Source organism: Lonchura striata, chromosome 1, assembly GCF_050655825.1.
Source record: "Lonchura striata isolate lonStrDom1 chromosome 1, ASM5065582v1, whole genome shotgun sequence".
Classification (NCBI taxonomy): domain Eukaryota; kingdom Metazoa; phylum Chordata; class Aves; order Passeriformes; family Estrildidae; genus Lonchura; species Lonchura striata.
This window is the reverse complement of record NC_140703.1, coordinates 91,132,183-91,204,271: the sequence shown is the minus strand read 5'-3', so window position 1 is coordinate 91,204,271 and position 72,089 is coordinate 91,132,183. Positions and strand designations below refer to the sequence as shown.

At 38.3% G+C, this 72,089-nt stretch overlaps 1 protein-coding gene across 4 annotated transcripts; it reads left to right on the top strand.

Moving 5' to 3' along the window:
* Window positions 1–14,426: 14,426 nt before the first annotated feature.
* Window positions 14,427–69,367, top strand: UXS1 (UDP-glucuronate decarboxylase 1). 4 transcript variants are annotated; one of them, XM_021538064.4, is made up of 15 exons: window positions 14,427–14,609; window positions 26,937–26,964; window positions 29,618–29,666; window positions 31,633–31,676; window positions 35,166–35,226; window positions 39,423–39,603; window positions 49,893–49,997; window positions 51,401–51,460; window positions 53,494–53,615; window positions 60,176–60,295; window positions 62,282–62,325; window positions 63,373–63,433; window positions 64,865–64,922; window positions 67,212–67,315; window positions 68,550–69,367. In XM_021538064.4, the coding sequence occupies exons 1-15, from the start codon at window positions 14,513–14,515 to the stop codon at window positions 68,679–68,681; spliced, it is 1,266 nt and encodes a 421-aa protein (XP_021393739.1). In that variant the 5' UTR covers window positions 14,427–14,512; the 3' UTR covers window positions 68,682–69,367. The 4 variants fall into 4 exon arrangements, with proteins under 4 accessions (XP_021393739.1, XP_085439254.1, XP_085439273.1 ...); XM_085583147.1 differs by lacking the exon at window positions 14,427–14,609 and adding an exon at window positions 21,598–21,705; XM_085583136.1 differs by lacking the exon at window positions 14,427–14,609 and adding an exon at window positions 21,712–21,849.
* Window positions 69,368–72,089: the final 2,722 nt, after the last annotated feature.

Genomic DNA, 72,089 nt, shown 5'->3' with positions numbered 1-72,089 from the left:
AAGTATGTTGGTGAGAGTGTGTATGATTTTTTTTTTTTTTGCCATTTTAGAAAATTCTAGGTGGCATGTATTTCATGCAGTCCAGAATACACCCCTCAGCCTTTTGTAGTAAGTCAAATAGTAACATTACCACCCTGCTGAGAGTATATCTCAGTGGGTGGGTGTTGGGGGAAGACAGAACTTTATTTCTGGCACAATTACAAAGGGAAGAATTGTCAAGTATAGACAAGGTCATAGCATGACTATTCCTTATCCTGCACAAGAGCCCTCTTCACCTCTCAAATGCCTTTTCTTTCTTCAGGCAGGCATTGCACTGTATGACACCCAGGCTACTGCTAAAAAACATGCCTGCTGCCATGAATCTCCCTGTCAGGAAGCAGCAAGGTCTAACTGTGCCATAAGGAAAAGGCAGTGGGAAACCAAGGATGATGAAGCAGCTAGCAGACAGAGGGGCCATGACAGCAAGGATCAAGTCCCACAGTACATGACTGAGGTAACCAGAGAAGCTGTGGTGACAGCACTAAGCTAGACTGAAAGTTCAGATAATGAGACAAGATCATAGGGAAAAAGCGGAATGATCAAGTCATAGAGTCAAACCAAGATGTAAAATCAAAGTCTGGATCAACATTGTCCACATCTGGGGATGGGCTTGACTGTGGTTACAAGGTAGCTCAGGTAAGGACAGGGGCAAGAAACTCAGCTTAAAAGCAAATCTGAAGGAAAGGAATGGGGACCTCTAGGGCATCTTCAATCTCTTCTTCACAAGAGGTCTTCTCAATGAGCCAGCTTGAACACAGACATTACACTCTTGACACCAAGCCCAGGCAGGCAAACTCCCAGGAGGGGAGGGGAATGTGACTTCCACCTTAAACACTGAGTGTGGGTTCTTCAAAGTGGTGATGATCTCTTGAAAGGAATGAGAACAGCGCTCAAGTGGAATTATGTATTTTTAGAATGACTGTAATATACTTTTAGAGAAAATCTTACTGTTTGTTCTGTGGTCAAAAAAGACGTGGCTGTAAGAAAACTTGACAACCATACTATCTGAGGATATTGAATCTCAGAAAAATGGAAAAATAGACTGCCATCTGGTTGTGTTTAAAAGTGGATAGAGACTGTTATATTTTAGGTGACATGCATCCTATTTCTCAGTGACAGATGGTAAAAGAATATATAGTCACACAATTTAACTCAGACAAGTCTTTATTCTTAGTATTGAATTCAGACTTCTTGTCAATGAAAGACATTGAATCAGAATGTGAGATTATAATTGGATAACTAGTTAGCTGAGTACAGCTGAACTACCAAATTAATTTAGATGGAAAAATCAAGTGAGTCAGATAAGAACCTTGTTATGAAGTTCTTTATAAAACCTCCATGAATCGATAAAGTAGGAATTCCCCCAAGAGACCACATTTGTTATTTAAATCATGTAATACCGATTCTGATAGCTCTTGTGCAACCACACCAACCTGCAACCCCATATTGGTTGCTCCAGTTTTCCTCTTTTTCACTGTAAATAAGGGGGAAGATATTTTTGATCTAGTCCCATCACGATAACTGGTGCAAGAAAGGGCCAATCAGAATGATGTTCAAAAGAGAACTAGTTCTTATAGGAACCTGGTAGATATTTTGAGCTAGAGCTGATAAGGAACTTGATCACCTGAAACTTGAATCCCAGAATTGACTAATGCTTAGACATCTGACCCCAGAATTGAAGCTATAACCCTGTGTCTTGAATTATCTGCATAAAGTATGAGGAGAATTGGCTAGCTCAGAGTCAAGTCCATCCAAACAATGAATTATAAATTGACTCATGTGGTCCTGGTGTCAAGTGAGTTGCGTTCCTAGTAGATTCAGAACCTGCAAGGAGTTCGCCTATATCATATGAACCATTTTGCTATAGTGCTGTTGGGTGGGTGAAGATTCCACTCATATTTTTCAAATTAGTAGATGCCATTAGCTTCTGCAACATAGTTACAGCTGAAGTGGGGTCTCAAAGAATATTTAATTTGCAATTGTGTTACAATTACACAATTGTAACAGATGCTTACATGTGAATTGCAGATACAGCCTTTAAGAAGAACTATTGTTCTGCAAAGCATTTTTTCAGTGCAAAGTACAGAAGAGTAAGGGTTTCTGGAATTCATGTTTGTTAGTAGGTTTACTGTCTCAGTATTTATTTTGGAAAAGGTCTGCACTGAAGTGATGCAGCCAGACAAGATGCTGCTTCAACCTTCATGGATCCTTTGTTACCAATCTCCCAATCCAGAGTTTAGTTTAGGATTTACACTGCATCCAAAGAAGAGCAACAAAGCTGACAAAGAATCTAGAATACAAGTCCTGTGATAAACAGCTGAGGGAACTGCAGTCTTTGTCCTCGAGTAAAAAGCAATAGGACAATACAAAATGGCCTCTAGTAGAGCTAAATGAGGTTTAGATTGGAGGTTAGGAAAAATTTCTTGACAAAAGGGCCATCAAGCATTGGAACAGTCTGCCCAGAGAAGTGGAACCACCATCCCTGGAAGTGTTAAAAAAATATGTGAGTGCAGCACTTAGGGACCTTTAGTGGTAGGCTTGGCAGTTTTAGCTTTATAATTGGACTTGATATGTTAAGGTTGATAAGTTAGGTTTTTCCAGCCTAAGCCATTCTATGATATGGGCATTATACAGGTGTTTTAACTCTGTGTCTGCAAGAAATAACTTAATTATTCACCTTTTTGAAATATACTTTCCTTACTTCCTTGCTTTTAACTCATACCTCAAGGAATCCATCTGGTTTAATTTTTGAGGGTCTTTACAGACTTTTCAATGGTCCACATTCATAAAAGGCGTGTTTGGTATGTACAGCCCCATGAAATTCACAGGGAGTAGAGGGGCTGTTAAAAAGTGTATTCTGGAAGAAGGGCAACATATAAACAGATATTGAATATGGAAGCCTCTGAGTAGCAGCCTCTTAGCTGTTATCTTCCCTCATCTTGAGTTATCTTGCTCCTAGGGGATTAGAGTATGACATATAAATAAAAAAATTACTCTCTTTTGCAAACCAATCAGTGAGTAGGTAGATCATAAATAGACATATCTTAATTTTGTCAGATTGAAGTAGAATTATATAAACTATAGCACTGCTTTTGCTGATGGAAGAGATTTTAAATAGCATTTCTCCAGACTTTATTTGGAAACTGGATGGTCAGATGATAATTACCCTATTTGCATATCTAAATTACTGCCAGAAGAGCCTTAGCTACTGCAATCTAGCAGAGACCAACACTTCATTGGGCTCAAGAGGCAATTAGACTATTGAAATCTAAAACAAGGGAAGCATGAACAGTTTTTCAGTGTCTTGCATTAATTGTTCAAAAGGCTTTACTTACCTTCTTGAGATTGTCTGATCTGTAAATTGGGATGATCATTTGCATTATGGTAATGAAAATACTGTACACATCAAAAGGATGAAAAAATTCCCTAACTGCCTTATTTTTAGTGATTGATTTCTAATAATAAACATGAGCAGGTTCAAGGCAAAGGATCTCACTGGGTAAACTGAAGATATGAGCTGTAGACTGAGCGCCTGCCTGGCTTTATTGCAGGGATGCAAAAATTCTACATAGCTTACTTACTATTTTCAGGGTTCTGACTTTCCAAACTGTTCAGGTATATAAAAAAAAAGAAAGATATTTGAGGAAGGTAGTGTCTGTGTGTTTGGGGGGTAATTAACAGATGAAAAGCTGAAGAGTAAAAAACTAAAAATCATCTCAAGCAGAAGCAATATCCAGGAACAGGCTCAGTGCTGGAAGAAATGTTTTGCTGACAAAGGCAATGAAAGTAAAAATCTGAAGTACAGAAAGCTATTGCACTAAAAGTCTTCCTAGTATCCTCTCCCTCTCAGCCTGCATTTTTCCTATTTGATTAATGAATACTAATGATCTCCTGAGTTTCCAGGCCAAGTGAACCAACATCCAGATGTTGCTGCCATGTCCATATACAAACCCTAGCTGAAAAGCCCTACTCAAGACCACAGATCATGATTTGCAGCCCCATTTTCTCCATGGTCTACTCACATCCACAGACAGCATGGAATGTAATAGGCCATGATGCCTATGCTACAACCCCAGTCAGTATCCCACCCACACCTTTCCTGGGCCCTTCTTCATGCACTCGTTTGCACATTTGTACTGGTTTGGGCTGGCACAGGGTTAATTTTCTGCCTAGTACTCATATGGTGTTGTGTTTTGGACTGGTGACCAAAAGAGTATTAGTAATTCAGGGGTATTTTTGCTATTGCTAAGTGGCTTGCACAGTGTCAAGGCTTTTTCTCTTTCTCACCCCACCCTGCCAGTGAGGGGGATGGGAGTGCACAGGAATTGGGACAGGACATAGCTGGAAAAGCTGACCCCAGCTGACCAAAGCTAATCCCAGACCATATGAAGTTTTAGTTAGATATAAAAGATGAGGGAAAAAGAGGGAAGAAGGAATATTTGGAGTTATGGCATTCATCTTTGCTAGTAGCCCTTAGTGTGATAGAGCCTGGCTTTCCTGGAGATGGCTGAACACCTGCCTGACCAGGAGAAGTCTTGAAGGAATTCCTTATTTTGTTTTGCTTATGTGCAGCTTTTGCTTTACCTGTTAGAGTGTTTTAATCTCAATCTACATGTTTTCCCATTTAATCTTTCTGCTTCTACCCCCTTCCCAAGCAGGGGGAATGGATTATGGGAGGGCAGTGAGTGAAAAGCTGCATGGGGTTGAGCTATCTTCAGTGGTTAATCCACAATACTACACCAGCTCTTCACCCCTCTTCATAAAGAGTCTTTATTTTCACTCACTTTGTCCAGTACCTTAGCTTACATTTACATAGGGAAGATGAAAAATTTTGTCAGGTTTTCATGTCTCTGGACTATTGCCATTCCCTCCTGCTTGCCTGTGATGTCCCCAGGACCAGCACTTGGCCGCTCTTCAGATGAAATTGTGAGTATATGAACCCAAAGAAATCATCAAGACTAGCAGTGGGACATACTAGATGACAGATGAAAGCTGGGGAGCACAAAGAATTTTGTGCTGTTGTAACAGCTCTTGCACTGTAATGATGTTTTGATGCATGGTCTGAGATGAAAAAAGTGAGTAACAGGAATATGGTACTAGGTACTTCAGCTCCCAGTGAGGACAACAGTGTACAGCATCTTACCTAACTGCAGGGTGCAATATAGAGAGCAACTTCAGCTAAACAGAGAAGTTTCTTTGCCCTTGGTGATAAACTGTAACTATTTCCCAAAGTGCATGACTACATTGAAGGGCATCAGAGGAGGTACTTAACACCTGGAGTTTCAAATTTTTAAATTTCAATAAATTTTTAAGTCTTAAAACCTGGAGTTTTTCAATAAATTCTTGCATAGCTATTTCATTAAGCAGCCACAGAGTGCCTCAGCCCATTAATGTATGAGCAAAGCCTTTACTAAAGCTAGACAAATGTGAAGGGTGGCACCCTTAACAGTATTCCAGACTTCACAGTCTCACAAGTTTAATTTAGGTGCTGTAAACCATAAGTCTACCTGGCTATAAGCATTGAAATAAATTATAAAGGTAGTCAGGAATATAACGTTGGAATTTCTGGAGAAGAGCACACAAATTCCTAGACAAAGCTTCTTGATGTGATACTTCAGTATGATAATTTTCTTTAAAAAATGAAAATGGAAAATAAGGCGTTCAAATGCATTCACATGTCACTGTTTGTTGACATGTGAAAACCATACAAAAGACAAGTGAATGGCCTGACAGATGGAATACAAAACTGGTTTTACTTGCAGTTCTTCACCAGTTGGCTGGATTTAGCAAATGGAGGCTGCATGAGATGAATGAGTAATTGGAGTCTCTACAGCCAAGTTCACTTTGGGTGAAAGTGGTGGGCTGAGCCAAGGCACACAAGTGCCATTCATGTGGATGTCACCCTTCATTCTATTCTCCTCACACAAACAAACTCTTCTTTTTGTAAAGCCATGGAGTGCTGGGTATGGGGAGAAAAAAAATTAACAGCAATCTACTTTAGATTGTTATCTGGCATTGTTCTCAAAACTATTGAGAGAAACATGGGTAATTAAAGCTTTTATTTCAAGATATTTGGGCACAGTTTCAACAGACTACTTTCTTTTCCTGTCCCTCTTTCCAAAGTACTTTCCATCTTCTGTAGATTTCTCTTCTTCTGAGGGCTTATTCCTTTCTCCCAGGAAGCTGTCACTATGGACTTCATTCTTAAGTTTTGTTACAAGAATTAGTAACTCCAAGAAGATGAAAGATCATTAACCCTGGTCTACAAAGTATTTGTGTTTTGTGGTTGGACTGTTTCATATCTTACAAATTACAAGATCTGGTTGGAACTCTCATGGTCAAAGTGTTCATATGTGTCTTTCTCCTGCTTAGAATTTTTGCTGCTTAACAAGACTTAAGAATAACATATATATATTTGTCATCTTCCTACCACAAATAAATGTATGGGCAAATTAATATCTCTAAAAGCTATGCTATTTCAGATTAAACAAGCTGGTGATTAAAAAATTACTGAGGGACCAGAGAGACAGGAGAGCATAGAGAGATGTAGGAATGTATACATACATTTATACAGGCATGTACCTAGGCAAAAGAAATCACAGCCATCAGCAGCACAGACACTACGGCTAAATCTACATCAACAGCTCATCTTACCAATATTGCCTTTTTCTTTTCAGGCTAGCAGTTTAAGTTATCTTGGCAAGGGAGTAATTTTCTAATATAATCTATGCAGGCAAATTTGTAGTGTCTGAAAGTGCACCTATCCAGTACTATCCAGTACAACTAGGAATACACAAAATGCTTTTCTATATACAGTGGACAAGTTCCTGAGCCACCTATCTTCTGGAATTACCAATTATTTGATTCAACATAAAGATTTTCCTTTCAACATGCACTCAAATTTGAGATAGTGTTTGTACTTAGTCAGCCTATCACATGTGAATAGAAGAAAGGTTTCCAAACCTTTCTGATTTACAGATCCCCCAGACTTCAGATGTAAATCTGACAATAGAATTTTTAAATTTTTTGTGCAGAACCTTTAGCAGAATGCTTCAACATAGTCCACACACTGAAAGTTCAGGACCTAGGAATATTTCCCAATGTAGTTCAGGCATATGTTCTAGCTTTGTCTTGATTGCATTCCTTCCTCAATTCATAATTCACCTCACAGTATGGTTTCCATAGCTAAAAGCAGAAGGCTGAATAAATCAGTAAGGTCACATGCTCAGTCCAGGCCTGGCCTAATCAACTTAGTTTAAGTGCCCAGTGTGGAGCCTATGATAAATGTAAACTTGTTTATTTATAAAACCTTCCCATGGAAACCTTGGTATAACATGGAAAGATAAATTTCTTATAATTATTTTTGATCTAATAATGCAAATGCTATAAACATCAGACCTTTGTGGTCTTTTGCTGGTTGTTTTTAGTAAGCACTGCAGTAATAAATCTTCAGTGCCATGAAAGGCACAAGATGTGCACATAAGAATTGTCCTTTTTTCTATGAATAAGTTTCATACTCAAAAGTTCACATTGCTTGTAGATGATTTGGAAATCTATGGAATATTGCTTTCACTCACAGTGAATTTATTCTCTGTACAACAAGAAAATTCAAAGATTCTTTAGCTAGGTTTGGTTGGTTGTTGGGCTGAAAAACAATTTCCAAATTCATTTAACTGGTATTCACCAGGGGAATTTACTGTTTATGTAAGACTATAATTTAACTTTGGAAAGCAGCAGTGAAACTTTATTTGGTTAAATCTCATTAGCCATTGGAAAACTTATCTGGAAATTCCTAATCCTCCTCATTTTAATACAGAAATGCGATACTGTAAATTACCTTGACTATAGGCTGTAATTCTAAAGGCTGTAATTGCAAACAAGAGTAAGTTCATGCATAAGGCTGTTCATTACTGTCCTTCCTTATAGGAATATTACTACTTAGATAGCTAAAGCTAGTTTATACAAAGGTAGGGACTTGTCTGGTTTTGTATCCAGCTGTATCCTGAAAAAGAACAAAAGCACACATCTAAGTAAAATATGTGGATCTGTGCTTTGGTTTGCTTTGTAAACACCAAATCACAAAATGCTTAAGGTTGGCAGACACTTGTGGAGGTCATTTAGTCTAATCCTCCTGCTCAAGCAAGGCTACCCAATGCCGGTTTCCTTGGTTCCTGCTCAGATGGTTTTGGAGTACCGCCAGGAATGGATATTTCACAGCATCCTTGGGTAACCTGTGCCTGTGCCCAGTCACCCCTGCAGTACAAAAGTGTTTATTGATTTCACAGAGAACTAAAGTGTTTCACTTTGTGCCCATTGTCTCTTGTCACTGGACACCACTGAAAAGAGCCTGACTCCGTCCTCTTTTGACTCTCCTTTTAGTTATTTGTATGCATTAATCCCTCCTGAGTCTTCTTCTCTCCAGACTGAGAAGTCTCAGCTCTTTGAGCTTTTCTTAATATGAGAGATGCTCCAAACCATTCATCACCTTAGGAGCCATTTACTGTGCTCTCTCCAGTATATCCATGTATATCATATACTGGGGAGCCCAGAACTGGACCCAACACTCCAGGTGTGGCCTCACCAGTGGTGAGAAGAGAGAAAAGCTCACTTCTGTTCATCTGCTGACAACACACCTTCAAATGCAGCCCAAGATACCATTAGCCTTCTTCCCATTTGATCACATGGCTAGCTCATGTTCAACTTGTGTCTACCAGGACCTCCAGCTGTTTGCCCCCAAGCCTGTACTGCTGCCTGGGGCTGTTCGTCCCAAGGTGCACTGCTTTTTGCTTTTCCTTGTTGAATTTTGAGAGGTTCCTGTAAGCCCATTTCTTCAGCCTGGCAAGGTTTGTCTGGATGTCAGCGCAGCCCTCTGGCATATCAGCTTCCTCTCCCAGTTTGGTGTCAACTGCAAATATGCTGAGGGCACACTTTGCCCCATCACTCAGATGATACATGATACATGATGCTCTTCTCTTTGCAGCTGTCCTAGATCCCTCTTCATAAGGTCATGGACTGTCATAGCTAAGGGCTACATAAACTTAATAATGCTTCTGTGCTACATTTCCAGAAATGTATGTGTGTAAATGTCCTTTCTGTCATCCATCTAACTTCTCTGACACTACAGCTAGAGAAATTCATGAAAGAGTAATAATATCAAACAGCAGTTTCAGAATGTTTGCACTCCAAATGCAATTCAACTGCACAGATACAGATACTTCCCAGTAATGTCTTTCTGTAAATTCAACTGTATTAGTTACAGCTTTAATGACCTTATTTACTTTCTGTTTCATTGACAGCCTGAGAGAAGTTGAACAGCACTAAGACTTTCCTTGCCTCAGAGGAGAAAACACCAATATCTAGACCGCAGAGTAGATATACTCTCCAGCATGTTGCAGTCCTTCTCCTTCAATTACTTAGCATCAGCTCCTTATTCCCAATTAAGACGATAATCCTGTAACACAGAAGCACTACCACTAAAGTGGCTTGTAAGTCATTTGCCTGAGATTTGCATGAGGAAAGGAGAGGTAGACCTTTTACAAAGCACACCACTAACATGGGTAAATCCCATCCAGACAGTATTACTGCAAGTAAAGATGCAGAAGGAAAAGGGTTTCCCTCTTCCTCCTGCTATAGTGGCCAGCACAGACTTCCAGCGTAAACCCCAAGTGGCTTTTCTTAACAAGGAGCAGTTCTCAGCCGTTATGCCACATGCACAGTACATGCATATACATCACTAGCCCACCCGGGGTATATTTATTTTTCTTCACTTTCTGGGCCAGTGATATAAAGGTAAACAGAAGCATACAGATTTAACTGTTGTATAACGTCAGAGGAAGGCATGGGCTTCTTCAGTTCTAATTCCATCTTGATCTGGATTGAATACAGCCCAAAATTGATGCATTCATAGTCATTACTTCCAAAATGCTCTAGGGTAGAGTAATACAAATTAAAAAGTTCCAAAGGGCTTGGGAAATTATGAAATGTAAAACAGTGAATGAGTAACTTGCTGACCCAGCCCAATAAACTAGCTTTGATGGATGATAAAAGAACTTTGAGGAACAGTGGTTTTAACTGCTCAAAAGTTTTTATTATCACTAATTTAGCACTATCACTGCTATTTCATTCTGACTCAATTACCAAAGGATCTTGCATGCGGCCTTCTGCACTTTCAGAATACATAAAGCACTTTAAAATCTTTTTCCAACTTTGAAAATGTACATGGCTGCTTTCAGTTAATTCAGAGGAAAAATGCATTATAAAGAACACGTACATTATGTACTTGCTACATTACTAGCTTAAGTAATGCTACCAGTCAATTTGGGAATGTTGCTTAATTTTTATTTTTTTTTAACTGAGTCACTATATCAATTTGAAGCCTGGAGCCTGATGCAACATTTTTGAGTAGTGTTGTGTCTTGGGTTTCTATATGCTTGATGTAAAAAAAGAACATCAGCTTTTACAGAATGAAATACTGGGCCTACGCTCAAATGAACAAAACTGCTCAACAAAATACATAGACCTCACTGTAGCCTGAAATACAATTATTTCCTTAGATGTTATAATTTATTCTTTGCAAGTAACTGTCTAAATCATTAAATGATTCACCTAATTTCTGCAAATCCATATTTAAGTAGTTGTTTTCATTTTATGTCTTGACACTTACTTGTTTGCTTGCATTCACTGGATGTTCTGTCTCTTGTGTGTTTTCAATGGCTGGGATTGTCTCAATTCTGCTTATAACTGTTATGATCCAATTGTATTTGAAACTGTTTATTACCATCCAAATAATAAATAATAACTGTCTGAAGCACTTAGCAGTTTTCTTTTCCTTCAGAGATATTAATATAAAAGAATAGACTCTCTTCCCAGAGCCGCATGTTCTCTTTTCATTAGTCTTTATGAAAACCACAAACCCTCAAAATTGTAACTTTTCCTGAAGAGAAACACTGCAAGTTTCAACTAATTTTTGTCTGAGTTCCCTTCTCCACTATGATCTGTTGTTAAAAGTAGAACCAAAACAAATAATCACATTCTAATCTTTTTTATTATTATTATTTTAAATCATGTTTTACAATATGTGCATGCATGAATGCCATTAGTTTTTCAAGATTATCTTGGGCTTTATACATATGGGTCAGCGTGCCTGTGCAATACAACAGTGTAACTCCACAGAATCGTTTGTTTTTAGAGGAGGATAATGATACCAGAACAATTCTTCCCAGGTAAGCATCACTAGCTCTAGGAGGCAGCTGAATGGTGAGGAAGCATACAAGTAGCTGAGCAACTCTGTGCTACTTCCTTGGCTACACTGAGCTTTCTAACTTAAGGGACCAAAGTTACAAGAGATGAAAGTAATATGCTGGTAATGGCTTGATTTTATTCTTGCATTTTCTTCAGAGCTTTGTAACTCATTTTGTTATCTTGTACATAGCAATTCTCTCTGCTCAGGTCTCAGTGCCCCAGGGTCCACTTATGTCTCCCACATCATACAGTGCAACACCATCTCTTGCAGAAACATGAATGGGACAGAAGCCAACATTTTATTGGCACTTCCACATGGCAGAAGAGTCTCCCACATGCGGCATCATGTGAAAATTCTACAAATTGTAGCAGTCGGTTTGGTGGGAGCTTTTTTCCCAATTCTGGAACAATAGCTGGGGAATTGCATAGTTTTGATCTGATATTAAGGAAAAGTACATTGCAGGGATGCTGCAAATTCTAAACTCATACTGGTCTTTCAGGTAGATATAACTGCACATTCACATTTTTAATCATTATCAAAAGTTATTTAAAAATCCCATCATTCAAAATCCCCCATTGTGTTACAGGCTGTGATTTAGTGAACAAAAAAATCAAAATGCTCTCAAAAAGCACTTTGAGAACTAAAGCTGAAAAGTGCAGTGTGGGAGACGGTGTACTGCCTGCAAACCATCTCAGTGAAGATTGCCATTAGCTGATGTCATGCGATCAGCCTGACCAAAATAATGACCCAAAGGCAGATGGATGCCTACTACCTGATTTATAGCACATTAAGACTCAGCACTCAAAACTCTATCATCCCTGTCTTGGCATATTTAGCAGCTACTACATACCAGAACCTCTGCTATTGGTGCAGAGTCCTTGGCAAAAGGTTGTGAATGTGACCAGCTGTATGCTGAAATAAGTGTTCCTGCTGTTGGCCATCATGGGTCTGGAGAAATTTATAGTATTTACAAGGTACATGTGGATAGTTATAGTTGAGATGGGACAGACTTAAGGTCACCTTCCTGCAGTTAAGTCGGACACATTCTGTTTCATTTGCAGAGTGACATAGACACAGCTGGCCCTGGCGTAATGCATGACAAACAGCTGGCCCTGCAGACAGAATGGCCAGCCTGCCTCCTGCAGAGTTTGTCTCCTCCACCATGAAGTTCCATAATGCATCCTGCTCCTCTGCTCTCCTTTTCCCATCCTCACAGATTGCAGCCTGTCTGAACATGTTTCTGCAGCAAAACTGGCATGAAGACTGAGCCAGGTGCCAAGCAAGGTGCTTTACAGAGGCAGTGATTGAGTCACAGACTGAGCAGCCCAGCTAAGGGCAGGGCAACTGTTAAAAGTGCCTTGGGCACCCCTAAGGCTTGTGGATTTTATACTGTGCATATTAATATATCCTATAATACTCTCTAGCTTTCATGCAGCACTGTTCAGCTGTAGCTTTTTGATGGCCGAATTTACTGCTGGTATAAAACTCTGCAGATGTAAAAGCTAGATCATGTTTTAAATGATGAACTGTTGTTCCCTTTACTCCATGCAGCTAGCAGCAGTGGAATGAACTTGCAAGTTAGGTATAGGAAACACAAATCAAAGGAAACAGAAATCAAGAGGAAAGGAGTGGCCTTATAATCAGAGCCCAGGGTAAGGAAATCTCAATTCTCAAGGCTTCCTGAAAAAATATATTTTCTTTCATGGGTCTCAGAGAAGGGGATATTCTTAATCTCTCTGCACAGCACCTTACTGCACTTACCCTTCTGACACTCACACATTTGTTTCACTGAGTTTACTCCTTGCAATAAGGAGTAATAATATTCTTGTTATTCTTGTGTGAGCCTCTGTTTGGCTGAGGTCATAGTTTCTTGGTGCAAACAAGCTGCATTTCTATACTGAAAAGAAGAATTTAATTCAAGAGTGCTTGCTTTCACAGTCTTCTCCCATGAGAGGCAAGTGTGAGAAAGAATATCCCTAACAAACTGTATGGAGGCCACACCACTCAAGGGGAAGGTCAGGTTGTGGAGAAGAATTTCTCTTCAGATTAAGAGTATTTGCGGCAGGAGAACATGTTTTGACACATGAGGAAGGCACCTACCCTTCCAGGCAAATACCAATCTGCAGTTTGCAACAGGCCATGAGGACTTGAGATAGAAGCTGCAGTAAAAATGTAATCCACTTTAAACCAACTGCAATCTTGTTATCCTGCACAGAGGCAAAGTCAAAAACTACTACTTGGCAGAGGTGTGGGGGAGAAGGGAGAAATTCTCATATTTTTCATTTACAGAATTACAGAAAGGGCAAGATTCAGAGGCGCCAGAGCAGGTCATCTGACTTAACCTCTGTGCTCAAATAGCATCATCCTACTGCACCTTGAGGGGAGACCTCAACACAGTCTACACCTTCTCACATGGTGGAGGGGCACACACTGACATCCTTTCTTTGGCAGCCAATGACAGGACCTGAGGGAATGGCCTGACCTTATGTCAGAGGAGGTTCAGGTGGGTATCTCAAAAAGGTTTTTCACCCAGAGGGTGGTCAGGCACTGGGATAGGCTCCCCAGGGAAGTGGTCATTGCACGTAGCCTGACAGGAGCATTTGGACAATGCTCCCAGGCACACGATGTAATTCTTGGGGTTGTCCTTTGCAGGGTCAAGACTTGGACTTCTTTATCTTTGTGGGTCCTTTCCAACTTAAGACTATTCTGTGATGCTGCAAAATTGCAGCCAGGTGGTTCCCACTATGCAGGTATGGAAAGCACATTGGGGACGAGGCAAACGGCGCTTTCAAAGGACCAGGCACTGAAGGTGCCAGCGCCACACACGTGCTGTCCATGTGTGCGCCCACATCTGCCTGTTCACTCCAGCAGGTCACCGCCCAAGGACCGCCACAGTGGGAGGTGGCAGGTGACCAAGCCCGCCCGCCCCTGAAGCACCCTGAGAGTGAGGACGGGCCAGGGGGAGGCTGCGGGCGCACTCCATTTCCCCGGGCAGCCCGCCCGGAGCGCGGGCCCGGGAGCGAACCGCTCGTCCTGAGGCGAGCGCTGCCGCGCATGCGCCGCCACCGCTCGGCAGCGTCCGCGGCCCGGGAGGGAAGGGGCGGGCGGGGGAGCGGGCGCGCGCCGCCGCCGCGCCTGCGCGGGCGGTTCCGGGGCGGGCGGAGCGGGGCCGAGCGGAGCCGTGGGTGGCTGCGGCCGTGCCCGGGGCTCTGCGTGCCGCTGCCGCGGGGCATGGTGAGCAAGGGGCCGCTGCTGCGCCTGCTGACCGCCATCAACCGCAGGAGGATGAAGCTGCTCATGGGGCTCGCCTTCGTCGCCTACGTCGCCTGTGAGTGAGCGGGTGGGGGCGGGTCTGGCACGGCCATTCATTGCCCGCTGGCGCGGCGCCCCCCGTGCCCTCCGCCCGCCGTGGGGGAGAGGCGGGTGAGAAGCATGTGGCGGCAGCACCTCCCGCACCCCGGGGCGCTGCCCGGTGGCGGGCGCTCCGCCCAGCGGGGCAGGGGCTCCCCGCGGCTCCGGGTGGGGGCTCAGGGCTCCTGCCCTGCCCGAACTTGCCCCGTGCCGCGGGCAGCCGTGCCGGCCGTCCCCGGCAGCCGTCGCTCCCCGCCTCGTCCCGCTGGCTGGCGGGGAGCGGGGCGGGCGGGCCGTGGCTCGGGGAGTGTTTCCGCAGCCGCTCCTGTCCTCAAACCGCGCTTTGTCCGCCCCGATCGCCACCTGGTAGCGGTGAGCAGCCCTCAGGGAAGTTTTTCCAGGGTAGGCCTCGTGTCTGATTTTTGTAAAATACTCACAAGTCCTTTGAGGGCTAAATAAATGTTTGTTTATTAAATCAGAGCGCAGCTGAAGTCTTAAGAGCCGGGAAAGAGGCACAGAGGTACTTCAGAAAATCTTAAAAAAGCCAGTGTCGGGGATGTTTATGACTTCACTTATTAGCAGTGAGTCAGATAGATTTAAAATGGATTTAAAACGCTGTCCTGTCAGCTCTCTTCCCGTACTGTTGCAATTTTAATTTATTTTATTTTAGCCTGTTTTGTTTTCAGACTCGGGTAGATTCTGCGTGAACAACACTATACCTTGTCAGTTCAGCTAGGGAGCAAGCCATTCTCTTGATGCTTGAAGGTACATACATATAGGTGAGCTAGCTTTGGCGGCGAGTGCGTCCATCGCATTTCAGATCCTCCCTTTGGATTCGGGAAGGTGGAGAGGTACAACACAAGTCATTTTGTCAGAGGGGTGGTGTTTCCTACCACAGAAACACAGCAATTCCTTTAATTACCGTAGGTTATTGTCGACCTCACTATTTAAGTACTTCTCTTGTGTTGAAGTTGTGTTTCAGCTCTGACTTTCAGGACAGTGTGTCCAAATGACTTCAGGTCTCTTGCATCCTAACAACTTAATGTCAGTTCGTTTTTTTGAGAGGCTTACATGTTTTGCTAAGAGTGATAGTTTTCAGACGAAAGTTTATAGGCTGCTGTGAAAACTGGATTTGAGTGGCAGGTGATGTGGTCATTGGGACCTAGATATTGATTATATTCTCTGGACAGTAATTGGTGTTTGCTCTCTAACTCTGTGAGTAAAAGTTAGCCTTAAGGAGAAGCCTTCTGACTGTTGTTTTTTGGGATTCAGAAAAAAAAAGTGGAGGAGCAGAGGGACTGCAGGTCAGTGTGGCAAAAAAGTGGCTTGAAAAGGGAATAAGTTGGTGTCTGGTAGGAACATGTTTTTTGCAAATCTAACATGCTGTGCTTTCCCATCTTTTGACTAGAGATCAGAAGTTGTGGAATCCTTAAGTGTCAGCTACACAGTATGGTGTGGTAGCAGATGCCACTGCTCTATCAGATTCTAGAGAGAATATTTTTTGTTTGTTTTTCTCAGAAGTGATTATTTATGATCCCATTCACCTACCCTAAAAGGGTACTCCTCATAATGTTACTGAATCATCACTACGCTCTGCTTGCAGTCAGATAATGTCTGACTGAAATAGCAGGGAATCTGAGGAAACTGAGCAGCTGGTGTAGGTGTATGTGCTGGCACTTCTTACATTCCTCCTTTCTGAAGTACTCTCCAAATGACTAAGTGTTTTTAGGCTGTGCGCCGCCTCTCCATGAATTTCCATTCAGTATTAGGGCATGGGCATTCAGACTTGGAGTACTACATTTTACAGGGAATTAAATAGTTGGCAAGTACATTATTTTTTTCTGAACTAGAGGACAGGGCTTTTTAAATAGTGCCATTTTTGTCAGTCTGTGTGTGAAACCCTGAGCAAATGTTTTGGAAATATCATTTAGGAAAATGTCTTATTTCATAGAAGTCTTTTGCCTTTGATTGCAAGTTGGTTACAAAGGTGCCTGAAGAACCTATCTGTGTGAGTTTGCAGACTAGAGAAAGACCTTTTTGCATGCAGTTGAAAGGCTCTGAGCTATTTCACTCTCAAGAGGCATTAAGTGGCTCTCTTGGTAGTTTCACACAGTGGTAGATGGCTGGGTTCTGCTGTCTTCAGTATCTCTGTTCCCCATCCATACAATGACTGAAATTTCTTCGTTGTGCACCAGCTGAAGGAACTAGCTGGACTGAGATCACCCTTTTGTGTTATAGCCATTTGACAGTGTGGGTATTCAACACCTGTTTGGGCCCAGCTTGAGAAGGTGGTGCACAGTGATAAAATGGGGTAAAAGCTGGCAGTGCTGCTGGCAGTGTTGCCATCACATGGTTTGCAGGTCTGCAATTAAGAGCCTGTCTCCAAAGCAGTCCTGTTTTCTTTGGTTGAAGTACTGTCATGACATGAGACACACTGTTAAGAGTCATATTATAGGATCCCTAGAACTTCTTTATGGACTTCACTAGGTCCTCTGGTAGCACTTAGAGCCAGAAAGATCCTTACTTTGGATTTGAATTAAGGTAGCATTTGATGCCTCATTTCTGTAAATCTTAATTTTTATTAGTTTAAAAAAAATAATTCAGTTGAAACATTGTGCTATGCATGGCTTGTATGTATAAAAACAGAATTTAAAATGAGCATTTCTATGCAGTAGTAAATTAAAAGTTGTTGTAACTTAAGCAACTGTTTCCTGGGAAAAGGAAGGGAATAAAGTTTAATATTTACCTTTACCTTTTCTTTAGGCCCTGGGTAAGAGGGGTGATATTGTTCCCCACTGCCCAGGTAATGAATTTGGCGATACTGCATCTAGAAAGCTGTGTGAATCACTCTCTAATATGTCAGGCTGCTGCTCAATTTTTTTATTAACACACTTCATAATTAGCTTAGTTGGCTCACCTTCAGTGCTGTCTTCTTCTTTGAGCATTGCATGACTATAGTGTACTACATATAGTGGGAAACCTTGGCCAGAGCTTGAATTTGCATTGCCCTTTTAAAGGGATAAACTTTTTAATCTCAAATTAAACTCCCAACAAAATAGTGCAGGAATTCTAATGTTAACCAAAGTGGGATGGACAGGTGTGTGGAGGTGAACTGAAACAAATTCTTTCAGTCGTGAGTTCCACTTACATCATTTTGAAACTGTTGTGAAACCACAGCTTCAGAATGTGAGGCGATTATAAAGAGAAGTGAAGTGGGTTTAATTGATTTTTGTTGTCTGTAATGAGAAATGTAGATAGATCATAAAAGAGCAGTGAATTAAATCAATAATGTTAAAAAACTTCAGTGTTACCACAATACAAATACCTTGTATGCAGGCTGAGACTGTTCTTCTGTTTTTAAAAACCCCATCTGCGTGTTGGGATGTCAGTACATAGACACGTTAAACTCACTCCCTTGGAAGTTTTTAGTATGTATTCAGCTTTATATGGGCATGCAACCATGCTTCAGTGGTACTGTCTTTGCAGAATCAGGACCTATTTAAGTTACTGGAAATACACTTGGAATCTTGTAGCCAGGATTTAAAGACCAGAGCTCATCAATCTGCATGGTTTGCTTTAATCTTGATGCTACTGTAAATAATCTGCTATGTATGACAGGGCCGTTGCATGTTCTTAATGAAAAAGTGAAAAGCTCTATTTTTGGTAAAGTGGAACAGCTCTCTTTACTCATTTGTAGATCAAATGGTTCTTGGGAAGTATATCAGTAGCCTTGTTCCTTTTCTAAGGGGAAAATGGAATAGTAACGTGCTGTCATGAGGTCCAAGCTTAAGACCTCATTTCCTTTGTACGATAAGTTATAGCACAGCTATTAAAACAACTTACAAATGAAATGTCAAAGTAATGTGAGGTAAGTGCATCCTGTAGTATAGTGGCTTGACTTTTCACAGCATTGTTAGTTTCCATGGTTGTTATCATTTGCTTTATAGGATTAACCATTTGTTTTTGTCAGATTTCCATCAGCTAGGAAGAATGCAATGTTCTCAAAATATCGAGGTGTGAGTGAGCTTTTCAGTTTGAATCTTACCAGCACCTCACATGGCTGCTTGTCTTGCATATGTTCAAAAGGAAGATTAAATTTTACTTAATATTTTGTTTTGATGAGCTTTTACTTCCATTTTTGTAATAGAAGAGCAGTTATCAAGCTGATCCTGCCCTATTGCTTCAGGCTGTCTCAATGTTATTCAGCATGAGAAATCTTCCTTTCCCAGCCATTTTTTAACTAAATGCCAGGATTGATTGACCATGGAAGAGTTCGAAATGGTTGTGTAGGACATCAGGCATGCTGGCTGGGTTCACAGTCACCAAGTTGCCTTTCATTTGTGGGTTTATGCAAATAAGTTCACTGTCGTAACAGCTTCCAGTTCCCTGCTCATCAGGCTTGCAACTAGCTGTACTCGTGTAGCTTATGAAAATTTGTTCATGCTTCAGTTGTTTGTCAGGAATAGATGGACTCTGACTATGCCTTGCTAGCCATGATATTTTAAAACAATTTTTGGCATCCTGGAGAAATTAATCTTATCTCTATTATCTCCATTTAATATTAATGTTTTTGCCTCCACTTAGTGTCTCTTCTACAGCATGTGCAGGAGACAGCCTTGTCATTTTTCCATTCAAGGACAAACACTCTTAGAGCTTCCACCTTCTTTACCCTCTGTTTTTACAAAGGGGAATATTTCTTTGATATTGATAGTGATCTCATTTATGGACTGGAGAGAGGGAGAGGCTGGGGTTATTGCTTCAATTTACCTGAAGGGGTTTGTGAAAGGTAGCTGGGAAAAGTGAGTTTGTTTCAGTTACACTGCTGTGGAACAGGAACATTCTGTGAGTCCACTGAAAACAAACTTAGCTATCAACAGATGGGTCAGTGGAGGAGCAGCAGTAAGAATGATATGCTGAAGATATGAGGCAGGAGGGAGTAGTAACAGTGAACAGAGAACTGGAAAAAAGACTTGATGGAAAACTTAAAGAGAATTTTCCATCTGGGAAACTAAGAACAAAATCCAGTCATAAAGTGACAATGCTAATTGAAATGTAAGAACAAGTACCCTTGGCTACCTTCCCATGCAGTATGAAGCTCCATTAACTCTTGTAAAGAAAGAAAATTTGCATAATGTTATATCTCACAGCTGTGGGAGGGTATTGGCTTGCCAAGGTTTAAGTGTTTCTTCTTAAGAGAGAGTGGAGAAACTTCCTGGTGATTATGTTGCCTTTGTTTTGCTAGTTGATGACTAGCTGAAGGGTTGACATTGAGTTGCAGTGGTACTGTCCGAGATACAGAGAGCATATTTCCCTTAGCAAACTCTGTGTCTTTGTGTCTAGGATACTTCTCATATTGGAAAAGCTACAGTTCCTATCTGCTATCTTTGATTTGGGGCAGGAACTTCACTGTTGAGCAAGGCATCTGTTTGGGAGATGCAACAAGAACTATTTGCCATACAGAGATCTGGGTAGACTTATCAGAGGTGTATTTTTTTAAAAATCTTTTTTAATATTCAAGTTGTATGTTCTCCAAAGGCATAAACTCAGGCAAGTGACATTTCTTAGTACAAAGTTATGATTAGTAATCGTGTGTTATCTCCACTAATATTGCAAAATGCTCTCATCAGTAAAATAATTTTCTAAAGCAAATTAACATACTGCTGGAGTTACAGATGGACTACAGTTGAGAGGGTTTTTTTATTCTTACTGAATGAAGACTATAAAAGGTGATTTGAAATATTTTGGCCAAATCGTAAAATGGTTTGCATTGGATGAGACCTTTAAAGATCATCTAATCTAGCCCCCCCACTGCCCTGGGGGGATGTTCTATATCTTTCAGTATAACAGGTTGCTTAGACCCCTATCCAGCCTCATGTGGTTTGCAGGTGTGGGCCATCCACAACTTTTCTGGGCAACCTGTTCCAGGCTTGCCTCTGTAATAGTAAAGAATTCCTTGCATCTTACTTAAGCCTACTGTCTTTTAGGCTAAAACCATTGCCTCTAGGGGTCCTATCACTACAGGCCTTGCTAAAAAGTTTTTCTTCATTGTTCTTATAAGCCCCTTTTTAGTAAGGCCACAATAAGGTCTCTTCAGAGCCTTCTCTTCTCCAGGCTCTTCTAGCCAGCTCTCTCGGACAGTCCTCATAAGAGATGTGTTTTATCCATCTGACAATGTTTTGTAGCCCTCCTCTGGACCCTCTCTAACAAGTCAATGTGTTTCTTGTCCTGGGAGCCCTAGAGCTGTATGCAGGTGATGTCTCATGAGAGTGGAGTATAGAGGAAGAATTACCTCAGTTGACAGGGTGACAACACCTCTTTAGGTGCTGCCCAGTGTTTTTGATTTGTTTTCTGAGCTGAAAGTGCACGTTGCCGTTTCATGTCCAGGTAGCCCCAGGACCTTCTTGACAGGGCTGCTCTCAGTCCTCTTGTAACTCAGTCTGTACTGATACTGGTGGTTGCTCCAACCCAGGTGCAGGACCTTGCACTTTGCTTTGAACTTTATGAGGTTCATGTTTGCCCACTCCTTAAGCTTGTCATTGTCGCTCTGGATGGCATCCCTTCCCTCAATACACTTACCAGCTCAGTGTTGTCTGCAGACTTGCTGAGGATGCACTCAGTCGCTGTGTCTGTGTCATTAATAAAGACACTGAGCAGTACTGGTCCCAGTGCACCCCCCTGATGGACACTACTTGTTAGTGATCTCCCTTTGGGTACTGAGCCCTGGGTGCAGCTACCCAGCTGCCATCTCTTGAGTAGTCCATCAAAGTCATATTTCTCCAATTTAGCGACAAGGTGTTGTGTGGGAAGTAATAGTTTCCTAAAGAAAATAATTGTTTTATTTACATTTTTAAATATGTAAAGTAATTAAATTAAAATTTTAATGCAATTGTGTTAAAAAGCATTTTATGATTTCCATTTGCATGCTCTCCTATTTTCTTATTTCTTCCAGGAGACTAAAATTGCTGAGTGACTGTGGAGAGTCAGATTTGAGCATGAAAAAACCAAACCCTCTTTTGAATGCCATTGCACCTCTCTGAAATGGAAAGTTTGACTGAAGCAATTCGCTTTGGATGGTCAGAACATACGAGTTTGCTCTAAAAAAATTCTGATTATGACTGTATATCAATTCATATTATTCCTGCATGCTGTTTCTGTTGACAGTGAAATCAATTTGTAACAAACATCATCGCTATATTTTGAGGAGCAGAAGTTGAAAGGTGGGCAATACAGGAAAAAATCCTGGGCTTTCAGCTAAACCTATTTAGACAAAAGTTTGTGTAAAAAAATTCTTTAACAGTGTCCTGAAAATACAAACAAGAAAGCAATTGTGAAAGAATAGGGTTTTAAAAGAGATTGCATCTGGTTTTGGTACAGTTTTGGTCTCTATGGACATCATGGTTTTGCTTTTTAAAATACCTATTCTGAAATGTGTGTGATATCACTAATAATTTCAGATTGAGTGTATATTACTGTCGAGAGCCTGTGATAGTCTGTGACTTGATATTAATGTCATTTAAAGAGACACAGAGAAGAGGGATAAAGATACAGGCTTCTTTTAGGATTGTGTCTTTTACCACCTTCAGGTTGTGACAGTGTTGTTTTTCTGGTTCCCCAGCTTATTGTGGATGACTTAACTATGGCATGCAAGGTTCTCTTAGTGTAGTAATCTTTATTTTAAGGAAACCTATACAAACGGTGTTATTGCAGATGACAAATTCAAAGGATATTCAGATGAAAACATACATCCTATTCCTATGTTCTGAGGATCTGGAAAGATAATGCTTGCTATGAAGTGCAGCTGGTCAGAGTTAAAAGTCTGACTGATACTGAAGTGTCTGTTTAATGGTAGATGCTCAGCAAAACCCCAGCCAAATATTTGGGATTTCTGTTGTATTTTTCAAGTGTGATTTAACAGATCTTATATTTTGTGTTTGGTTTTTTTTTTTTGGGGGGGAGGTTTATTGTTTTTGTTTACTTAATGTAGGTGTAGTTGATTTGTATCCAAAGGATAGCTCCTGGAGTATTCCTTAGCTGTCAGTATCCCAGTCCTTGCAGTCCTCTGCATTCAGCATCATTTCAGAATGGGGCTTCTCTAGAAGAACTAAACAAACTTAAATTTCCAGGAATGTAAATATATTCAGTAGGGGAAAAAAACAACACCACATTTTTTACTCACATATGACTAATTGCCTTTTAAGGGAGGTTTGAGAAGTCTTGAAAACCTACAATAACTTTACTATAAGACTGTGCCTGCCAAATAGTTGCAGCTTAATCTCAGAGGCTTGGGAAAAAAACAAAAAAGCATTTGGGTTTTCTAAAAACCCTGAGTGATTAATGTTTAGTCAGATAAATGTAAATACCTTTTTAATAACAATACTGTGATTAGGGCATTAAAAACCTTTTTTTTTTTTTTTTTTTTTTTTTTTTTTTTCTAAAAGAGGCTTTTTTAGAGAGTTCTTCATCATTTCACTGAAGGCATGTTGTCCTTTTCTGGAAGCCCTCACTTTAAAGTTTAATGTCTGTGGGAATGATTAGTGACTAATGTACTTTACTCTTCATGGTACTTGCAGTTAATCCTTGAAAAAATGCTACAATAAAAATTATTTCTCTCATTATGTTATGAAAAGGATGCAAAGGGGAAACAACATCTTGAAACAGATAGGTGTAGTCCTATTTTTACTCTTCCTACAAGCCATGAAACAGGGCTACAACAATTCAGATATTCTGCTCACTTCTCTAATGCCAATTTACTATGACCTTAGTCACTGGATGAGGTTTACAATCAGTCTTTGAAAGAAGAAGTAGAACCCCTGTCTCTTCCTCTTGTAAGTGAGTGTCTTAAATGTTAAGTTACAAGTCATGTTTCCGCCTAGTTCAATGAATCATGAATTATTCCCTTGCACAAAATTTCAGTAGATGGCAGGTAGACTGTTTATGAATGCTCTAGTTGGATGAGTTGGAAGTTCTTCACAGAGTTTGTTCTGTGTGTTCTGTGTGGCTGTGAGGGGTGAGGATGTTAAATCTCTACAGTCTGAGAATTGGCACAGGACTATTATCCTGGATTAATACCTTTTGGCTTAAAAGATTTGCCTTTAGACTTGAATTTTTATAACTGGCTTTTACAGTGAAGTTCTGGGTTGTGTTAGTGTTTGCTTAAATTTGGTCCATTAGGAGTCTCATGCTTTTGGAAAGCTGGGTTTGTGAAGTGCCTGATTCATGACCTTGCTGATGTGGAAGATATTTTAACCATCTGTGTTTGCAGCTTTTGGGACCTGAACTTGATAGGCCTGTCAAGTGGTTTTGTGATGCCTGTAAGGATTTTCATCTTGAATTTATGCTTGCAATTTTCATCGTTCTGCTTGTGGATTTGGACCTACTTACCTCTATGTTTCCATCATTCTTGCCTGAATGTCAGACTAGTCTTGACTTAACCTTTAGGGCAAGGAAATCCTCTGTGAGCTAGAGTCATGCTCCTGGTTCTCCTGCGGGGTAAGCCCATTATATAAACAGCTCTGTATTTGGAAGAAAACCAGTCAAATCTTATTTCCACTCTTGTCCAAAAATATTAGCTCTGATCCCTTCAACCTTGGTGTAAGTTCCATGTGAGCACCAGTACCTAAAGAGATCCTGTTTAGAATTGCGCATTCAGAATCTTTTATGAGGGCAGTCAGTATGTTGAAGTGAGTTTTTGCAACATCTCTCTACACATGAGAGACTTCAGGGTTCTCTAGATTTCTCTCTGTGATAGTTCCTGTGTGGTTAATTTTTCAATTCTAGATTTTTTTCATGTGTTTTCTTTAGGAAGCTAGTTCTTTGTATGCAATGTGGCTTCACTGTCTTTGCAACAAGGCTGGCATTTGTTGCAGCTGGCAGCTATTTTTTTTCCTCTTCAATGAATTCCTATTTCACCAGCTAAACTCAGATGCTTCCTGCTACAGTATAACCACTTACATTATTTGTATGAATTTCTGTAGCCCAGAAAAATAATTCTTTGTAAGGATATCTCACTCATGTTTAACTGGAGGATTCTATACATGTGACTGCCAGATCATCATCCTTTGTTGAAAGAAAACAAAGTGTTTTTCCATTAGTGTTACCATATCTAATTCTAAAATTCTAGCCAGAGGGTAAATAACTTGAATTTAACTGTGCTCAACACTGTATCTCATTTTTACTGCATTAAATTTACTTTATCTAGTTAACACAAAATCCAGGTTATTTAAAAATTCAGTTGGATTTTATGAGTAATTTGTTCTGATATAATAAAGCTTCCCTATCTTTTCCCCAGAAGATGACAGAGGGATTTATAGTATCACCACAGAGACCTCCTACAGCTTATTTCTTAGTCTGTTATGGATTCTTTCGAGTTACTCGTGAATTACTCAGCAGCACTCAGCACTTAAAAACAGTTCAGTAGCTTTCCCATCCCCTGAAGGCTAGAACAACTGCATTACTGAACCCTCATGTGTGTCCTCTCCACTCCTTCCTGGGAATGTTTCATTTCTCCTGCCTGGAAGGTGCCTGTGACTGTAGCAGGAATAGAATTTTTTGTTTTGTTTCTGTAACACCTCAATGTCTCCTTGAGCTCACTGAGTAATAGTGATGGACATGTATATGCAAAGCCTAAAGGTAGGCAAAATACTAGCTGCTACTCAAGACCTTCAGTACAGCTTACAAGATCTGTGGACACTTTAGAAGTTTTCTCTATGTGTGATAATACTGCATATAGGCTACTCCTCAAGACCCAACATAATTTGGTCCTTAGCTTGAGCCTTGTGTCTTAAAGAGCAGTTCTAGAATGATTTTCTGGAGATTTTTGGAGTATATTTCCTGTGTTGCTTGTTTTGCAGAATCCCTTACATAACTATTTCATGTTAACCTTTTTTATCTTGATGATGTGAAGTTGTCAAGTCTTCCTTGTCAGTGTAGCCTGATTTATGGCTTCTAATTTTTTCACTTTAAACTGCATTCTGTTTCCTAGTTGAAAGTTAAAAGCAAAGTCAGTGTTCTGATAGTCTTCCTATAATCACCTAAGCCCTGACCAGTGACATCTGTTGCATCTTTTGGTCTTTGATTTTGTATAGGGATTTATCTTTCTATAAAACCTTTTCCATACAAACAGTAATAAATTAGTTTTGTTTGCTTACTGAGGCATTGTAAGTTATATTGCATAGGTACCTTTTGTGTGTGGGAGTCCAGGGCTTCCCTCTGGCTGCCCTGGAAGGTCTGGGACTCTGGCAGGGAGTCAGGAACCCCCCTGTACTGAGCCCCGAGAGACACTGTCTCTGATCTCTGCCCATGGAAAAGAGTTTTCAATATTACAGGATTAATTACAAGCTCTAAGTATTTGATATAAGTAATAATTAAGTGTGGCACGAGTGCAAAAGTAAAATTTTAGGATTCTAGATAAGGGGTCCAAAGGGGACAAGATGGAGGAAATTGGGTGTGTCTTGTCCTTCTTCTTCATGCCTTCCATGTTTCACTGTAGTGTTGGCATTTTTCTATTGATTTAGGCTGGGGACACACTGTTCAACGTAGGTGATAGATATTGGCACATTATTGTAAATCTAGCACACGTAGTTTCTGGTGTATAATGTTTGTAACATCCCACTGAGGGCAGAGCCCCACACGCTGCCCTGCAGGACAGACCTGCGGCAGGGCAGCAGAACATGTTAAAGATAAGCAAGAATAGACAACCTTGAAAACCAGCAGAGATGAATTATGACTTCTTCTTTAGCTACGAGGCTCAGAGACTTTCTACAATCTTGGAATCATCTCAGTACCACAGGTTCCGACATTTGTGTTTACCTCACATTATATATGTATTTAGACACAATTATATGTGTACACAAGCACTTGCTACCTTTAATGCAGGATTCTTGAGGCACCTCTTTGGGCTGGTACAGCTCTAGCCTGTAGTGGCCAGTCTTTTGTCACTCTGCAGTTTCCAATTTGTGTGGTTCAAGTCCACAGGGCTCCTTTCTTGCTCTTGTAATTTTTCCAGTATCCATAATGAACAAGGCAAGTGTTCTGGTTTGTTTAATCTGTGTGCAGTGACAAATTGTAGGTTAAATAGATAATTCTTGTGTATTTTTTACAGTCCCATTTAATCTAATCAGAATTCCACTCATACTCTGGAACTGTGTTCTAGACACCTATATGGAGGTGATTATGTAACTTACTTAGATAGTTTGTGATTAACTTACTTAATGTTGTCTTAAATTCCTTCTGATGATAATAGGGAAACATTTCCTCAGGTAGTGCTATATGACATTGTAATGTTTTTTCTCTTCTTATTTTCCAGCTGTATGGGGAAACTTTGTCAATATGAGGTAATGTATATAATTTTTGTACTGACTATCCTTATGTTTAATAAAATTAACTTACCTTTCCTATCAATATATATAAAGCACAGAGAAAAACAGCTCACACTGTTGTTTGGGTGGTTGCTAAGCAGCTGATACAATTTTTTTTCTTAAATACAAAATGCTCAGTCTCAAAAATGGTTGTATATTTGTTATAGATCTCACCTGGAATTTTACTCACACTTCATCTGCTTTTCTTTGTACAAATTCATCTTCTGATTTTGGCCAGTTGGTTTGCATAGGCTTGGATTCTGCTTTTCCTCAGCACAGACGTGCTTGTATCTCAGTGATAATGTGGGTTTAAATACTGAAGAGCAGCACATTCCCCACTGCTTCCCATTATTATATTTCTGTACCTAGAATCAGAAATGTGCTTTGGAGAGTTTTTCCTCTTCCACAGTTAATTGGTAAGAATCTGATGGTTTAACTGCTGAAAAGCAGAAAATCTTGCATTGCCCTCTAGAATTTTTTTCCTTTAGAAATAGAAAGACAATAGGTATGCAAAACATGCAGATTTTCACATTTCTGCTTGCATGCGAGTTTATCCTGCAGGAAAATTCACTGGGAAGACACAGCTGCAAAAGAAATTGAAGAGAATATGGGTACAGCTTGTTCCCTACAGCAAAGTCATTGTGTATAGAGGACAAAATATCTTACTATGTTGTTTTGCTAGTAAAGGGTTTTGGTATTCTGTTACCTCTCCTTGTAGCACATAGTAAGGAAAGTTTGGGACAAAATAAGAATAATAATGAATTTTCTCTAGGCTCTAATGCACCCAGGATGACTTACCCTAGGGGTCTGTTCCTGTCCAAAGTGGCCCACTCCTCTTGGAGTTTCCCACCCTTGATGCAAAAAGTGCTCAGCTGTCATGCAAACAGCTGCTGGGCTGCTGTAGGTTGCAGATGGAGATACCAGTTAGATTAACATGTTATCATGACCAGTGAACTGTGGCAGCTTAGCAGCTGTTATGTGAGCAGCTGAGCATTTCTTAACAAAGGACAAGAACCTCAGAGAGGGGTTTGAGGAGGACAGGTGGGTGTGGGATCCAGAGTGTTTATTTCCTGATAGGCTCTCCTTACAAATTCTGCCACTATCTGCCTCTGAATTTTTATTTGAAATGTCCTTTATAGAGCTTTTGAGGGGGAAAAATTCTTAAGGACTAATGTTGGTCCTCAGCCAGTAAGATTGTCTTCGTTAGGAGAAAATGCTCATGAAAAATAGATTGCAGAGTTGCCAGTCCTTGAGTTGCAGGATTTGTGAGTAAAAAACAGTAGGAACTATTTTTGAGGGGACCTTTTTAAATTCTGAGGAGTTTTCCAAATTTTCCTTGCTCGCTTATAAGAGAGGAAACTGTTCCACAGTTGTTTGCATAGTTTTTCATAAATTTCTGTTACTTGGGAAAACATCTTCAAAATCCACTAAGATAGCTTAATACCACTTCCTTATAGTAAATTCATTCAACATTAGCTTCAGGGTTTTTATTTGCCACTAGTGCAATAAATGACAACTTGATTTGAACAGATGGTTCAGGGAACATGTGTCTTAGTGTAGGAATTTACTGAATTCTTTAGAGATACAAATGAATCTGGTCAGTAAGGTCTTTGCCTCAGTAATAGACTGAGTTGACTTTCTTTAAAAGTGTGAGTTTTAGAGAGGGTTATGAAGGGAATCATTGCTTTAACTTCTGTGTGGTGAGTGTGTATATATATATATATCTGCTTAACAAAGGATCTTCTGTTTCTCTAGGTGTAATGAGTTCAGGACCCAAGTAAAGGAGCTCTGTTTTTCACTTGAAAGAACTGTATTTTATGTCGGGATACCCATGATTCCTCTAGTATGCAAAAATTTAACTACTGTGAGATAAATAATTCCCTTTTCAGAAGGTTTAATTGGAAAAGAAAAAACCCAATAACACAAATGGTAGGAAAATTTAATAACCTTGATACAAGAGCTAGAATTTAAAAATACATATTCTACAGTTGTAAAAGTTTCCTCAAAAGTGAACATAAGTGAGACACTTTACACAATCAGATGCTAAAAGAGACCACATTTGTGCAAGACACTGGCCTTTTAGACAGTATTCTATTTTCACAAGTTACCACAACATACTTCATCCTTGGCCTCATGTCAAATGAGTAACATTTGTGTGAGAAGTCAGTATTGCCCATCAGGCAGTCACTGAAGATGTGTTTTAGTGCAGCTGGGATTTTTTTCCCATGTGTTTGGGAAAGTTCAAAGTGAGATACATTTGTCTAAAGGAAAACGTTTTGTCAGCATACAGTATGCAGAGACCCTCAAAGAGACATTTTGGGCCTTTGCACAGTGAAGTTACACTAAAAACAGTAATTAGACACTTTTCTAAAATGCAGTTAATTTTCTATGTAAAATGAATGTAATTTTTATTGGTACTGTTCTTTCCTGTGGGCTTGGTTCAGTTTCTGCCAAACTGATGGATTTCAATGGAAATTAGATCATCCTCTTTAATTTAATTTGTTCTAATTATGTTTTTGAAATAATACTAACTTGAGGTGGTTTGAGGATGCTGTTTTAATATGATGGAGGTGCAATGAAGCAATTATAGCATAGGTGTGTATTATTTTTTTTCTTTTCTTGTCAACAGGTCTCTTCAAGAAAATGGGGATCAGAAAGTGGAAAGTAGAATAGAAGAGGTTAGTTTGCTAATAGTTGTAATCTATTTTATTTTCAGGATTCCATTTCACTCATTTCATATTGAAGTGGTATATTTAATTTTATCTCATTACTCTTGATTCTGCTAAAACCAAAGCATTTGATTTGTTTCTATACATAAGTTTTTGAATTGTTCTTCACTGTAGTGGAGTTTCTAACATTGATCTGTGACTCCACTTTATTTTCATTAAAATCTTTCTTGAAAGTGATTGCTGATACATTTGCTGCAGAGACTATGGTAGAATCCTCCCAAGAACTGTTTTATTTGTTACTGAAAGGATGTACACAAATTCTGTCCTCTGACTGCCTTACAAAATATGAAGTATATACAAGATGCATTACAAATGTAAAGGTGCCCAAAATTGCTTTGCTTTGTTCTTAACTAATGAATAAATATAGCAATGTTTTTGGCTGGCGAGGGTGTGCAGTGCCAAGGCTTTAAGCACAAGTCCTAGCAATTTCTGGAGTAGACATGGGGACTGAACTTACTAGTGGTTTTGGACTGCTGTACCAATACCTCTGAATTTCCATTTCAGCTTCAGTTTGTTGTGAAATGTTGAGAATGTGTGCAACAGATCTTCCTCCAAATGTTTCAGCCTTCCAATCTTATAACAATAAAACAAAGTATTAAATAGATAGAGAAGTCCTTGAGGTTGTTACCCCTTACCCTTGTGTGGGTGTGTTCAGGTTGGTCTGCCTAGTGTCTTGTATTCCAGCAGGTTTATGTAGCAGCCTACTGAAATTGCTTAAAATCAATGGAGTGTCTGTATTCTTAGTTTGTCTTTTTCATTCCTCTCTCTTGCTTGTCTTTAAAAAAAAAAGTCTGGTAAGTGTTGCAAAAAGCATTGCGAAAATTCCAATTGTTTAAGAATGGTGAAATATTTGAAATTCAATGTGTAGATCAGAGTTACTGTAAGGTCTGAGAAGTTGAACATTTCTGGATCTTATTTTTAAAGTTGTACTTGTATAATGTCTTAGACCATCAGAATAACTGTTTCAAGAGCTATTTGCTGTTCCACAGAGCTGAATATTTAATTAATATAAATGACAATACCATATTATTTTGTCTTAACATGAATATGCAGCTTTATTCAGTCTATGAAATTACTGAATTGTCTAGCTCTTTCCAGCAGTATTTGTATAAAACAAATTAATGGTGATTGCTGATGTGCTGCCACTTAGTACCAGTTAGAACTTCTGACAGTTTTCAACTTGTGTATAGTCCAGGAGGGTAAATTTTGTGACAAGGCTTTAATGTCTTAAAAACATGAATTCAGGGACGGACTCCTGTTGAAATTCAGCAGGACTGTTGAAAATTTGGATTCTGTGATAAAGAAATTGAAACTGATGCCAGTTTAAGTGATTCTTCTAAAGCTATAAAAATGCAAACAGAAGTCTTGGTAGGTGAACTATATTTTCTATCAGATTTCCTTTCAATATTTTCTTAAGCCTAAATATACACTCAAATCATGATGTAGATTTAATACCCCTTTCTCTGTGTCTGTGTCCTCTGTATGCTTATCTGTTGTCCATTTAAATAGTTGTGTTAAAATTACTGTCCCATTGTTCTGTTGCTGGATATAGCAACCTTTGACAACCTCAGACAAGTCACTTACGACTTCACTTTGTCAAATAGGAATCATAACATTGGATGTCCTTATCAAGACTATGGTACTCATAGCCTTGAGATGTTTTGTTTTCAGTGGTAAGTTAAGGAATTTAATTTCACACTTTTCTAGGTGATTTGATTTTTGGTGGAAAAGGCTCAAGGGTTTTTCTATGTAAAGGAGGCTTTAAAATGTAAGTTTCTTGGAGTGTCTTCAGTAAAGTTCTTCATAGGAGATTGTTTGCCATGACTTTTGCTCTGAGGCAACTTCCTATGTGTGTGTTTTGTGATGTGAATCCTGTTTTATTCTTCAAAGATTAAATGTTTTTCCTTTATTTTAGGCTGTTGCACCTCTAAGGGAGAAAATCAAAGATCTAGAAAAAAGGTATGTCATCTGCTGGATTTGGGAAGCAGCTCAAAGGCACAGTTTCTTTTCTGTAGCAGTCAGTTCTGTAGTTGTGGGCTTGAAATAAATTTTTGTATATACCTTCAGTACTTTTGATTTGTTGTCACATATAAGTGAGGAAAGGGCATTGAATGTTGAGACAGTAATGGTTAAGGTATTCTGGCTGATTGATCCTACTAAATCAAGCTGGGAGTGCTGGACTCTGTAATGTTCAAATCCTATGGAGGTATTTGCTGTTGGAGTCCAGATGATGAATGGATTACTGTGGTTGATGTCTGCTAAGACATACTGGTTTCATCTTCAAGAGACTTAAAATATGTTTCACCACACTTTTCCTATACTTGTGATGGGTGACTCTTCCTCAGCTACTGTTCAGTGATTTGCTTGTGCATCTTAGCCTGTGTGCATGAGCCTGGCCGACCACCTTCTCTCAGGATTTGTAAGGGAAAGTGTTGCCCCTCACTCTGTCTGTTTGCCTTTGTGTCACATCAGTTCTCTGATCTGGGTGTCCTGGTGGACAGATGATTTCATCACAGAATGAGATCTGGTGTGGCAGTGAGAGCTGTCAGCTCTGACAAGGACATGCTGCTTTTGCCGGTGGTACTGTTTTGCAAGTGACACTGCACACGTTGTTGGTGTCCCACGCAAAGCAGAGAGTGCTGCATTGCAAAAAGCCAAGTCTGGACTGTCCAAGCAGTATTAGTAAGCCCTTGTGGGGTATTGTGTACTTGTGGTTGTGTGCTCTTCTTTTGGAGAGGGGACAGAATACCATTGCTGCTGGACAGAGGTGTGCTTGACACCTGCAGTACTTAGCTGTTGAGAGATTTGTCTTGTCAGTGAGCAGCTGCCCCTCCTCCTCCCACTCCTCCTGGGCTGTAAGGAGAAAAAAATTCAGTTCTGTTTTTTTACAATTGATTTGAAAGGTTCAGTGACTTGCCACATACAATTTACTTCAGTGAGAATACTGAACTGGTTGCTCATCTCTTAATATGCACATGAACTTCATAGGTTGAACTAGGTGTATATTGGCAATGTGAAACAAACTGCAGGTTGTGTCACCACCTTGCCAATTACAATATTAAATTGATTTATTTATTAAATCTTCGTTGATAGTCCAGTCAACTGTCAGCTTCAGTTGTGGGTAATTCAGGTGTTTTCTTCTGCCATTCATGAACAAACTTGGTGGGAGGGTATCCTGATTGGCTCTTTATTTAATAATTGTTGTATTTTTTTCAAATGAGCAATGAGTTGTTGAGTAGAACCATTAAGTTAAAACTTCGCCTGCAAGCCATATAAATACTATGGCCTTTTCATGTGTATTGATAAGTTTTGTTTCAGACCTCTAGGAAAAAGGAGAAAGAATCAAAATATTTTTTTACCTCTGTATGAACCAATCTTAAAATTATACTTTCACAAAGGAGGAGCTCTTATTATTGTCTTATTATTATTTTTCAAATAATGTAGCCATTTACCTCTTGTGGTTCAGCTGAATGTGGGTTGTTGCAATTAATATTTTTTAAATTTTATACCTGTGTGAAGTGGAAGTAAATAACTACTCGCTGTCAGATGCCTGAAAGCTGAGATTCTGTTTGCAAAGTTTATTCTAGTGTCAATGTTTTGTTACTTCATAAGCTGATAAAACATGAAAGCAAGCCATCTTCATGCTTTTGAGAAGCAGGAAAGACAAGAATTCCTTAATGCTAGTCTCATGACAAGAGATTGTTTAACTGAAGCTAGAGGTGTCACGTTTTTTTTTAAGAATTTGCACAGCAAAAGCATTGCTATGTAGGCATCAAAGCAGGCATTAAGTCAAGATAAATTTGGTTTTGTTGCCAAATGGTCATCATTTGGCTGCCAGACTCTATCCCACTGCCTCTAAACTGCTACTGGTGTAGTAAAAGGAGCAGAAATGGTTGTGAGGTCCCTTTGGCAGCAATATGACCCCAGGCTGGATTACTGCAACCTTAAAATAGTGGTCTTTGAAATGGAGGAGCTAGACTTCCCTTGCATCTAGTTATTTCCCACTTAAACTTATTTTGAACTCCATAAATCTCCTTTTATGCGTGAGTTTTCCTCCCTGTCTCAGAATGTGTATTACACATCTGCATTGTGCTTGAGCACAGTCTTTCATTGCTTCAGCATAAATCAAATAAATTTTTTGTGACCTGTATAGTGATCTAATGCAAGTGTAGGTAGCTTCTTTTTCAGTCTCCCTGTGTGGCTAACATTGGAAGATTCCATTGCCATATTTCCCCTATCCAAGAAACTGAAAGTAGCTTTCATGCTGTGATGAAAATTGGATAAAGTACTGAAGCATCTGTGCTCTGGTGAGCCAGTACTGCAGGATAGAAGAGGGGGTGGGGGTGCTTCAAGATCACAGTTGTAGGGTTAGTTCAATCAGCGGCTCTTGGTGAGTAGAAGAAAATGTAATTCTTGGCATTTTTGGTCCTGCATGCTACACCAGGATATCTCTAGCCTGTGGATGTACTGGAGGAGAAGAGTTTAATTTTCGTGTGGTGTCATGCTGATATTTAGTTAAGGAAAACCTGAGCTATGAAATTGCCAAGACTATGAGGCTAATTACTGAAATAAATAAAATTCACACCTCCTTTCAGAGGACTTTGTTGGCAGAATGCATGGCAGGGAGAGAGAGAAATACTTCTAAGGTTTGAAACTAAAGAGTTTGAGAGAGCACTTAAGATTCATATGTTGCATAATTTTATTTTATGGTTTCTTTGGATTGATTAAGTTCTTGTAAGGAAGATGCAAAAATTAAATTACTAGCTTGAAGACCAAATCCAGCTAGAGCAAATAAATGGTAGTCTAGTATGCCTAAGAAAATTAAGATTAATTTTCATACTGAATAAACTCTTGTAGAAATTGTTGAAATATCTTAAAATGTGTTTTTTCAACATCCTGATTGTAAACTTTATATTGGTTTTTGTAAAACTTTAAGGCAAGTTAAAACTTTGTGTTGTAAGTTTCACATTAAAACATCATGGGGAAGTGTTTGAAGTCAATGCGGTAAGCCAACAAAATTTGCTTTGAGTTCCACAGCTTTTAAGAGGGTTGTTTGCCTTTCCAAACTTTAAAAATAAGGTGTTCAGTCACTGCGCATGTCTTATTGTTTTATTCTCTTGTGATGTCATGCCTGACATTAGTTCTGCTCTCAAAGGATAAAAGTCAGGTGATTCATTATATAAAAACAGGAAGAAAATTTAAAAGCACTCTTTGCAGATGAATTTTGATATTTCACCATGCATAAGCATTTTCTTGTGTTGACCCAGGTTGTTTTTCAGAATAAAGGACTAAATATACTCTTTGAATAAAGGACTAAATGTACTTTTAGCAGAACTTTAAGAATTGAAGGTTTTCAGAGTAGTTTCTCATGTATCAGAGACAGGTATGTGAAAGAAACCAGGCTGAAACTTACTTAGTTTTTCTTCTTTGTTTTGAAATGTTCTGTAGTTTTACCCAGAAGTACCCACCAGTGAAATTTTTATCAGAAAAGGATCGTAAAAGAATCCTGGTAAGTTTGTGTTTACTCAGAAGTTGTTTTGAGGAAATACCAAGAAATTCTGTAGAATGTAATCTGTTTTGTGGGATTAAGGACATGAGAAGGGATGAAGGGAATTACCTTGGATGTTATATGTGTTGCACAGGTTTTAGGGTGCTGCTTCACTTATTTGTGTTGATGTTCTTAAATTCATCATATGAACAATACATGTGGACTCTGCTTTTGAAGTTTGACTTTCCAACTAAACTGCTCTTCCCTGTGACTTCTCAGGATCACATTGCCAAAGAGTCTTTGTGTGCACTCTCAGATGGCTTAAACTTTCAAAGACTGGGAGAATTTTTTAAGCACATCTTAATGGCAACCTTGTGTGACCAAATTGGGCAAAATCTAGTCATAAGGCTAGAAAACAAGTTGCTCAGCAGGGAGTGCTCATCTCCCTGTATCTTCTCTGTGGATTCTGTTCTTTTGAAGCATCATAAGCAGTTGAGGGGGGAAGAGGATAGCAGGTTAAGTCAGGACAAATAGTTGTCCAGGGCATTCTTAAACTTAGTGAATTGTACTTGAACTCAACTTTTGCAAACACTTTTGAAGTTGTCTGTGACCTAGATTTTTCTTTGTTTCTGTTTGTCTGGGGAGTGGGGGTGAAATTGTCCCCATGTTTTGAAGGCAGAGAAAGTATAGCTTCTTGTAATGTGTAAAATAGAGTATGAACTGCTTCTGTCGTAACGAAAGTAAAGTCTACAACAAAACCCTGCTAGTATGCCTAACGTAGCTGGTGTTTTTATTTGCTTTGACTTCAAAATCTTGAAGAAAAAAACTGAAAATATACAGAAAAAATTATTTTGTTGCATTGTTAGGCAATAATCTTCATTGCTATTGCAAAATTTCAAAGGTGTTACTAAATTACCAGTTTAGTTCTGCAGTGGTGTTCTGTCATTTTTATGACACAGACCTGTAGAATCCCAGTGCCCCTGTTGAATATAGAAAATAAACTGAGGAAAATAGAGGCTTAATTTTGAAAATTCTTAAATTGTGTACTTTGTGTGTTTGCAAGGGTAAAGTAACCTTAATGTCATGTTTTCTGTGTGAGAATGTACTTCAACAAAAGTGTCAGTGAAAGCTGTTAACAGGCTGTGGAGCTCTTAATGTTCACTTCGAGCCTTTGCCACTGAAAAATACTGGATGTTTTGTTGAAATTTATTGCTTCAACAGAGATGGCAAGTAGTTGGAATAGGAGTGTTTTCAGCTGACCTGGAGGTGAATAACTTTCTGGTTCCCTGTGTATTTAGTACAGTTTAAATGACTACAGAGAAAGCTGGCCAAAAGGAGTGGCAGATTCTTCTGACTAGTTTTCTGCCAACTCGGGTGGGCATTCATTGGCCTCCTCCAGGTTTTTTTTTTCTGAATTGAATATAGTAGAGTGATAAAAGCAGAAAACAAAAAAATATATAATTTCCTTATGGGGCATGAGATGTTTTGAATCTGTTTGCAGACAGCAGAAATGTGTAATAAATAGACAAAACTGTAAATGTCTTTAGTGAAGATAATGATATGTAATATTTGTGCCTTTTAGTAGGTGCTGAAGTTAGCAAGCATACGTGCACTACTAAGTAATTAAATATTTTCATTAATGTTGTCCTAATAATTCCTTTTTAAGATCCAAGTTGTGGTGCTTCAGTTTTGATGTGGATATGATTCATGTACAACTTACAATTATGTAGATTAATATGTCATTGTGATTTAGAGTAGTAATATTTAGTAATATTTAAAAGTATAAAAATAGTAATATTTAGAAGTGATGCTTGTATGAGTAATTACAGGAAGGTTGTACAAAGAACTTCAGTGATAAATCATCTTTTCTTCTTTTTAATGTTGCATCAAATAATGTTAAAAAACATAATTTACATAGTCTTTTTACTTTTCCAGGGCATATTCAACTCCTTTTTCAATGATTTCTTAAGTGCTTTGTCTAATACCCATGGAAGTGATATGTTAATAAAGCCAACTTAGATTCATCATAAAAACTACTTGTAGGTTTAAGGTAATTGGAAACTTCTTTCCAGACAGAATTGGTTTGTGCTTTTTTTTACCTTTTTTGTGCTTTTGTTCTTATTGTGTATGTGATTTTTTTTTCCTGTGTTTTTTATGCTTTTTTTCATTTTTTGGTTGGCTTTGTGATTTTTTTTTTTTTAAAGGGGTATTGGGAAGAAGACACTTCCTTTTACTGAACCAGAGACATATATTGCAAGCATTGAGTTTATCTTCTCTAGAATCTTGGAAACAGAAGTAGCAGCAGGAGATTTCCATGGGTCTCAGTTGAAGGAGTAGGTTCACGTATTCTACAGCAAAGTCTTGTCCTGGTCACCACAGAAAAGGCAAAACCTTGGAACATTCAGCAAGGCTTCAGCTTGCTTGTAAGTCAGGATAAACTCATGGCATTAGGTTTGTTTTTTTCCCTCTGGGAAGTGGTGAGATGGCAAAGGGCTGTTCTCCCTCAGTTACTGGTCTTCTGTCCTCATTCTCATCATTCTGCCAGAAACCTGCTCTTCCCTCCTCTCTGTTGCAGCATAACATGAGCCTTGAGATTCTTTCTTTTATTCCAGAAGATGTTTCTCCTTCAGGTTTGTCAGGGAACTGAATAAGATGATGAATTTGCCACAAGGAAGCCCTGACAAACTGAGAAGAATACTAAATAGACCAACTAAATGATTCTTTCATTAACTGCTATTTACAATTGTTTGGACACACTGGTGCCCCTGAATTTTTAATAAGAAAAGAAAGAATGAGAATACAAGAAGTGGACATGAAAGTTTTTGCAAAAGAAAACAGATGTCATTTTTATGTGGGTTTTTTTTTGTTTGTTTGTTTGTTTTCAATCTTTGGAGGTTTTCCTTTGCTTTTTTTCTAGCTTAAAAAAAATCTGCTAATCTTGCTTTTTAGAACAGTGGATGGCAGGGTAGTGGACAGGATAAATGTTTAGTCTTTGATTAACCCAAAGTAAAAGAACTTCAGGCTTCTCATCCTTTTCCACATAGCACTTTGTCATTTCAGTGCACTGTCTGTTCTTTAGATTCCTGCTTGATTCCACCTTGTCCTTTCATTGTTTAGTTACTTGTCACTACAGCTGAAGAATGGACATAACAGCTGAATCACTTTGAAAATGTGAATTTGACCATGCAGATGTAGCTGATACCACACAGGTCTTTTACAATTCTACTTTTTGAGCATTGTTATGTGTTGTGTCTTGGTTTTTGAAAACAGTTTATGAAATGCAGAAAAAATAATTGCTTCTGTAGCTAGGTGTGGGTGTGTCACACAACTTGCAGTTCTGCTCATTGTGCTGACTGCTTCAGTACTGAATAAGTGATTTTTCTTGGCTTGTTTACTGTTAAAGTCTGTGGTGAAAAAAGGGAAAAATTAATGAACTTTCTTGTTTCTTCAATGAAACAGGGATTTAAATATTTTATTTCTGCTTGTTTCTGTGCAGCAGAACATCAAGTGTCAAGACAGGCGACTACTGCATGTCAGAGCTAATGGTATAGAATAGAGTTCTTTCAGTTGTAAGGGACCTGCAAAGATCCTCTAATCCAGCTGACTGACCTCCTTAGGCCAGGATGATGTATACTATGGATGCATCAAGACACAAAAAGAATGATTTTGGTTTTAGCAGATATTTCAAGTGAAAGGTCTTCATAGAATTCCCTTCCTCCTTTCTGAGTGAAAACTTACAGTACTTACTTAGGACACCCAGCATGTCTTCCATGATGTAGACCAGACAGAAGCCGGATTTGACATGTCTGATAAATTTGATGTGAAAATAATTTGGCATTCTGTCATACCTGTTTCTTCTGAAAAATGGCATTTGCAGAAATTTCTCTTATTACCCTTCTGCATCTTTTTAGACTTTGCTGTTACAAAAAAGAGCACAATCCAATTTGAAGGAAAAAAAGGAAAATAATCTGAAAATTAGATTTTGTTGATGTGAATAGGTAGCTGACCTTCTAGTCTGACAGTGATGAAACATATCAAGTATGTCTCAAAATTTTAAAGTCTGTAAATCTTGGAAAAAAATATATACATGGAAATGGAGTTGTTTCCCCTGAAGTAAGCAAAGATCTGAAACCTACTGTTCTATCTTCATGTTTGTAGACTTTGTCTAGTGTTTCTGTAAAAAGAAAAAGAAATTTATACCAACTGTCCTAACGCAGATAACTGGAGGAGCAGGGTTTGTGGGTTCTCATCTTACTGACAAACTAATGATGGATGGCCATGAGGTTACAGTTGTGGACAACTTCTTTACGGGCAGGAAAAGAAATGTGGAGCACTGGATTGGTCATGAGAACTTTGAACTGATAAATCATGATGTCGTTGAGCCCCTGTACATTGAAGGTAAGTAGTGTCTGCTTTGGTATTCACACTTTTTTGTGCCTTTCCCTTTTAAGCGTGTGTGTGTGTAAAGAAATGAAATTTATGTTCTGAGTCCTGGGTTGATCTGTCCAATATCTGTATGCGTTGTTTATTAGTAGCCCGTTTTTCTGTGACCTGTATGAAGTAAGAGGTTCAGAGCACTTTTGTCTTTGAAATCAGTTCTTTTCTGAGTGGACAGGAGGAAAGAGACCTTAAAAACATCCTGATATGTCTGATTTTGTGAGATGGCAAGATGGCAGTGGGTCAATCTGTCTGTCCAATGCATTGTCCCACTTTCCTATGTGCCTGCACAGGCTTATGCACACAGAATCTGTGGTCCAGATATTTCATGAACTGAACTGTAATTGAGGGCTGCAGTTACACTAGACAAGCATCTTGCAGCTGTGTATGGTCAGTTGAGAGGAAATTAACTTTCCTTAGTTGCATTCAGTGTCTTCTGTAGAAAACATTGCTCCCACTTTAGGTACAGGCACCCTACAAACTGAAGAGTTGGTAAACAGCAGCACTGAATTTGCCTGTTTTCAACAGAAAAACAAGAAAAATACACCAATCCTAAAGAAAGAAGCAAACAAACAAAAGTGTGTTCTGCTTTAAAGTAGTAGCTCAATATCTGGACTATCATAAACCTCAAACTATTAAGTAACCAGATTTTAAGGCACCATTAACATGGTTGTATTGGAGAGAGACGTGCATTTACAGACTCCTGTGAGAGTATCTAACCATATAATGAGTCAGTGAAAGCATTACTCAAATTACACTGCAGTTCTGGTGGGTGTGCTCCATCCTTTTAAAACTCTGTAGCAATGTACTTGTTCATTTTAAGAAAAAAATGAGTGGTTTTTTTTTTTTTTTTTAATTCCTGACAAATTCTAGTGGATGGAATTTCACAGGAAATATCTCTAGTAATTGCATCTCTTGTATTATTGCTTGTGATAAATTCCTGGCAAAACTACTGAAACAGTCCTGCAAAAACACATGTTCCTGCTCTATTCTGACAATGCACTGCTTCAGTTACTGCCTGTTATGTAGAAGTTATTTCAAACTTCTGTTTCCACTGATCAGGATAATGGAACAAGGATCTTATTAACTGACTCCAGGTGCTGGTAGCTCATACCTCAGCCAGATCAATTTGTCAGCTTTTCTAATCTTTTCCATTCTTTTCCTGCTTTCTGACTGATTACATTTGAGACTTTCTCAGAGAATTACCATCACTGCTATATTGTTGCCCAGCTAACTAGGCACTAATGAATGGGAATCCTGAGATCCTTCAGCTACCTTTCCTATGGCCTATGTAATTAAGATACCTATTCCCTATTTAGTACTGACAGCTAATTATTACATGTTACTCAGTGGGTAGTTTATTGAATGTCTTTTCATCTTCTAACAGTATAAATTGAGGCTGGCATGGCTAAGTTTTAAAATAAAATTAACTTTCATACACTAAGAACATGGTAAAATTCCATTTCATTATAGCCCAATGAAGCAATGGGGGAACAGTTTTTAAACAGATCAGCAAGTTTACATACAGATCAGATGCTTCTTTTCTTAGTCCCGGTTTCTCCTTTTTACTTGTAAATAGAAGTTGGAATGACTGTGAAGTCTTAATAAAAAGTAGGTTTGCATCTAAAGAATTCCTTTGTATTTGCTGTCCTGTTTAAACCAGGTTATATAAGGTTGTTTGACAGTACAGTTCCAGAGAGGATAATCAGTGCTTTATTTTTGAAAGAGACCTCATTTTTGGTCTAGAAAGAACAGTGCTTTCTCTTTGGATATGGAAAAGTGAATTTAGTCTCAAGATGGGTAGCTTTCAGCTTCACAGTGATGCCTACACACAATCTGCCATGGTTGCGTCATTGTCTCTGAACCGTGACACCAAGTGGGACTCAGCATTCTTGGATCTTGATCTAGGCTGGCCAGAGACAATAATAAATCTCATAAACACACATTTTATTTTTTAGCCTTGTGACAGCTGTAGTTATCTCTAATGCTGAATGTCTTTCTCCTCTACCAGGATTTTATTTGCTTTAGCATTTGGAAATGTCAGTGGGAAATGCACAAGTTTTCACTTTGGGTTTTTTTTTTCAAGCAGGAGAAAAAGGGTTTTGAATTCTTTAGTGGAATGATAGTAGTTTAGGAATCTTGAAAGATGAAAAATAGTAAAAAAAAATGTTGGAAATAGCTATATTAACCCTTTCTTCCTATTATAGGTCACTTCTGTGTTTTTAAAGATATTTTCGTTTCGGCCTGACCCTTCACATAGAGCTTTAATACACTATTAAATGGGCACTTTTTTGGTACAGGAAGACAAGAGGGTTTTTTTCTGAAGGCTAGTCTAGAAAGAAAAGAATCTTTTAACACTCTTTTTTGTATTATCAGAAAAAAAAAAATAGAAATACACATTTACTTATTTTCTGCCTCATTTTCTATATTCATTAAGATTACAAGTGCTCCAAGATAGTCACTTGAGAGCACTGTGGCTCATGTTCCTACAAACCATATTGTAAAGACACAGATGTTAATTGGACAACAAATGAGAATTAATGCTTCATCTGGTGTTACTGTGATGTACCCAAATTTAGGATAATGGATAAATTGCATTAGAAAATGCCAAAGGAAATTCTGTATTAAATAAATGAACATTATTAGTAATGTACTTGGTTTACATAGTGACATAAGTATTAGTGCCATTTTGTTTATACTTACCTTTGCATTTGAGTTGACTCTCTGTTGGTAGTAAAAAGTAAGGGTTTGTTTTTATATCACTTCAAGCCACCCAAGTCTCCTATTTCTACTGTGAAATATTGTTATACTTAAATACGCGTTTTAAAAAAAGCAAAAAACAAACAAACAAAAAAATAACCACAAAAAACCAAACAAGACTCCCAACCTAAAACCACAGATACATGTAAACAAAAAAAACCCCACGAAAATACACAATGCATGTACCCCACAAAATCCCCAAAAACACTCACATGAAAAACCAAGCCACTTCCAAGGTGGTATCATAAGATGGCACGTGATCATTCCACAAACTGGACTCCTAAGCAGGAAAAAATGCCTCTCAGTTTTCAGTCTTGAGGTCCAGTTTTCAACTACCCTTAGGCACACACAGCAGTTGAATAAATCTGGAAGAAAACATCAGACAGTTAGCCCATATCCTTCTCCCACTGGTGTTTCTTCTTCCTGCTTCTTCAACTAACTTTTGGAAGCCTTAAAACAATCTGTAAAGCGATAGGTGCACATTTCCTTTAAACCCAGCTATCTGCTGTATCTGCAAGATGTCTTCAGTGGAACTGTTTCACACTTCACAGGAACACACTTTGTCCTTGCATTTATTTTTGGTTGCATTGTAGTGTTGTTTTGTTTTTACTACACCTTTCACAAATTTGAAACAAAACCAGGCCTGAAAATGTGCCACAGATTTACAGTCAGCAGTGGAGTCAGTTGAACTGATTTCACTTCCCTAATCAAAGGTGCACAGTATGTTTTGAAAAATACAGTATGATAATTCTAAAATTGCAGTCTGTGGCAGCTGAAACTCCTGCCCAAACTCTTTTTGGGCAGAGCAGTGAAGAGTGGTTCCACTCTGATGCTAAAAAACTTTTCATTTAAAACAAGCGCATGTGTACTACCTAAGTAATATAAAATGAGAGAGAAGTAAAGTGTAAATGGTAGGTAATGATAAACTGTTTTATGGCTTATGTTCTGAGATTAACTGATCTTCAGTTAACTAAAACTGGTTTTGGTCTTGGTTTGTTGTTCTGTTTTAATTCTTCATGCCACCAGTCCAGTTTCTAGAAAAACATTTCTTAAATGTTGGCTCTAATTTCAGTGACTGTTGTGAATACAAAGGTAGTTTTGGCTCTTTTGACTCTCACTGAAAAGGTTTTTAAAAATAGTATAGTAAAAACACATTTTGCAAGTTGAAAGGCAGGATGTTAGCATGTGATACACATAGTGGCAAGGATGTTAGCTTTTAGAGTTTGAAGGAGGTGTTGTAGTTGCTAGTTATACGCACATAGGTAAGTAAAGTAACGGTATTTATATAATTTTAATAAATAATTTTCTTGACCGGGACTAAACCTTTTATTTTTAAGGACTTTTCTGGGTTGTATGTCTGAGTTGATTTTTAAGGCGAAGACCAACAGTCTTACAAAATAGGTCAATAGAATAGTCTATAGCCTTCTTGTGCATAACAGCCTTCCAGATGTCAGGATGGTAACATTTTACTAAACAGTATTCTACAGTATCCCAGAATTGTTCAGTATTCAAGTCCCCTCATAGGTCATTTAAAATGCATACAAATACAAACACAAAGAGTGCCTTTGGCTTCCTTACTTCCATCCCTCATTTTTCACTTCCTAGTCTTTGTTCTCTGTGCTAAATATGTTCAGCTTGCTGGTTTTAAATTGTATGGTCAGGAAAGTCTATGGCAAGGCAGAGGGTAACAAATGCTACTTTATTTTGTTTGTCCAGAGCCAAGTGCTGTGGTGCCTTGATCTTGGTCTGGTATGAGGCTCTCCAAAACTGCTCCACTATGAGCAATATGGTAAATCTTTATGAAGTTATTCCAGTTTGCCTGACATTACAGACAACATGTTTAGCATTAGGTGAATGAACTTGTATTTATAGTCTTTTTTAGTTCAGGGCGATAGAAATGTCTTGCTTCATTGTGTCAGTTTCTCTGGCCTGACCTCCAGTAATAAAATCGGCACAGCTGGTATTTTTTTTTTTTTTTTTTTACAAGAAAAGTCCATACATTCAAGCTGTAGAAACTTACTTGTATGCTTCTGATCAAAGCTTTTCTGCTCAGTGCTTCCTGACTAGCAAATACAGTGATGGATGCAGGTGCTTAGTGGACTTAGTGACCCGTTCAGTCCTTTCTGGAACCATGACACATGTTGAAGGCAGAAATTGAAGATGAAGGTCATTTCCTGTCATAGGAAAGGTGGTAGATTTCTCCCTTACCATTCACTTAGGAAGCATGGAGACCATATGCAGTATTAGGGCTAGAAAATAAAGATATGAAGGGAAGTAGTTTTACGGCAGTATTTTGGAGTTTTATGGAGTATTTTGTCCTAGTCACCCTAGGACAGGTAGTGTTACTGATCATTCTTGTTTAGCATTAAGGAAGACACAAGACTGAATGTTTGTGTCCAAATTTAGGTCTTGCAGATACCATATATGCTAAATTTTAGGGATTTTTTTTTTAAGCTTTTCATATAGAGAAGGGTGTATTTGGCAAACATTAGTTGCTGTTTATCTTGCAATATGTTACTTAAATCTTATGTACTTCTTTATTTGCCACAGTGTACCTTGGGTACCTGACTTCAATGTTTATGCCAGCTTCTGTGTCTGTGCTATTTTGAAATGAATTTGATTTTTTGGCCTTTTTTTCAATGAAATTGTAACATAACAGATTTATTTTTTTATTTATCAGTAGCCTATGATCTTCTGCTTGGTAAACTACTTGCTGCTGTCTTTACAGTTAATAAAATTCTACTCTCCCATGTGAGCTGCACACAAAACTTGCAGAATTTTATTGTTATAATTTGTTCTTCTGTTGTGGTCCTTAACATAACACTTTGCACAACTGTTCATAAGGTTATTTTCAATTAATTGTGCTGTGGCTTTATTGCAAACCTAGCTCAAGGCTTCGTATTAAATGTTGTAAAACTTCTTTTCTTTACCTTGTGTAACAAGAAAGAGTTGTGAAGGTCAATTACTAGATGTATTTCTTTCTGTCCTTCAGTAGATATTGTCCCAGGCACCCAGACAGTTACTCCTTTGAAAAGCTGTGGCTTGGAGAGCTTTCCACAGCTCTGGCTGGAAAAGAGTTAAATTGTCTGCTATCTTAAATAACCGTTAACTTTGTGCTACAATGCACAAGGTTGTCAGCCAAGCTGGGTAAATGACTTTGTCTAGCTGGCCTGCTGAAATTCTGCAAGGAAAAAAGAAAAGTAGGTATTTTCAGAACCTGACAGTTAATTGAAGGGAGGTGGAATGAGAAACAATTATTCTTATTTCAGCATTGTCAGTTTGATGGATCAAATATGAAATGTTTATGGTAGAAACTTTTCACCCTACTGAAATGTCCAGCATTCTCCAAATGTTTTGGGAAAATGGTGATCTTTTTCATTTGTTTGAGGTTTGATAAATGAAAGATTGCTTCCCAGGCAAGAGGCAGAGGTCCTGTCGCTGCCTTGTTGCCTGTCCTGATTCAGAAGATGGCCATCTGACACTTGGCAAATTCCCCATCTTTTGTCTCTCTGCCAGTTCTGCTCTTGCTGAAGCTTTTCCATACAGGGGTTGATTTTGGCCTTTATGCATGGGGGGAAAAGTACATTAAAACAAATGAGACAGGCAAGAATGTACATCTGGCAAGGAAAGCCTTGTTTTTTCCCCCAGCTCCTTCTTTGTTCAATTTAAAACAATTGCTCACTGGAAAACAAGGGAAGAATGAAGGACCAAAAGGAGAGTGCTTTCTTGCTTGCTTTTTCTTGCTTTCTATCTTTATTTTGCACTGTTTTTTACACTTAATTTAATGTTTAAAAATAAGTAGATAAACTAAGGAGGTTTTGGGGTTTTGTATTTTATATGCATTTGTTTTTAGCTAACAGTTGTATGACCACTTGGATAATCACAAGCCTAGTTCACTCCTTGTGGAGCAAAAGGAATGGTAATTTTTGACTTTCTGTATCTGGACTGCCACATGCCATTAAAGGAACCATTCCTATATGGGCTGCTGCATGTCAAAAATAAGCAGTATTTGAAAAGAAAAAAACAAAAATACCATAAAACAAAATTAAGTGGATAGAGAGGGAGGCAGGAAAGAGTTCCTTTCTGCTTTGACAGATCAGGATTGGGCGGTTAATTACTAACAGATCAAAATGCTTTTGAAGTTTTTTCTCTTTCCAAAAATTCCACCACAGCTTGTCAAAAACCTGATTTAGAAAGGTTGTGAAGGAATAGGAAGAAAGAAACAGCGTAAAACCCAGGTCAGACTTCATCTTTGAGTCGGTGGTAGGTGACTTCAGCAATTAAGGAGTAAGCAAAGTAAGGAGCAGTTATTCCATATCAGACTTCATCATGCAGAGCAAGCAACTAGCTTCATGTTGCAGATAGACTCCTACAAGTTTCATTTGCATTAGCAATGCAGGTAGGGCTTGGAATTAAGCCTGAACTCAGAACTTTATTCCACCAGCTCTCACTATATCAGGTCAGCTTTGGATGCTGTTTGTGTTGCTATGGCAGCTGCCTTGTGTGATAGACTCTCTCTTGGTGCTGCACCAGAGTTGATAGTGGTTTGGTGTACTATTTCCTGATCATTCAACAATAGCAGAAAACCTGCTACATGAAATTTTATTTCTCTGCACATTTTTATGTGAGAATAAATACTCAAAACTATTACACATCTGCCAAAACTGTCTCCCTTTAGCTTTCTGGGCTGTTTTGACATCTAGGCAGCAGTTCATCTCTGCTCTCCAGAGATAAACAGCTGTAGACCAAAGAGATCATGGCAACATATAAGTAGATATATTTGTGGCGTCTGGATGAGCATACTGTCAAATATCATTACTCTGTCAAGACAGTAAAACTTGCAGTAACAGTCAAGTTTGCCGTAGGAGCTCATCTTATGTTTATGTTGATAGTTAGTTGTTCTCTGGGGTGAGGTATGGCTTGAAATAATTTCTCCTTATTTTGGTCACTTGACTTTGTGAGTTTCATCAGTGAATAAAATTATTTTGCAGGATTTCTTATGTTGCAGTGATAGTGCAGGGCTGCAGTATGTTTCCGTCAGATGAACCAGTGTCTGCTTATCCAAGCTACGTTACATAAAAATCAGGTGCTGAGCTTGCGCAGTAGACAGTAGACACAACAATTAATCTAGAAAAGCTTAACTTATAGACAAGCACATTTCATCAGGAATTCAAAAAGAAATTAGGTGGAATATTTTACCATGCCAATATTGCTGGTATTTTTAAAGCATTATTACCAGAAGATGTGCTTATCTTAAGAAGAATGTAATATTTTAATGTGAAGGACATACTTGTGCTTTGAAGGCTTACCTACTTTTCATTTTTTCATTGCTCAATAGACTTAAAAAGTAAGGGATGACTTTCACATGTATAATTCAAGCTACTTATTTATGATCTTGCCCTACTAGTCTGCTTTTTTTTTAATATATAAGAGGTCAAAAAGCAAAGCATTTGCTTTGTCAAATGAAATTTGAGGATGGGAAGGAAGTCTTCAACACAAGGTGTATTGCTTGTAATATTTCAGTGTTCTCAACCAGTTGAAAACAGGTGATAACTTCATAGTTGATATTTTTTCATATAGTGATTGGGGAAATGGCTTTAAACTGTAAGAAGGTAGGTTGAGATTAGAGGTAGGAAACAGAATCTGTACTGTGAGGGTGGTGAGGCACCAGAAAAGGTGGTCCAGAGAAACTGGATGCCTGATGAACACTTGAAAGTATTCAAGTACAGGCCATGCTGGATGGGGCTTTGATCAGCCTCATCTAGTGGAATGTGTGGTAGGATCCAGGGGATCTTTAAGGTGCCTTCCAGTTCAAACCATTTATGAATTTATTTTTTCTCACTAGTAGATGTAACTCATATACAGCTTGTACTGTTCAAGCAAGTATAGTTGTATTTAAATTGAGAAAAAGAAAAGCTTTTTTTGGTTTTGTTTTTGAGTTTGGTTTTTGGGGGTTTTTTTTGGTTGTTCTTTTGATTGTTTTTTTATTTGAAAGTCAAGGGTGCTTCTGCCCTGTTTTAAGTAGGAAAAGTAATTTCACTGGAGGAAAAAGTTGATTGTGTCACAGATAATATGGAAGTTAAAGCCCCCAACAGAAGGCTATAAGAAATCAGCATGTGGTCAAAATACAGATTATTTTTTAATGCTGTGATTTTTTTTCTATTGCTTTTCAATAACAAAACACCTAAGGAAATAGAAAACATCTGTTTGACCAGTAGTGTTCTGTTCTAGGGCAAGGCAGCCTTATGCAATGCATTATTTTCTTCTGTCAGAATAGCAGGTAGCATTAACTTTTCCAGCTTCTTTCTGGTTTCAGTGTCAAGTCTTCTTTAAAAAAAAACAACCCTAACTTTTCTTTAAAAACACAATGGAGTTATTTTCCCTTTATTTTATCAGGCCATTCTAATTATTGCTTCACCTTTTGATTGCTTTTCTTGAATGACCGTGGTCTATGGGATTTTTTCTCCTTAAGCATCTCATTTGAGCTTATGTTTAATTTTTACTTTTGCAGTTGCTTATCCATGGGTGTTTTTTTAAGATAGTTCTGACTTGCTGTGATTCAAGTTACATAGAAGACGGAAAGGCATTAACATATGTACAATAGTCATGTTATGAAAGGCTTGCAGGTTGAGTTTTTGAATATCAGATACTGCCTATTGCAATGAATCCAGTTTTCATTGCTTTGTTTTTATTATAATTTAACAAATACGTTTCCAACAGTCTTTTGTTTCTAATACCTCCAGCCTTCAATGATCTCAGAAAATGAATTTAGGCTAGTTCTTTGGTTAAGTGTATTTCATAACAGGGAGTGGAGGAGTGTGTGAAATCTCTGTATTGGGTTTTGATTTGTGTGTTTGTTTTTTAAATTAAGGCTAAAATACTGTATTATCCAAAGCATTGCATATATGTGACAGAAGTAACAGGGGGAAAAAGGACAAAAGTTGCATGCTTGTATCTTGCTGTATGTATTTCATATGTAAATGATAGAAAGTTGATTAATGTTTCATTGACAGATGATCTAGAAATAAAAATACAGTATTTAATTTTCCCAAAAAGTTTATCCTCATATTGAAAAAATGTTTCTACCATTTTTGCTTCAAAATCTATTTTAAAGAAAAGTACTCTAAAGCTTGTAGCCACTTAAAAACTTGAGGCTAACAGAATGCTCCAAATACTTCTGCAGCTTCTAAACATTTTGGAAGTACTCAGCTAAATTTTTTTAAGTGGAAAAGTGTGAACACCAACACAGACATTTATATCCATGTTAACAGTGTTGATATATTACATTATGCTCTAGATTTAGTTTTACTAAAAATTAATTTTTCCTTAGATTTACAACAGGTTTGTGTTCATGTCATCTGTTGGTAGTGATACAGGAAGTGCTGAGTTCCAGTGCTAGGAAGTTCACAAAGGAATACTCGTTTCTTGACTTTCTCATTTAATATCTTATGTGAGAAAATAATAATGCTATCCCCTCCATTTTTCTGTAGTGGACCAGATCTATCATCTAGCATCTCCTGCTTCTCCTCCAAATTACATGTATAATCCTATAAAAACATTGAAAACCAACACAATTGGGACATTAAACATGCTGGGTAAGTGGAATTTTTTTTATTACTTTACTTGGTTAGACATCATATAGTCCTGACTGAGTTGCTGGGGAGAGGGGAGGATGAAGCAAATGAGTTGTATGTTTTAAAAAGTTGTTTCTTTACATGAAATAAGGTTGGGGGTATTTTTACCCTCTGAAGATTTTTGTCATTTTCCTTTAAATATAAGTGTAAATGGACACTGATAACATGGCTGTCAAAGCACAATAATTTTGTGCCTGTAAGTTGGCTATGGAGTGTGCAGTAATTACAGAAGTAATAGGAACAATTAAGAGCATGGCATTTTTATAACACAGTTGTGTTCATGACTGCTGTGTTCACTTTGGTGACTATGGGACATTCTCACAATTACCCTGAGTGTTCCTTTCCACCTCAGCAAATATTGGACTAGGTGGAACTGCCCTAGTTTAAACTCCAGACATCAGGAGTACTGCACCCTCTTGTGCATGCCTTGGCTAGCAAATTCTGAAAGAGTGTTTAATGTTGAGCATTATACTGGATAATTACAAGACAATGTTTTCAGCTTTGTCTGTTTGATGCTGGGAATAGGTCTGTAAAAAGAAGACCTCAAGCCTTCGCTACTTTTTACTCCCATCTTTCTACTATTTGGTATGATGCAGTCTGGTCTGAGTATCAGTGATCCTAAGAATTTTTATGAGTCAGAAAAGATCCTGGGCATTAGCATAGCCAAGTTTCTTATTTGGTTGATACTCTAGAGAGTACAGTTCAGAGAATCAAGTGATTCAGAAGCTGTTGAGGTACCAGAATGACAGAGGAGAGAGATTTGTTTGATTTGCTAACTTGCAGACCAGAAAGCCGTTGAAATGGAATGCAAGATAATGGAATTATCCAAGGATTTTAACAAATTTAACAAATTTGTTAAAATCCTTGGATTATCCAAGCAGTTTAAAAGGGCATGATAAAGGAGAAGTTATTGATTTTTGTCCTATAAGATGTTATTCTGTATAAGTTTCTTTACATAGCTTGTCTTTAATCTATGTAAGGAAGAATTTCGTAATGATAATGTACTATGTTACAAGATCTTGGTTTCCTAAGTGGAATGCTTCCTTGGCCTGTTGTCCTGGGGTGACTTTATGATGGAGTGACCTTTATTTAGATTGTAATAGATTGAAGTTCTTGGATCTCGATTCAGTGCAACTGCTAGTCCCAGAAGCAAACACATCACATGCAGGTGCTGCTCTGCGATTTCTTAAGTTGTCTAGTGGTGGAATTGGGAGCTATGGATGTGATTTACAGCTAAATAGTGAGAGAAATCAAAATCTCTTTAAATCAAGTAAAACAGGACCACACTAAAACAACTAGCAGGAGTGAAAGATTTTTGCACTTGCTCTAATTACATTTTTCTTTCCCCATCACCCAAAATCTAGGTTTAGCTAAACGTGTTGGAGCACGGCTGCTGCTGGCCTCTACATCAGAGGTTTATGGAGGTAAGAAGAATGAAACAGTATTTGGAGCTCTTCAGATATGACTGTGTAAAAGAATATTTACACATCTTTTGTCAGATACCAAAATGATAGATTTTCATCACTGTCTTAGATTGCTTTTTTAGGAGATGATTTTACAGTTTAAAATGTGAGAAGGGCATTTTTACAGTGCTTGCTTTATGTATTTAGTCAAGAGTGGTGGCAGGAGACTTGCAGTGTTGTCTGTTATCTTTCCTGTGTCCTGGTTTACATCTCTTTTTCCAAAGGGCTTGTGGGGAAATTGAGTGCTGTACTCTAAAGTCCAGATGCCATAATGAAAACCTGAGAAGAAAGATCATTTCAATAGTAAATATGCATATCTTTTTCCCATCACATAGGAACTGTATTGTTAAGATTTAGCAATTGCCCTGGTGTGTAACAAACAAAGGACGTAACCTGCAAGCTAAGAAACTACTGGTTATGCATGCAGGTTCTTCTGGTGTCTCTTAAAATGTAATATTTGGCAGTGCTCTCCATCTTCCTCTTAGTGTTAGAAGTGAAGGAGTGAAAGAATGATGGATAGAATGGTGATTGGATGCAGCAAAAATCTTTACCAACTTCCTAAGGTGTGTAACAGACCCTGTGCCTGATAGAGAAACTTCCTTCTGTTCTGAACTATTGCATAATTGATAATAGCAGTGTTGGAACATTAGTGGAGATACAGAGGCACAGTACCCTGCTCAGTGGGACTAGATTTGAGTCTCAGCTGAAAGAACAAACAAGTAAACAAAAAATAGTCAAAGATACAATATACAAAGCTTTGTGAGCAAAAAATGAGGAAGGACAAACAACACACCTCGATGTGTTTACATTTGGTGGAGCAACTTCAGAAGATTGAAAGTAAATGCCCAAGCAAGAGATCACTAAGATGATTGGCCAGCCAAAGTGGCCTGAGCATGTGCAGCATTCCTACTGCCTCCCAAGCCTTAGATTATCTATGGTCAGGCTTTGCAGAGAAAAATGGTAGCCCCGAGGACTCTTCTGTAACTGAACATTCTCCCTTCTGGAGCATCTCCTTTCCCACACCATCTTTTCAGGCATTTTTAAGATTGTTAGGAGCTTTTATAATCAGGTAAAAGTTGTATGCATTTATCATTACTCTGTGGCTCTCATATGGCACAAATTCATCCATAATCATGTCTGAGCAGCAGAGAATCTGGAAGGTTTAATTAGGACTGTCAAGGTTGTTTAAAAAAATTAGCTCTCAACAGTAGGAAGTTCTGTAGTAATATATGCACACTTCAAACCCAGTAGAAATTATACCATTCGAAAGACAGCAAAGGAGGAAATTTAACTAAGTGTCTGCATTTCTTCAAGCATATAAAGCACACACCATCAAGGTTCCTAGGTGATCGTTGTTTGTGTTTTATAATCAAGAACTTCTGTGCTGGATCAAACCAAAGGATTGTCTAACCTGATTGTGCCCAGTGATAGCTAGTAAAAATACCTAGGGTAGAATAGAAGAAATATAAGTGCTTTGTGGTACCTCACTCTTGCCTCTTTAAGAAACGCAGTACATCTGTATTTTCTCCATTTTTTCTTTCCTTGTTTCCTATTTTGTGAAATTTGAATATGCTTTACTTTCCTACATAACTTACAATGCCTCTTCCATAACTGCTGCCTACATAACCTGTAATGTTTCCTTTGAAGCACATCAGGTAAAAGTTGTATTTATGCCCTTGGGTAGTCTGTCTTTGCAGGGGAGAGTTGAATTTAACCCTCTTTTCAAACACTCTTAGGGAAAGCAGTTGCTGGCTGTTTGCTTGTATTCAATTATTTTATTAGTCTTTCATCTTCTGCTACTGCTGCTTTCATGGTTCCAGTGATTGCACTTTAAAGAAATTGTGTTAAAATGTAGGATTTTCTGAAATATAGAATTCAGAGAGAAGGTATGCTGATTTGTATAACACAACTTTCTACTGAAATATATAAAGGATTATATAATATATAATCCTTTTTTGATATATCATAATCTAAGGTGTTTTTTTTTCTCATAGATCCTGAAGTTCACCCTCAAAATGAGGATTACTGGGGCCATGTGAATCCAATAGGTCCAAGAGCCTGCTATGATGAAGGAAAGCGGGTTGCAGAGACCATGTGCTATGCATACATGAAGCAGGTATTAAACTTGTATCAGATTCAGTGGCTTTTCTGTAATTACTGAAGGCTCAATGTATGGAAAGACTGAAATACGTGTGTTTAGAGGGAGGAGGGCAAAAAAGAACATCTTGAGTAGGAACACTTATCCTGTTGTTGCAAAATTTGTTTTCTTTAATGGGAAGGTTTTATTGCTCTCGTCTGTTCAGTGTTTTCAAATGAGCAGTGTTCTTGTAGAAAATAAGCTTTAGTTTTCTTAATAGATATGTCTTTCAGTATAGTAAATAGTTTTTAAACAGATTAAACTGAGATGACCTTAGTGTGCTGAGAAGTCAATGGGATTGAATAAGGCTATTACTGATAAATGTGTAATGTTGAAGGAGAATAATCAAAATCAGAATATACAGGTAAGAATGGGGAAGGTCTTTAATGAGAACTTATATAGAAGCAATGTATTTTAAGCACCTTTGAAATGTCTTAAAATTATGTAGGTATAAATTAGAGACCTTAATGAATACCTAGCTTTGCCTGTTTTCAGACGAAGACAGTAAGTAACATGAGGATAAAAATGCAATTTAAAATATGTTTAAGAAATCATACATGCCAGTTTCCTTGTGTTTCCTAACCAGCAAGTAGAAATTCATCATTAACTAACATAGCATTGACTGTTTAGCTGTAAGGAAATCTTGCTTAATTGTGTTTCAGCTATGCTCTAGGAGACTATTCAATTAGCAAATGTGGCACATTAATGAAAATGGTATCAGTATTTCTTGTTATTTGCAGCTTTAATATACAAAAGTATAAATCAAACATAGTGTATTGTATTGAATTTTAAACCTTTAAATTAAAAAATTCTGAGTACTTTTATAAACCTTGAAAACAGAATCAAGCTGAAGTGTTAAGTCTTTAAGAGATGGTATTTTAGTATAGAGTAGTAATTTTGTCTTATCTCTTCTACCAGACTGAGAAGGCAGAGGTTCTGTCTCCTTTGTTCTCTTTTAAATCATTTAAGGTCCAACATGGTGACATTGCTCTTGTTCAGGATGATGTCTCCAGTATTTCACTGTAGCAAAATATTCCTTATCAGTTTGGAAACCTATTTGCAGTTGAAGGTTGCAGTTTTTAATGAGAAATTTTTTATGTGCTAGAGGGTGTTGCATTTTTTTACAGGTTTGTGGTACACACTGCGTATTCTTTTAGAAGGGCATTAGTAGGTAATTTTTAAAATCATGGACTATATCTTAAAATCATGGAGTCATGATAGCATCTCATAAGTTTTATGCAGGATTCACAATGAATAGGAAAGGTTTATAAGGTGGAACTGCAGTGCATGCATACATTCAGTAAAAACTCATGATGTAAATGACCTGTCTGTCCTAGAAGCAGCTCTGTGACATATTTTTTGTACTTTGTTATGGGTTAATGTAGTCTGCCCAAGCTTGTCCTAAGTTCAGATATATTCTGAAGCACTGTTGAGCTGGTGTGGGAAAAAGAGAGGGGGTAGGTGGTGTTTAGGTGATATGTTGTTACTAGTGGAGGAAATGTTACCTTTTGAAAAGGTCTGATTTCCTCTATGCAGGTAACCATTGTGCTTTTAAGAGGATTTTCAGGCGGAGTGACCTAGCCCCAAACAGTAGGATTTGCAGTATTTCAGGCTAAAATATTTCCAGAATCTCCCAGCTTCCATAAAAAGAAGAAACAGGCAAAGTTGTTTTGCTTTTTTGATCATTTCTTACAAAGGTTTCCATCATTATGCACATTGCTAGGTACCTTAAATAACTAATAGTGTGTCTAAAAAATGTGAAGTAAAATTAAACTTCTGCATTATGCTTCCAGACATCCTGTTTGAATCCAAATGTTTTTTGAATCTAGTCAAAGTTGACTGTTTGCTGTTGTCAGAGTTCCTGTCCTGACCAAGGCACTTTTAGTGCATTCTTTTCTCCTGGTGGTGGTGTTTTGTTCACTTATTTTGACCCTATGAATTAAGCATTTCTTGACTTTATCACCTGAAAAAGCAATGGGAGGGGAGTTTCAGCACGCAGTATCGTGGTGTGAATTTTGTGCATGCTCAGGACTTGCCATTCAGTTATCTCTACAATCTTAAAGAAATTGCATTTGGCATTCTGGAGTTACCTGGAAATCTTGGTATTAATGTTTGCTCCAATACTCTGGATTAATTTAAATACTAATTAAAATCTGATACTACCTTTGTGGCAGAGATTTGCATCATCTGCATACATGTGTTGTAAATAAAAATACACACCAGTTTAAATGCTGTGCATATTAATGGTGTTTTGTGAACTAGATTTCTTTCTTTTCTTATACTACTGAGGAAATTCTCCAGAGCTGAAGCAACACTTCAGGTTGCTAGGGAATGTTACAGGACAATTTTTCTTCTCCTTCCACTTTCTTCATCCACTTTTTCATACCAGCTATGTTACTCTGAAGGCTTTGGTGGTAAGAAATGGGCTTGGTTGTGATACAACAATCACATTAAGTGATAGTTTTGGAATTGCCTTAAAATAGCTGAAGTGTTGAACTATAAGCATTACATTTCAGCTGTAAAATTGTAGGTTGTGTTCAGGAACATGCATCATACCCAAAATATAGACTCAGGTGATTGAGGCTGTCCTTCCTAGCTTGTTTAGGAGCTTTAGTGTTTATGTAATTCATATCGCATCATCACTGTTTCTGCAAAATAATTCTAAAAATCTATTAGTAACAGAGTGTTAATAGCATTTTTTTATACAATTGACAGCATATATAAATAAAATTCCTTGGACCCAACCTCACTGTAGGGTATTGTAGCTTAAACACATCATAGATGGATCCAGTGTACATAGTGCTAGTAATGCTGCTGTGATTGCAATTCAGAGGTTTGGGAACAATTTTGAGAGTTAATGATCTGTGAAATACATGGGAAAGAATATGAATCAGTAAGAAAGTGACTATTAGAGCAAGGAATGCTGACAACAATCAAAGTAATTTTGGCTGATACACTGGTAAAGATTTGTGTCAGGTCACAGTGATACCCCTGCTACTTTCTGGACTTCCCCAGCAGAATTTTTTTAATTCCAGTTGTCTGCTGGAGAGCAGGCATTTGTAGCTTTTCCTTTCCTGATCTTTTATGCAGGGAGGTCTAACCCATACTTGCTGTTTAGATAGACTCTCAAACTTTACAAAGAAGGAAGCACTGGTAATTAATAGAAGAAGCTTGCCTGATACCCTTGTGAATTATGGACACAACATACCATATTCAAATTGTTTTGATTAAAAGAAACTTGGTATTTGAATTATATTGATCTTAATTGAATTATATTGATTCTAAGACAGTCAACACAAGGAAATATCCCTTCTTTAAAAGCTTATAAAATTAAAATATGTCTTTTTAAATTAAGGAGTTATTATAACATCCTTGATACCCCTGATAGTTCCTGGACCTGGGATCTCTAAAACTAAATCACCAGCAAAGATTCATGCTGAAAACCATGGACAGCTTTGTTTTGCAAGGGAGACTGCATAATTAATACTGCATTTTGACTGACAGCTATAGAATAGTCTTGAGTACTTATTCAGAGAAGGTATCTTTGTAAGCAATAACAGCCTTTCCTGCTTTTTTACTGTTTCTTTTTATCTGTACAGACACAGTCTCTGTGAAGAAATTCATACTGGTAAATAATAGAGTGAGGTGAAGTGTTTTGCTAGTCCACAAATCTGCATTTTATGATCTTGCTCTCAGGCTCTTTTTCTGGATTGCTCAAGGAATTTTTTTTTCTGATCAGTCTGCTGTAGGAAAGCATTGTCTTAAACTGTGAGGGCAGAAGACAGGTAATCAAATTTTAACTCAGCATTAGTGATAGATCTCAAGATCTCCTACATTTAGCAGTATAAATATGAGCCAGAGAGGGTTTTTTTTTTTCTCTAGCATGGAATAAACTGCTGTACATTACTTACTGCTGCAAATCTGGTAAGTAATTGACTTTGATAGTGGGTATATGGTAGCAGTAGTCAGTAATTACTACATGTTATTGATAATATTCAGAGTAATAGGACATAGCTAAGGCAAAGTTAATACAAAAAGGAATAGAGTTGCTCAGAATAATAAAAGGATCACTTTAATTGAGATTTTCATTAAACAGCAAAAGGAGACTTAAGACAATTTTTAAGTTACTGGCTCCAAAATCTCTTTGTCTGTGGAAGAGTTTATTTTGAGGAGACAGCTTCCAGTTTTAAAGGGGCAAATGAAAAATTAGCTGCATAGAAAATAGATTTTTCAAAGCAGTAGGCTGCAGGGAAAAGTTTTACTAGATGATACTATAAATAAAATGTTACTCATTTTAGAAGACATCATTACAGTGGGATGAGGTGAATAAATTGAAGGGAGAAGAAATAATGGGTTCATTGTTACAAGAGTAAGTGCTTATAGAGAATGTGTTGTTTTTCTTTTCTAGATCTCTTGCTAGTTTCCAGGCAATACTGGAAAACAAGGCTGCTGCTATAGCTTGTGCACTGCAAAAGTCTTTTTGGTCAGCATTGTTTAATGAGTTATTTTTATCTTGAATACTAGCTTCCAAGTGCCTTATTTTCTGCACTTGTTATTAATGGCAGTACCTGGAAAGCCCATGTGAAATGCAACCCTTCCCTGAAGAAGTCAGTGGCCTTCTTGAGATAAAGTGCTGGGCAAAATAAAGGCAGGAGCAGCTCTGTAAGAGTATTTCCAAATGCTCTGAAGGCTTCGGGAATGGTTCTGTAATGTGCTGCTGGAGGTATACATTTGAAATATTATACTGCTATACTTTTTTAGCTAGCAAGAAATAAAGACTATGTTCCCAGCTGATGCATTTTGCATGTAAAGGGACTTCTGCTCTTTCCAGAGTCTTTTTTAGCAGGAAGGACCCAGTGGATGTTGTGAGATTATTTTTTTGCCTCTGTTGTGGATACAAGCTTATTGGACAAAGACTTTGTTTCTTTTCCTGTAGCACAATAGTTACCTCCCTTCTTACTGTTAGTTTACCATTTAGTTGCAAACAAGGTTTGATCATGACAAATGAAATCTTACCTGCAGTTAAATGGAATTGAATGTTGTTTGACTTTCTCCACTGGGAGGTGTTGGGCTTTACCTGTACTACCTAGTGTTTCTGATTTCTCAACATCAAGTAATAGCTGATGTATTTAATGTCCCTTTTGCCTGTCTCTCACCTGTGAAAAGCTAGTTCTACTGCTTTCACAAAACATCTTTGAGGATTTGTTTATGAATCACTTAGAGACCTAAGAGAGAAGGTCACATTTTCCTGCACGTGTCTCTTGTATGTGAAGCTACATTTATTTCCAAGAAAAATGTGTTTCCAGGTCTTTTCTGAGTGAAGTGTGTGTGAGCTGCAGCTTTTGGCCATAGATGTAGTGACAATGCACTTCTTCCACATGCACCCTCTTCCAAGATGAGAGCAAGCATTGGTCTATGCCTTAGTAAAATACATGGAAAATAAAAGATGTTCTGTGTACCCTCTGAAGAAATGTTACGGAAGGAATATTTGCAACTCCAGAACACTGTGTTTGTGATTTCAGTTGAATCAAAGCACACAAAGTGTGCTTCAGACAAATAGACAATTTTTTTCCAGTAACTGATACAAGAATGTCTTTTTCTGGGATGTGGAAGGACTAGGCAATTCAGGAGGATACATAGGCCTGTACTGAGGTTGATACTTTCTTCTCTACCTTGTGACTGTCATGCTCAGATGGTAGCATCTATCTGTTTACAGCATACCATATTGCTCTGAGCTCAGCAGTGTTCCATTTTAACTCACAAGGGCCAAACATCCTTCTTGTAGTCTTTATCATAAACTGTGGCTTGTCCAAATGAACGTGTCCATCAAAATAACTCGAGAGATTACTTCAGTCTGCAGTCTATAACTGTTAAAATGCTTTGTCCAGAAAGGTTCCAGTTTCACATATTTGATGCATTTTGCTTTGAAGATTTGCAAAGTATTCTCTAGAAAGAGCTTCTGGAAATTATGAAAGTGCTTTCTCAGAAAAAACTACACCATTGAAGACTTTGATTGATAGCCTAATAAGAAGGGCGCTAGAAAACATTGTGGCTGTGGTTACAAAACCACTTTATGGCCTTTGTAAAATATACTTCTTTGACATGTTCAGCTTTTCTAAAGTATGGACTTCTGTAATCTATGGAAATGCGACTATATCGGCTGATTGTGAGAGTTCACTTTTGTGTGCAAAGAAAATAGCTAAGTCCCAGGTGAAGTAAGTTGTTACTGGAAGGGTATTATTGAAACATTTTTAAAGTTCTTAGTAGAACAAATGCACATGCTGAAATCATGAGCTGTTCTAGCACTGATTTAGATTTGCATTACAAATACTGAGAGCTAGTATAAATTACCTTGCTATATCCACTACATTTTTCAGGAGGGCTGAGGAGAGATTTGAAGAGCTTCATTATTAGAAAATAGTGCATGTTAAAGCTGAAGGAGGGATTCTTGAAAAGATTTTGTCAGGGTAGAGTTTACACTTTTAGGAAGATAGATGCTTTTATTAAGGAAGTAACAATTCTTTTTTCTTTGGCTACAGGAGGGAGTTGAAGTGAGGGTTGCCAGAATATTCAATACTTTTGGTCCTCGAATGCATATGAATGATGGAAGAGTTGTCAGTAATTTTATCCTACAAGCCCTCCAGGGAGAACCACTAACAGTAAGTGATGACCTGGTGATACGAAGAACCATTCACCTTTATATCTTGTCCTGATGTGTTGCAAATGAAGATTTTAGACAATACTGATGTTCCCCTCTTCCAAAATGTAGTGGTCCCGTATACCAGACTTAAATGTGTGAAAGTACATGTCTAAAGATGTGCTCTGTTGATGGGGTTGATCTTTCCCAAATTGCACTATTTGTGCAATTTGCACAAACATTTCAGCATTCTTTGTATTGATGATATAAACAAAATCCAATCATTGCCATGCTGACTAAACTTCAGCAAGAATGTAATTATAATAGAGGTTACAATAGAATGTTCTGCCCGACATCACTTTTCTGTCAGAAATAACTGTCTGATATTGAAAATTATTAGATCTGAGAAAAGAAGTAAGGGGAGAGTTCTTTAGCTGACCAGGTCAAATAAAATGAATTAGCAGCAATAAGCAGTGACTGAGGCGTAAAAAAAAATAATCATTCTTTTATCATCACAGAATTTGGCTGACAGGAATACCAAGTATGTTGATCTCTTTAGATACTCTATGTATTTGGTCTCTCAGTTCAGAGCTCTTGTTCAAATGGAGTAAATAATCTCTTGAGAGAGCAGTGTCACTGAGTTGTAGAAATTGTGGCCTGTACAAACATGACGATAGTTGTTTTGTTATTGTGAAAGAGAGATTATTAAGAGAAACTATACTGTATTTTCCAGCCATTGCCTATATATGGGAATGATAACCACATGAGTGACCTTGCAAAAATCATGTAAAAATACATAGTTCTGTAAAACTTATCCCACATGCTAAAAGTAAAGCTAAATGCAGGAAGTTCTATATAAGTACATAAATATGCTTCCTGTTTGTTTGGGAGTCCATCAGGCTGTCATAGTGCTCCTGGTGCATTCCTCTCTGAATCAGTTTTAGGGTAAAATCTTAGACCCCTGATCTTACGCAGTGTGTGCTGAAATAGGAATTCTTTTGGACTCGGAATCAGCATTGGAGAGCACAAGGCATACCAAGTAACAGATGGCCTGTGTACTGCCCTTTCTGTCCTTGAGGAAAACAAGCATGCTTTCTTTTTTGTCCTTCCTTTCTGTTGCAGCAGGTTGATAGTAAAATGTGTGAGTCCTCAGTTAAACTGAAATGTTTTCACCACTTAAATGTGCCTATCAATAGCTTTCAGAATGGAAGTATTCATGTTCTAGAGAGTTTAGTACTACACTTGGTTAAACTGTGAAAAAGAAATGGTATCAAATACCATTCTGTATGCTGCAAGTATACATTAATGTCTCTTTGAACTTCAGCAACTTGCTCCAAAGTACCAGCATGTAACATGAGGAGACTTCTTTTATTCCCCTCTAAGGTTTTGATACAAATCTGTACAGGTCACTTTGTGAGTTGTATCATCTAGAAATTACTCTGCTTCCTATTTCCCTAGATAGTAATATTTAGAGCCACATTGTTTTTTTTTTTTTTTTTGTCCTGATTGCTTTAAACACAGCACTGTCTCTAAAAAAATTGTTGAGAAACCACTAACATTTAGTGGTCTTCTTGAAGCTGTCTGTTGTTAATGGACAAGTCAAAACTTCTCATCAAAACCACATCTTAGTAGTCTGAAGTTTGCTTTAAATGTTTGGCACTCTTTTCTGGCTGTGAGTGCAGGCTGCACCTTCTTTCAGTGTTCCAGAAGAGGACAAAGCATCACTCTGTCCTACACCCCTGAGAAGGGTTTCCTTCATGTAGAGTTCTGATTAGCAAAATGCCTAGGGATATGTTTACTGGAGACAGATCCAAGAGAAATATGACCTTCAATGAACTGATACTTTGGCAAAGGCTCTGCAAGCACTTTTTTTCCATTCCTGTAACATTGAGCTTGTGTTTCAACTGTTTCTTCTTGAGATGGTTTTCTAGAATGGTAAGGAGAAAGATAATTGGGCTAGAAAGGTCTTCTGTATTTATTAACTTCCCTATTTCTCATATGGTTTTAGGTCTACGGACCTGGAACTCAGACAAGAGCTTTCCAGTATGTCAGGTAAGCCTTGTTTGTTCTGGCTGATAATATACTTCATGGTTCGGTTAGACTGGTCAGCTTTGTATGCATGTGCATTTGCTTTACTTTTAAAAATCATTTTTTAATACAGGCACTCAAAAAACCATGCACCCATTGAAATCTGATTTCAGCATTTCTCAGCTGCCTGATCTGCTTTACTGGAGCTCTTAGGATCCAGCTTTACTTTCAGAAGGGAGACATGGAGTTCTTTAAAAATATCAAGAAGAAAAATATTAATTGGTTTAGAATTTTATTTGAGGTACTAACATGCTCTTCCAGAGACAGCAAGTAACAGACAAGCTTTTAGTGCTGTATGGTTTGTCACTCTTTGCATTTTAATGCAATGCTGCCACCTCGTGTCCTTGGGACTGCTGTGGTTGGTGTGCTGACTGTGCACAAAAAAAAAAAAAAAAGCTAAAATCCTCTGCTGGCCTTCTGGGTTGTTTTAAGCATTCTTGGCTTGAAAATATTCTTTCCCTTTGCTGAAGGTAGTATCAATGGTAATAGATGTTAAAGAAACCCCATCAGGTCAAAGTACCCATTCCTTTCTTGATTATAAGTCATAATGAAAAGGATCTGGATTTCTGTGTCTAGGGCCAAGGTGCTACATCTGTGGCTAATAATCCAACATAATTTTGGGTTATATTGCTGGGAGAAAGTAACACCAAAATACTGGTTTTTAACAAACTTGGTTTAAGAAATTCTGAAAATGAGAAGACAATTCAAACAGCAGGCTGCAAAGCAGGTGGTAGTGTTATGTTCCTCTGCATTACAACTTGCTTTATTCTGTTTGAAATTCATTGGAAATCAGCCGCCAGATGTATTTGGATACTGGAGAGAAGAGGAAATATTAATAAGTTTTTAATGAAAAACTCAAGAAAACATGCACTCATATAAATCTGATTTCAGCATTCCTCAGCTGCGTAATCTGCTTTACTGGAACACTTGGGAGCCAGATCTCTTCTAGACCAAGAATATTATTTATAGAGAAGTGGAAATTTCCCCAATCTGTTCTTCCCTCTTTTACAGTGATCTTGTGAATGGGTTGGTGGCATTGATGAACAGCAATGTCAGCAGTCCTGTCAACTTGGTGAGTATGAGTGCTCCACTCTCCTGAGTTACAGTGCACTGGTCAACACCACCTGTGTTTTCTTCCTTGTCACTGATACTGATTTGTAGAAAAAATAAATGGAACAAAAAAAGGTCTTTCCATTATGAAGAATGTGTTCTTCCATGTACTGTCTTTCTAAATAAGAAGACTAAGACCCTAGATACTGAGATCTTACAGTTCCAAGAACAGGATAAAGTTGCTGGAGTTTTTCACTTGTTTTAGGAAGGTGTATGTAATTAGAATACAAAGGGAATAAATGTTTCAGGGAGACATGCAAAATGTGCCAAGAAAATGATTGAAGACTGATTTTAGTGGGGAAAAAAACACTGAAGGAATACTCAGCTTTAGATAATTAGAAAAAATTTCATACTACCCTGGATTCAAGGAAAATGTGATAGTATTTTATTGTATAGTTCTGTAATATTGTAAAATGCTTGGAACTTAACTTCTCTAGTAAGATTTTGGTTCTGACCTCTTTGTTGTCATGTTTTTCTTAGTAGTGAATTTAAGAATAGAAAAAGTATGCATATCCAAAGTAATTTCTGGTGTATGCCAGAAATCATATACTTTTGCCAAATCATATACTCAGCTCTGCAGGGCAGTTGTTCACTAGATTTTCCTTTTCTCCTGTGGCTATGAATTAATTTCTGTGTTTCTATCCAAATGCTGATATGTTTAAACTCTATCACATGCTTTGTCTTTAGAAAACTCAGTATTTAATATGTGTCTTAAGTGCTCAGCTGTTGGTCAAACAAGGTGTGGTAGAGTTTTGAAACAAGGAAATCTAGGGATGGAGGAAATTGAGTCTGAAGATGAGCTAATCCTAGCAGAAAGTGTTCAGCATATGATTGTAAAATATTGGTCAGGAAATTATGTGCAAGTTGGTTAAAAAAAAAAAGAAAAGGAATATTGTATAGGAAAGCAAACAGCCCTTACATACTGATATGTAAGCTGTAGTAGATTGAGAAACAATTGTTTGCAGCTAAATGAGTCTGGGTTCCTAACTTTGGATAAACCAAGAACTTACCATACTTCTTCATGATACCGCAACTGGGCACAGTCCTTGAATCCAGATTTCCAAATGATGCGGCTCTGTGGGCTGCTCAGTGACACAGGCCTTTACTGTAATTTCCAGCTCTTTACAGACTGGGTTTTTTTGGGGCGAGAGGAGAGGAGGCAGGGAACACCACCTCCCTACAGACACTGAATTATCAACATGAATACAATGGAGGACAAATTTTCTGATGAGTAAGGAACTTGTCAAAGTTGGATTTTTTTTTTTTTTCAATAAAGTAGAATAAAGCTTAAAGTCTAGCTTTCTCAGAGTTTAACCTGCCCCTGTTGGAACTATGTCTAGCATGTTGTAAGGTGTTTAATTGTTATTGAAATGAGCATCTCTTATATTTGTAGGGAAACCCAGAAGAGCACACTATCCTAGAGTTTGCCCAGTTAATTAAAAAACTTGTTGGTGAGTACGATTAGTAATTCTTTGTAAAGTTTATGAAATACTTATTGTCATCAGATAATTATTACTTGATTAGTGTGTGTAATATGTAGATAATTTAATTAGGTTTGGATTTCTTAGGATTAAATGCCTTTGATAAAATTAATATCATTAAATATTAATAAGATAATCCAAATCATCTCAATTATCTGTAAACTATTGCATGAAGAGTAGAATGAATACATTTTCTGTGTATCTAGGCAATCTATACCCATTAATTTTTATAATTTTTAGACAGATTTTTAGGTTGTTTTCGCACAAGGACAATACATAAATGAAATGTAAAATATTTGAATGAAAATGGCCTGCATGATATCTTAGCTGCAAGAGAGATACTTCAGGAAGGTAGTTCTTCAGTTTTGCAGGCTGTGGTCCTTCAACTATCATTAAAAACCTCATGCTGTGTCAACAGTCTTCCTGTTCTTTTCACTGTTTCTAACAGTGATTCTTGAAAGGGTTGACATCACCTGGGAAGAAAACACTGTGGCTTCCTCTTCATTCTAGCTCTGACACCTGTAGCAAATCAGAGCTCTCAAGAAAGGAAGGAAATGGTTGTGCTTGGTCTTCTAGTGTGGCTCCCTAATGTGATGAAACATCCTGCTGCCATTAGCCAAGGGCTTTTAGTCTGTACATTCCAGAAGTGCTTCTGACAGATCTGAAAAAGACGAGTGCAAACATATAACACAGAAGCTGATGCATGTGTTGTTTCTAATAAAAGACTGTTCCCTCTGGAAAACTTTTGTAAATTCACAGATCATGGAAGGAAATCAAACAATCACAGCACCAAACCCATCAGACACATAGATTGTCACCTCTGTTTGTCTGTTCACAAACAACTTGATGTTTTCCAGTCCACTCGGGGAGGCAGTTTAGTTCTAAAATGGCATGTAAACTATTTGCTAGATTTGGGTAGAAGAATTGGCCTCTTTCTATGTGTTGTTCTGAGGAAAGGCAAATGCTTGGTTATTTAAATCAGACTGGAGATTATGGGCAAAAAGAAATTGATGTCCTTTTGTAATGCCAAAGTGCTAACAATCATGGAATGATTGAGGTTGGAAAGGACCTCTGGAGGTCACTTGATCCAACCCCTCAGGTCAGGCAGGGTGACCTAAAGCCAGCAGTGGGCCAGGACCATCTGCACATAGCTTTTAAGTATCTCCAAGGGTAGAGACTCCACATCCTCCTTGGGCCATATGTGTTTCAAGTTTGTGCCCACTGTCTCTGATCCTGTCACTGGGCACCACTGGAAAGAACCTGGCTTTCTCTTCTTAATCCCCCTCATCTGGGATTTATACACATTGTTTAAATTCCCCATAGCCTTTTATTCTCCAGATTGAAGGGCCCCAGGTCTTTCAGCCTTTCCTCATATTCCAGTCCCTTCATCATCACCATATGGCCCCTTTGTTGCACTCGCTTTGTAAGTCCTTGTCTCTCTTGTACTGGGGAGCCTAGAACTGGACTCAGTTCTCCATATGGATCTCATCAGTGCTGATTAGTGGGAAAGCTGATCTCCCTTGTCCTGCTGGCAGCACTTCTGCAGCCCAAAGATAGCATTTGCTTTCTTTGTGGCAGGCACACATGGGTTTGTATTCAGCTTGGAGCCCACCAGGACTCTCAGTCCTTTCTTGCCAAGTTGTATTCCAGCTTTTTGGCCCCCAGCCTGTACTTCCCCAGATTCGGGACTTTGAACTTGTTGAATTTCATGAGGTTCCTGGAGCCCTTTCTCCAGCTGCCTTTCTTGAAATCTGAATGGCAGCACAGTGCTCTGGTGTGTCAGCAATTCAGTATTGATCCAGCATTAACCCTTGGGTTATAGCACGAGTTACCAGTCTCTGATCACCACCCTCTGGGCCTGACCATGCAGTTTTCAGTCCTTCTCACTGCTCATCCAGCACTCAGTGAGGGTGTTACGGGATCAAAAGCATCAGTAAAGTCAGAGCAAGTGATATCCACTGCTCTGCCCTTTACTGCTGAAACCTTCCTCAGAGAAGGTTAATAGACCGGTCTGTTAGTGTAACTTAATTTTTGTGAATCCATGCTGAAATCTTTGTGAAATGCTTTGTGAACCCATGTGGGACAGGTGGATTGCCCAGTTGTTGCATGCAGTGTAGCCTGTGTCTATGCAAAGCATTTCAGTGATTGAATTATGGAGCAGAGAGGTGCAGAAAGACCTGCTGCTCTATTTGGTAGAAGAGATGCAAATGCAAAGCATAGTGCATAGCAGATGATAAATCATGGTGTCTTGTTTAATAGGCAGTGGGAGTGAAATCCAGTTTCTCTCAGAAGCACAGGATGATCCTCAGAAACGAAAACCTGACATCAGAAAAGCCAAGTTACTGCTTGGCTGGGAACCCGTGGTATGTACAGATGAATTACTGTTGCTGTTTGGTAAAACACCAGGAGGCAGAGCGTCCTGAAGGGGGGCACATGATAACAGTACATTTCCCTTACTGGAATATCTGCCTAATGCCATCTCCAGAACAGTTTTAACATTTTAACTTTTTCATATGCATATTATGAGATGTTTACCTTTCTGTAAGCCAAATGAATCATTTAAATTATATGGTGCATAGTTACTTACATTACCAAGTCCATAGCTAATGGGTTTGCTGGTGTTGCTGCAATCCTCATTCCTGTTGCTGGCAATAGGAGTTGGTTTGCTTGGAGAGGTAAGATCTGCCTAATTCCTGGAAAAAGTGTGACTTTCATAGCTAGCTCTCAGTTCTAACTAGCAGAGCTGTTTGTAGCCTTCTTTAAATTTGAAGACAAAAATCATTCTGGTAAACATGTGCACCTACCTAATAAATGTAGGCCTAATAATAGAAAAGGATCCAGGTCCTTCTGAAAAGATTCACAGAGACACCTGATATTGGTAGACCATGTCTGACAGCACAAGGGTGATAGCAAAGTGTTGCAAACTGTTGTATTTCTGGCATTCTGTGTTTGGCACAGGCAGTAAAAAAACTTGCTCTGAAGTAGTAGTACAGAGTTGGTACAGCAAGGCAAGCAGTTTGTGCTGCTGTTTTTATCTTCCTGTACTGATGATGGTGTCAGCAAGAATGTCAGAGCATATGGCTCCTGAGAAAACAACAACTCTGTTGTTCTTGTCTCTATATTCTGTGCCTGTATTTAAGCACTGCAATTTGTAGGATTACAATTATTTGTATAGGATTTAAGACTATCAAATGAGATACTGGATGCCAGCTTTATACCATGCTGTGAAAGGCTCTTTAATCCTTACAAACAGAGGGGACTTAAATGCTGGGTGTTTGTCTCTTTCAGTGCATTAGGAACTGAAAGTAGAATTATGCATGTCCGTTTTGGTACTAAACTGACCCATCATAACCATGTGTGAGATTTAAATTTGTTGGGTTTTTCAATTTATGTCAGAAAATATATGTGCTGTTTAAAAGCTCAGCTGCGTCAGCAGTGAGGGGATGTAACCAGCATGTGGTGCTGTTAATACTTAGATTGGCTAAGAGTGAGATTCCTTGGCTCCCTTGTGATAGCTGTTTTAGAAAAAGATACTGTTGTGAAATGAGCTGATGTGAACCTAGAGTGATATGATTCTCTCCTCACTTTTGGGAACAGGTCCCATTGGAAGAAGGTTTGAATAAAGCAATTCATTACTTCCGTAAAGAACTTGAGTATCAGGCCAACAATCAGTATATTCCCAAACCAAAACCTGCAAGGATGAAAAAAGGAAGAACAAGACATAACTGAAGACTTAGTTGGACAGGAAATTCCCTGCTTGACATTTGACGGATGTAATTTTTTTTTTTAATTTTTTTTTGAGAGAGACTTTAAAACAGGTATCATGAAGAACGAACTGGAATTTCATTCTGAAGCTTGCTTTAAAGAAGTGGATGTGCCTAAAAATAACATAAATATTCCCTTTCCCTGCAAATCTTGCCTTGCACTTTTTAAATCTGTCTTTTTATGTAAAATAGAGTAGAAGCATCTTTTAGTATCTTCAAGTTTTATATCTTGATGTGAGATCATTTTGTTGTGACTGTCCTTGACAGTTTTATTTACTGGTTTCTTTGTGAAGCTGATGATAAACACAAATGGGATGGAAAATGCCAATTTATTTATAAAATGGGTACTATAAAATATGAGATGTTCTACTATGCATAAGAAAAAACTAGTGGTATTGTCAAATGAGAGACACATCTGCATATAGAAGAGTTTAAAAGAATTCTGTATGAGAGCTTTATGTATTCTTTAGAGAAGAGATTTTTTCAAAGGTTTAGTTTTAGTTGTACACTTGAATTTGAGATATTTTCATTGATTACCATGGATAAGGATATTTTGAATCACTACTGTGTTGTGCGTACTCTGGGAATAAAGTTAATGTATTATTGGTTACAGTGGTTGAATATGCTATTTTAATAAAATACTGAAACTTCTGTTTACTAGTTTCAAGGTTTCACTGTGGGCATTTCTCTGGATTTACACATCTGTGGATTTATTGTGTATTGAATATGAAGTAACAAACTGTAAATAATTCACTCAAAGTTAATAACTTTGGTCTTGCATTGCTTGTCTCCTAACAGATGTATAGTATGGGCTGCAGGATGTTTGTTGAAATAGATCAGACAAAACCATCCTAATCTATTTCAATTCAGGTAGTTGATAGTGATGCAGGAATAAAATATTTCTTTAAACCATGGAGCTTAACTTCAGCCTTCCTGAGGGAATACTGAGGAAGTGTTTCTATTTTAAGTAGTTACTAAAGTGCCAGTAAATGCTTTCAACTTTGGTAACTGTGCCTATCATCTTAGGAAAAAAAAAACCAACCCAAAAAACCCAACAAAAAAACAACTTCAATTCCCCTTATTTTTAATAATTCTCCTGGTTTTTAAAAGGTATTTTGGCTTAGTGCCACTCAAAATTTAAAATACTGAACCTCATCAAGCAAAGTGACTTGACTTTATCTCATTAGAGCTTGATGTTTTTATTAGCTTTTGAGTATCTCTAGGTTGATGGTAAATTGGGAATTACCAGTAGCAGTGATGTTATGCCCAGCCCTGGGAAGACTCTGAGAGCAGTGTGGCATTTAGGACCCTTTGTCTGAGCTGTCTGCCAGTGCTCGCGTGGCTTGGAGTCCCATCCAGTCTGTCTGCTAATGTTCCCAGTGACTCCAGCAGTGCATGCTGCATTCATTGCTGTGCTCTGCCTGGAGTGGGGCTGCAGGGATCCTTTTAAGACTAATGGGTTTTTCCTTGCTCACAAGTGCACGTTTTCTCCCATTGGAAATCTGCCATACTGCTGAGATGGGGAGCCACGGTGCATTTTCCTGTCTGGATTCAGAGGTGGAATTTAGATACTATGCATTACCTCCATCTTTTCACAGCCAAGCAGCTTGAGATCTACGTTTTTTGTATGAAGCCTTTTTCTAGGTCCTTGATCTGGGTTTTTATTCCATATTAAATTGCTTGGAAAGTACACCAGGGTGTGCTGCTTCAAATGTGCCTGTAACCTGTCATTACTGAAACACTCACAAAGCACAGCCTCTCCCTGTACTCAAAGCCACAGCTGGACATGTGTGAAAGTAGTGCCCACTTCTTCAATAGTTCTTTGGAGAGAACTGTAATCAGCTTCCAGCATAGAGGTTTTAACCCTTAAAACTCTTAAAATTGAGATTATATTTGGGGGATGATGCTCTTTCTCCTTAGGTTTCACTCCTCATGTAAATGCCAAAGTCTATAAAGAAATGGACGTGGTTATACCCCTGGTTCAACATTCAGCTCAGCCATGGAGAGTAAATGGCTACCAGCTGTTACTTCCAGGGCTGTTTTGGTTTTTTTTTAATCCAGTGCCTTCCATAGAAAGTATGTGAATTTGTACAGGCACAAGGATGCTACTACAGACTAGCACAAAATGTGTGTGTTCAAAAAAAAAAAAAAAACCCTGGGGAGTCTGAACCTTTAGATACAAGAGAGAAGTATTTAAAAGCTCTTTAGGTTACTTCTCAGCCTGACTTCCTTCATAAAAGGAGCAGATTGAAGAGAGGCCAAGTGGCTGGTACCAGTACAACCCATCTGTGAGTGTGTGTGATGCCTCCCACTGGGCCCGAACAAGACTGCGGATTTCCCACTTTCCTTGTACTGCTTCTGGATTTCGTTTCGGAGGTTCTTGATTCAGCTCCCATATTCTTTTTTAATAGTGTCTTCCAGCAACAGGAGCTGAGGTAGCTGTTGCCCTTAGGTTTTGAAACCAGTGACGTGGGGCTGATTCAAACAGCATGAATCATGTTCAGAGTCTGCTGATGCTTGAGACTGAAAGTCTGGGGTACTTTGAAGTTGTCTGAACTGAGTCTTCAAAAAGGCAGATGGAGGTTTGCTTGTTGGTGCTCTGCTCCTGTCTGGAGTTAGACCTATCAGCAGGAGAGAGGCATCAAGTGTGCTGGGAACCACAGGTAACAATGAGCTGCTGCCTCTCCAGAAGAGCCACTTTTGATGGAGGGTAGCAGAATACAGCACTGAGAGCTTGGAAATACTGAATTGGGGAGTAAATGAAACTGAGACAAGCTCTCGGGTTTTTTTTTTTCCATTAGAAAATTTGAGAATTGGAATTTTCTATTATCATCTGGTCAGGCAAACAAGGTAAAACTAACGACCAAACTTGAGGTGCCTATTTACTCACAGTGATCTGTACAAATGGGCAGCTCAGCTGGTGCTGGATGCAAGTTCTCAGTCTCTAGAAATACATGATGCAGCAGAGGGAACTGGCCGGCTTGGTGCTGCTGAGTGGAACCAGCTTTCCAGAAGGAAAGGTGTGCAAGGCACCCATTGCCATGCATCTTTTGATCCTCACGAGTAGGACCACTCCTGCTGCTGGAGGTTACTACAACACAAGATCAACTGTTGGATTTTGTTATTTATTTCAAGCATGATGTACTTCTCCTTTCTTTCTCTATGTAGGCTGCTAAGGAGTATTGTCAGCCACATTGCTAGTCTACAGAGAAGCTACAGAGGGGTACACAGACCTAATTTGTTTTAAATAGTTCCATGAATATGTAACCTAGAGAAGCCTCATGCCTAATTTTTTGCTATACGGGGAAATAATGATCTGTACTTTCTGTGTCTAAGGTGTTTGCAGCTTCCCTTACCCTATATAGAGTAGTGG

What these genes read in the sequence shown, in the direction of transcription:
- UXS1 (XM_021538064.4), top strand. Translation starts at nt 14,513, where the DNA reads ATGGTGAGCAAGGGGCCGCTGCTGCGCCTGCTGACCGCCATCAACCGC. An exon ending in CTTCGTCGCCTACGTCGCCT is followed by an intron (nt 14,610 to 26,936) that starts GTGAGTGAGCGG and finishes CTTATTTTCCAG; the next exon opens with CTGTATGGGGAAACTTTGTC. An exon ending in ATCAAAGATCTAGAAAAAAG is followed by an intron (nt 31,677 to 35,165) that starts GTATGTCATCTG and finishes AATGTTCTGTAG; the next exon opens with TTTTACCCAGAAGTACCCAC.